This window comes from Suncus etruscus, chromosome 6, assembly GCF_024139225.1.
Source record: "Suncus etruscus isolate mSunEtr1 chromosome 6, mSunEtr1.pri.cur, whole genome shotgun sequence".
NCBI lineage: Eukaryota > Metazoa > Chordata > Mammalia > Eulipotyphla > Soricidae > Suncus > Suncus etruscus.
This window is the reverse complement of record NC_064853.1, coordinates 92589233-92661321: the sequence shown is the minus strand read 5'-3', so window position 1 is coordinate 92661321 and position 72089 is coordinate 92589233. Positions and strand designations below refer to the sequence as shown.

Genomic DNA, 72089 nt, shown 5'->3' with positions numbered 1-72089 from the left:
TATTAATTTACTAGGAATAGAGAAGTCTTTTTTCTTCTCTTTCCCTTTTTTCTTTCCTGGGAGGGGTCAGTTTGATTACACCTATAGTGATCAGGGGCTATTTCTGTCAGGATCAGGAGTGACCCTTGGCAGTGATCAAGAGACCATCTATACGCATTGGAAGAGATCCAGCCAGTGTTGAAAACAAGCACAGAAAATGCTTTACTCCCTCTATAATCTCAATTGCCAGGATTTTTTCATAATTTAATATAGTACATCTAGCTTATGACATAAAATATGGAAAAGAACTTTCATAACTTTAATTTTTCTTTATAAACTACATTATTATTAAAAATTTTATATTTTATAGTTCTTTTTAAAAATTTAGCAATTGTTTTTAGGATTTTACTACATAATCTTTGTAACAAATTTTGAACATTCATTCAAATGAATAAAAAAGTTGAATTTTATAATCAAGTCTGTCACTCAGTATTTTGTTTTATATTTAATTCTCTGACATTTTTTATTATATTTCATTTTATCATTATATATTTAAAATAGTAAGTACAATATGTTATTTTATAGTTATTAAAATAATAAAATATTTTCTTTTATATTTTTTTATTTTCCTATAATATAAGACGAAATTAGTCTTAAAATTTTTTTGGGGGTCACACCCAGCAGCACTCAGGGGTTACTCCTGGTTCTATGCTCAGAAATTGCTCCTGGCAGGCTCGGGGGACCATATGGGATGCCAGGATTCAAACCACCATCCTTCTACATGCAAGGGAAACACTTTACCTCCATGCTATCTCTCTGGCCCCTAAAATTCTTTATTTTTTAATTACTTTATTTAAACACTGTGGTTGTAAGGTTGTTCCTAATACAGTTGTTTTAGTTTTTTTTTCAAAGTTAGAAAGTTGTTTATGATTGAATTTCAATCAATGTTCAATACCCTTCCTTCACCAGTGCATGTTTCCCACCACCAATGTCCCCACTTTTCCCCCTACCTTCCCATTGCCTGCCTCTTGGGCACACATTTTTTTTTCTTTTTTGTTCAGAGTCTGTTCTATGTACCAGTAATTGGGGTTGATTATCCTTTTAGTGTGAGTATAAACTGATAAACCCAAAATAAAAGAAAATAAAACTAGAAATTAAAAAAAATGGTAACATATGTGGCTTCAGGACTAATGTAGAAGAGATGTTGGCAACTGAGTTATTACAGGTACGTTTGACCACTGCAAAGCTAGATTTCTGGAGCCATATCAAGATGCAGGCAATCCTGAGCCCCCTATCCAGCCACAGCTTTAGCAGTCCACCTACCCACATCCAGCTCCCATGGCTGCCAAAGAAACAGTCTAGCTTACAAATGGTCTTGGAGAGACTTATTGCAGCTGATTGTTCCAACTCCAAAGTTTCTGACATGTGGCCATAAGTGTCTGCACATGACACTTCTACACTTCACAGAGTTGACAGCCCAGAAGAAGCACAGAAAATTAGATAAAAAAAAGTTGTGTAAAAGCTCACTAAATTCAATGAGTGTAAACAACACAGAATGATCAACTAGCACTTAACAGCTCGCCAAATCCTCAACGATCTTAGTAACGCCATTAAGAGATATGTGTTGTAACAAGCAATGCAAAGTAAATTATTTTGAGCCTGCTAAGGGAGCCTGGGGGCTGGGGGTTGCTGGGAACTGGTGGAGGAAACATCACATTAATGGTAGGAACTGGTATTAGAACAGTGAATACCTGAAACAGCTGTATTGTTAATAGCTTTGTAAATCATGGTGCTTAAAGTTTTATTATACAAAAATATAAAGAAAAACATATGGAAGACTAATAATATGCTCCCCAGTAACTGGCTCAATAAGAAAATTAAAGCAGATATTAAAAAATATTTGAAGACAAATAAAAAAATAAACCTAAGTGACCAGAATTTCCGAGATTCAACAAAAGAAAAATTAGTTTCCTTTCTCCATTACCAAGAGAAAAATTAGTAATGGCTTAGGCTTTCATAAAGAAGCAAGAAAGCCACAAGTAAACAATTTTACAATACAGCTTATACACTCAAAAGCAAGCAAACAAACAAAAGAACAAGAAAAATCAATAGGAGAAGAAAATAGAAAATCACAATTGAAATAGAAGAAATAGAACCCCACAAAGCAAGATAAAAAAAAAATCAGTGAATTTAGATCTTGTTTTTCAGAAAGATAAATAATACCAATACACCTAGTTTCAAATGTGCTCAATTGTCTTTCGTACATGTCTTTCAGACATCTGTCTTTCATACAGATTCTATCCAGACACTGCAAACCTTGTACTATCCCCTTCCCAAAATGACCCAGAATACTCATGCAGTTAGTAATGAAAGAGGAAAAATTCCTTCGGGCTTGGGAGGGTCTCTCTCCCTTCCTGGAGCAGGAATTTTAGCCTCTGCATGTGCCAGCGGCCTATTGGCCCGGCCTAGGGTAGGGGGGCCCGGACCTGGGTCACACGACCCCCCTCTCCCCCATTCCTCCGGATCTCCAGGTGGGTTCCTGGAAGGAGCTGATGGGGCTCCCTGGGTTTTCCCCACTCCAAGGCCGGGTCCGGAGACTGGCCTAGGGTGGGGCTTAGGGGGTGGAGTTTGATCTGGTGGGTGGCAGATAGCTGCTCAGCTATACTCAGGCTGTCACTGGCAATTTCATACCAGTCTACATTTGCAAAACCGAACATATGCTCCTCCCAACCATCAGTACCCCAGATTTACCCTTCTTAACTTCAGTAACACACAGCTCTAATCTCTGACCTAAGACATACAGTAGATCTAACAAATCCTAGAACTATTTAGAAGGACACAAATTGAACACATATTGAACACATATATCTTTTGAATATTTTATGGTATTTTCTTTAACTGATATAACTCTCTATATATTCTTCTACCATGATGCTTCTATCCACTTTTTATCTTGTCTTTTCTTTGTAAGCTGTTCAGTAAGGATTGTTGTTGGAACTGTCCCTCAGTTTGATGCCTATGATTGAACTATGTCATGGAAATTGCTGGTCTTGTTTCTATTGCCTCCAGATGCACCAATAATGCTTCATGGCATTGATCCTTGTTTGCATAGACACATTAAAATGGGAAAACACCATACATACAGATAAGTTCTTATCTAATAAATTTCAGTACAATGTACCTTACACCCTGAACATTGATATAATGACCTGGCACAGGCCTCAGAAGAACGGGCATCCTCCATTCACGCCAGAACCAGGCAAGCTATCTACGAAACATCCAAGGTCTTAAATAGCAACAGCTGGAAGCAGTCCTCTACCAGGAAAGACACTACCAAGGGTCTGACATCGACCTCCTAAAAAGAGACTTTTGTTTACACTGAGAAGACTTGACAACAACAATGACCTGCTCTACAGGACATGGTTCTCTCTATTGCCCCTTAAGTGTGAGGTGAAACGAGAGGATGCTCTGCACCATCCTGACTGCAATATGGGATATGCAGACTCCAGGATCTTTAATACAGAAGCATGATACCAACAACAGAGACTATGTGAGGAATGGAGGTGTATTGCCACTACAGACGATGACTTGAATTGGACAAACTAGTTTGCCTGGAGCCTAGAGTCAGTCCTGTGCCAGGAAACTTCAGGGGTAGGGTGTCCTTGTATTTAGACCATAATTTGTCTTTCCATGTCCCTTATGTTTTGGTGGGCCTATGCAAACAAATGCCACTTTAATACTGTTTTTTACTATGTTCCCTTGACTCCAATCCTTAAGAAAAACAACCCACTAAACCTTTTGAGGTTAACTTAAACTAGTAAGCATGTGCATGGAACTAGAGAAATGTACTTTGCCCTCAATATTTAAGGAGTTACATAAGTCTAATGTATTTAGATTATATTGTGTGCTGCTAAGAAATAGTATGTACTACAACTGGGGATTTGAGGGACAAAGTAATTGTATTGTACATGGGTTCAGTTTTGTTTTTCTTAATGTTCTTTGGCTGAAAGTTTAAGGCTGGGATATCATCGATGGGACTACCGAGAATTCTGTTTATGGGTGATTGGGCTTCCACTGTAACTTTACCCTGTCCTCTTTCTTTGCATCTTTGTTGTCATAATTAAAATAAAAAAAAAAGAAAGAGGAAAAATTACAACAAATACTAGTAGAAACACAAAGTATGAGTTAACTATGCCAACAGATTCTGTAACCTAGATAAACCTAGATAACCTAGATAAAGTGGATAATTTTTTAAATACAACATTCTAAGACAAAAAGATAAAAAGGAAACCTAAAACAGAAATCAGAGTGATATTACAACAAGTAGGGTGCATATGCCTGACCTGGGTTTGATTCTCAACATCCTATATTGTCTTCTGATAGACTCAGGAGTGATCCCTGAGCATAGAGCCCTGAGCACCACCAGATATGGCCACAAAAAATGAATAATAAGAAAAAAATGAGGACCTGAAACCTTCAATAACATTATAGAAATTAAAAGAATAATAGTATTATTAAATATATTATTAAAGTTCCATAACGTGTCAGAGAAATGGCTCAATGGGCTGAGTCCAAGGTTTGTTTTTGAGAGACCTGGGTTCAATCTTTGATGCCTCATGGTTCCCTGAGAAATGGAAAAAGAATAACCCCCAATCACTGTTGAATGTGATTCCCCCAAACAATTCCCTTTTTTCCAATAAAACCTCCAACCATCCAACAAATTTCATAAAACAAGTTTTTGATAAAATGACTTTAACAGTAAATTTTACCCTTCTTTTAAAGAAGAAATTATACCTATTAATACCCTGCAGGCTCTTCCAAAATATTATAAAAGAAATATTTCCAAATACATTTTTTGAGGTTGTCATTCTGAGAACCAAAGCCAGGCAAGGACAGCACCAAAGAAGAAAACTACAGACCAATATCCCAGATAAACACAAATTTAAGCATTCTCAACTAAATATTAACGAATTGAATTTAGCAATGTATCAAAAAGCTTGCACCAAGCAAGTCAAGTTTATTCAGGTATGCAAAGTAGTTCAACATAGACAAACCATCTAGGTCATAAACTATATCAATTAAAGGAAAAGACAAAACCATGACAATATTATAGTGGTGGAGAAAGTACTTGACAATATCTGCACCCATTGATTACAGAAATTCTCAATAAAATGAAGAGAGGAGAAACATTATCACTGCATGAGAAAGGTCAAACAATATAAATCCACAGTAACATTAGACTGGTGAAAAACTGGAAGCTTTTATTTAAAATAATGAATAAGATAATGTTGTCCACTATCAAGACTTCTTATAAATTTAACAAGTAGACAACAAGAAGGAAAAAGAAACTCAGTTTAGAAGAGCACAATAATTAATTGCAGATGCTATGAAGTTAGATGCAAAAAAATAAAAACCTAATGATTATATTAAAATTATTAGAAACATTTTAAATGAGTACAGAAAAATGACTGGTTACACAAACATTACACAAAAATCTCTCATGCATTTATATGCAAATAATGAAAGAGAAAGAAAATTTAAGGAAGGGATCTCATTTCTGATTTAAGACCTGCTGCCAATCAAAGACTCAAGAAGAATGGATTTAACAAAGGTGGAAAAAGCTATTTTGAAAATTGTTTTGATGCTTCCTTGAAAACCAGATGGTTCAGGAATCTTATTTTGAGTTATCTAAAAAATAGTAAAAGAATACAAAATTTATATACTTTCCAATGTTGATAGTTTTACAATAGCTGAAGTATGGAGACAGCAAATGTGTCTATGTTGAGATGATTGGATAAAGAAGATAGTCTTTTGTTAAGTCCTTTGACTTCAGATTTTTCTTCCCAAGAAAGTAGGTGTTACAACTGCCAACATCCCTAGAGCCTTTGTTAATACTGTAACAACGTAAGTGTAGCTTTGAAAGGTATGCTTGAAGTATGCAATTCCTTGAAGTATGCAAGGTTCTTTTCAATAGTTTAGTGTATACCCTTTGCTTTTTATTCAGACTAACCAAATAAAAATATATACCTCTAGAAATTATAGATTGTACACCTTCCAGATTCATATCTCCCTTTTATGTAGATGTAGGCATCAAAAAGTTGATGATTAATATTACACCACAGAAAATGTGGAATGGTGAGAATTTCCTGACTTTTTTTTTATTACTAAGATCTCCTTTACAGTCAGAGTGATTTTTGTTTAAATGTTTTTACTGTAGTGTCAAACATCATGATTCTGCTATACTGGTAGAAGGAGATTGTTGTGAAGGAAATGTGCTGAATTTCTTTTCTTTTTTTTTTAAAATATGTTTCCAAGGAGCCAATAACCTAGCTTACACCAAACCCTTCCTGGACATACTGGTGCCAATAACTCTAGTTGCAAGTCAGAAAGACTTATATGTATTTGTATGTTCACCTACAGTAGGGAGCACATACATGTAAATTGCAAGTGTTGTGATTTGATAAAACAAAGCATATAGTTTTTGGAGGTGAATTTGAATGAAATAGAAATAAAATAAATAGGTAATCTAAAGTGAAATAGATGAAAGAATGCTTTAGAGTTCATAAGAAGTTTTCCTTGTGAAAAGATCAAACAGTAGTTGAAAGTATATTTAAAACCTACATTGTGGTAGACCGTCTATCAGAAAATTCTTCGTTAGACATCTCATTAAAAGCACACATTAGCTAAGACACAGGTTAGCATCATATATGAAAATGTCTAAATCATCACCATCTCAATTAGTACGAAAAGAAAAATTAGAAGTCATAAAAATATTAACTATACATGCACCTCTGTCACTGACCTTAAGCCTTTTTCTTTATTTTTTATTGATCATTTTTTATTTAAACAACTTTATTACATACATGATTGTGTTTGGGTTTCAGTCATGTAAAGAACACCACCCATCACCAGTGCAACATTCCCATTACCAATGTCCCAAATCTCCCTTCTCCCCACCCAACCCCCGCCTGTACTCTAGACAGGCTTTCTATTTCCCTCGTACATTCTCATTATTAGGATAGTTCAAAACATAGTTATTTCTGTAACTAAACTCATCCCTGTTTGTGGTGAGCTTCATGAGGTGAGCTGTAACTTCCAGCTCTTTTCTCTTTTGTGTCTGAAAGTTATTATTGCAAGAATGTCTTTCATTTTTCTTAAAACCCATACATGAGTGAGACCATTCTGCATCTTTCTCTTTCTCTCTGACTTATTTCACTCAGCATAATTCCATAGATTCCATGTACATCCATGTATAGGAAAATGTCATGACTTCATCTCTCCTGACAGCTGCATAATATTCCATTGTGTATATGTACCACAGTTTCTTTAGCCATTCATCTGTTGAAGGGTATCTTGGCTGTTTCCAGAGTCTTGCTATGGTAAATAGTGCTGCAATGAATATAGGTGTAAGGAAGGGGTTTTTGTATTGTATTTTTGTGTTCCTAGGGTATATTCCTAGGAGTGGTATAGCTGGGTCATATGGGAGCTCGATTTTCAGTTTTTGGAGGAATCTCCATATTGCTTTCCATAAAGGCTGGACTAGAGAGCATTCCCACCAGCAGTGGATAAGAGTTCCTTTCTCTCCTCATCCCCACCAACACTACTTGTTCTCATTCTTTGTGATGTGTGCCAATCTCTGGGGTGTGAGGTGGTACCTCATAGTTGTTTTGATTTGCATCTCCCTGATGATTAGTGATGTGGAGCATTTTTTCATGTGTCTTTTGGCCATTTGTATTTCTTCTTTGTCAAAGTGTCTGTCCATTTCTTCTCCCCATTTTTTGATGGGATTAGATGTTTTTTTCTTGTAAATTTCTGTCAGTGCCTTGTATATTTTGGAGATTAGCCCCTTGTCTGATGGGTATTGGGTGAATAGTTTCTCCCACTCAGTGGGTGGCTCTTGTATCCTGGGCGCTATTTCTTTTGAGGTGCAGAAACTTCTCAGTTTAATATATTCCCATCTATAAACCTTTTTCTTTACTATCACAGACAGTTCCATCCTCTGGGTGACTGAACCCCTAATATTGAACTAGGCGTGCCAGGAAGTTTTTCTTTGAAGATGTTATGTTCATTGCAATGGCACCTTTATAAGATCTATCCCAGTCATCCACTGGTCATCCTGAACATCTTTTAAAAAATAGACTTCTTAAACAAAATGAGCATAACACAACCACAACAAACAGACATATTAAAGAGGACTCATTTTGTGAATTTAGTAAATAGGTTTTAATTTTTTAGAAGTCATCTAATAATCATTTTTTCTTGGCTTCATAGAGACAAGGAAGGCAATCAATCAACTTACCCTAATGTTAATAACTAAGAATTTTTCTTTTATATGCAAAATATAGATTTAAAAGGACAAAATGTGGCTACATATCTTGGAGAAAGTATATCAGATTTTAGACACGTTCAGAAGATTCAGGTTACGAATCTTCTCTGTGGGCCCGACTCCCTAACCATGCGCATATGCAGCCTCTGTATGTGACACTGACTTGCACTTCTCTGACCACATCTTCATATCTGCATTAATCTAAATATTAATCTATTCAATAAAAGCTTCTTGATAAAAGTGACAATATTCAATTTATACTGTTCTGGGAGCTCCAGACGATATGTGGTATATTATATTATCCAATTTTGCTCATTATTTTCCTCTTGTCCTTCCTATCCCTTCACTTTTGATTTTGCTCTTCTGTAAGAGATGAAACGGGGTTGTAAATTAATGCCACCAATTCCAGTTCTTCCCTGTCACTTCTTTATTTGTCTAGCAATTTTATACATGGTGATAAGAAACCTCAGACTTCCAAAATGCATTTTAAAGCAGCAGTAATTTATTCATATTGTAGACTCTGGAATCTTTTATTTTAAAATGTAAAACTCACCTTCTGAAACATACACTGTGTGACAGTCAATGTCACTCCTGTAGGTTGTGTTCTAAGAAAATCTACACCTGTTTCAATGGGACCTTCCTTCCTGACTGACTGGAGGATTGCTACCCATCCCAGTGATGAAGTGACATGACAAGAGCTTCCTAGGAATCCTTGCTGCTGTATGTGTATATAATAGAGTATTCTAGGAAAATTATAAAGGGTGATGAAATTTCAAAAAAAAAACATGCAAGAAAAAAAGAATATTGTGGGCAATGTTCCAGAACTATACCTGGCTCTGTGCTCAGGAGTGACTCCTGGTGGTGCTCTTGGTAACCATATGCAGCATCCGTGACCAACTGGATATGGCCACATGCAAGGCAAGCACCTTAACCCATGTATTAGCTCTCTGGCTACAAACGTACATTTTTTCCATTTAATCATAGTAATAATCTTAAAGTATTTATTATCATCTTATTTCATAACTCAAGAATTAGAGGCACAAGTACATTGAGTAACATGTGAAGCTGGGGTTCAAACCCAGGTCTAGATGACAGCAGTGAAGAAAAGAAAAGTAATGACACATTTTATTGTCACTAATATATGTGTATATGGGTCATATAATTAGTCCAGCTTCTGGTGGATCCTGATTTTTCTAATCAAGACCACAGGATAGGAACAATAATTTGAGTGAATCAGTTCCATTATGAGAAAGGGTCATTGTGACAGCTAGTAATCCAAAATATGTATGTATTTCCAGGGCATAAACACATGCTGTTTACCATTCACAGACTTTCACCCCTCTATTTAAATTTTTTATATCTACCTATTTAAATATTGGTAGTTTTGGGTTTTACTCCTATCTCTGTGCTCATGGATCACTCCTGGTGGTTCTTGGGGAACCATATATGGTGCCAGGGACTGAACCCAGGTTGTGCAGGTGCAAAGCAAACATGCTACTCGCTATAATGTCTCTATGCTCAATCCCACCACACCCACAATTTAACCTGTGTTAGTAAAAATAAAGAAAGACAGACCATTTATCATCTTAGGAGCTTTTATATAATCTGGTAGTTATCTCTCAAACATCATGAATAGTGAATAGACGTTTTTTTTTTTTTTTGTCTTGGTGAGGGAGATTAGGATCTGTGAAACTGTGGTTCATCTTTTGGAGATAATTTTCAGGAAAGAAACTGGGAGAAACAAGGAAAGAAGAGAAACAAGGCACAGTAATATTCTTGAGTGTTCACACATTTTACTTAATATTCACAAAGAACATGTTAAGCAGGGGAAAGTACATCAAAGATTTCAATTTAGAAAGGAGAGAGAAAGAAATAGGAAGTTATAGGACATGTAAAGACATGTAGTGAGATTCTGGGGAATTTGCTGCTGCTTTGTAATATTTTAATTGGTGCTGCCATTGTGATTTGGTGAATGTATATCATTAGGTATAAGGTGATCCAGGGGGTGCTAGAAAAGTAATTGTTAAAGATTACATATTCTTAATTGACTATTTTAATTAAACTTAATACTTTTATTGTTGCTTTTTTTGTTTCTGGGCCACATCCATTGATGCTCAGGGGTTGCTCCTGACTCTGAGCTCAGAAATCAGTCCTGGCATGATTGGGGGACCCTATGGGATGCCAGGATCCAACCCAGATTGGCCACATGCAAGGCTACAGCCCTCTAAACTTGATACTTGAGATTGTGCCAGGTACTTAATGTCAAGCACCTTCACATATTGGACTTGAATTAAAGAAGAGTACGTACTTTGTGCAATTGCCATAGATGACTCCATGGAGGGCATAAAAAAGACAATATCCGTGATTCCTCTCTGTATTGTTGCTGTTCCTCAAAGCATAATGCATGTAGTAGGAGATATTACATAGTATGCTATAGAATGCAGTATAGCTTTACTTTACTATTTGGAAACAAATATTTTCCTTGTTCATTCATAGCCTTAATCAGTTTTAAAACTATTGAGAAAACTAAGCAGACCTGGAAGTTAATCACTACTCTGAATAGAATGTAAGTTAGCTTCTCACATGCAAGGCAGATGAAAAAATTTATAGAAAGAGGGCAATAAACTTAATAAGATGTTCTATAATGTGCAGAATAAATATTAGTACAGTACATGAACCTAAATGACAGCAACAAATTATAAAGCTGAGCATGCAATTAAAATCACTAATGGAACGGTGTACAGAGAGAATGTGTTCATTCTTAGATCAGTCAAAAAGCTATTCGGTGTCAGAGCCACCACTTGAACTAATGACACCCTCTTACACTTATTTTTAAACATATTCTGCCTGATGTGTAATAGTTGTACTCTATTCCTTCTTTTAACATGTGCTGTAAATACTAATACAAATGCACCTTCTAGGCAAATTAGTCCTCAGGACCTAGAGAACATCTATGATGAATTTTTATGATGCTAAATGTGTGGAAAGACAATAGGAATAGGTTATTGATTAGTGGACGTCTATTTCGATGGAAAACTTAGGAACCAAGTATAGAATTAATTAAATTCATAAGAGTCCTTTGATGGTTCTGGATGGATGATGATGGATAGATGGTGAGGCCTTTCTTGGCCAGCCTGGTGCCTCTTGCCTTCCCGCCATCGGGTCTGTGGGTTCAGGATAACAGCAAGGAAATGATCCATAGCAGTCGGATTTCAGGAGACATAAAACTTTATTAAAGGCCCTACTCACCATGTGTGGCTTCTAAGCTAACCTTTTAAGCAGGTTCTCTGCAGCTGCCCTGCCTATCAAACCTGTCTCTTATCCCTCCATCATGTTTCCTCTTTCAAGGCTTCTTGCTGAATTCCCTCCTGAATCTCCCTCTGAATACCCTTTCTGCCCCTGAGGCAACCCCTTTTTTACCTTCCATGGATCTCTCCCAAAGTGTGTTGGTCTTACCATCAGGCAAGATTAACATTTTGCCCTGGGAGGAGGTAACACCAAGAACTGTCTGAAATGAACCAGTTCCTTGGTTCCTTGTTCCTGCTGTCTTGATAATGGTAATACTGCGGGATTTGTTTGTTTTGTTCAAGGTTGTACTTTCTTGACTTCATGGTTTTTGAGCATGTGGTTCCATCCCTGAACTTTATTTACTTCACAACTAAGTGTATGATTTTACTTCTCTTTTAAGATGAGGAGGAAACGACTCATAACATCATTAACTCCGAGGCTCTGGGAGGGCTGTTCTTATCTAGCAAGAAAGAGAAGAGTACAGAGGGTTTCTATAAGTCAGATGCCAGAAAGCCAGATTATTTCTGCCCAATAAAGAGTAGTCTCTGTCTTTTGCTCCTCATTGGCTGTCTGGGATTTTATCAATGGACAGTATAGTCACTTCATGCCCAAGTCATTTTCTTTTCCTCTCTTCTTAAGTGTCAAATTGGTATTGTGATATGGAGGCTTTTAACTTGCTCCCTTTATCCTTTATAAAGTAAATACACAGATAGGACTTTTATTTCTGTTTTGTAACTGCTTCTAAGAGTACTCAAATTAAATTAGTTTTAGGCAAAATACCATGCTGACCAACTGTTATGGCAAAATTGGACCCAATTAGCTTCTCTCATGAATTCACTGACATATTAACATATTAACAAAATTTAGAAATGTATCTTTTTAGCACTTGATATATAACAGAGATATCTATATTTTATATATATAAAGTATATATCTATATTTTAGAATTAACTATGAAAAAATAAACAAGAAAGATGAAATTCCAGGTTTGAATAGATTCTATATTAAAGGAAATTAACAAAATAATTAGTTTTGTTTATTTATTATCTGATTTGCATAGCTCATGGCTATTTCCCCCCAATTCTTAAGAACTTGATGTCTCAAATCCATCCTCCCTCCCTCCCTCCCTCCCTCCCTCCCTCCCTCCCTCCCTCCCTCCCTCCCTCCCTCCCTCCCTCCCTCCCTCCCTTCCTTCCTTCCTTCCTTCCTTCCTTCCTTCCTTCCTTCCTTCCTTCCTTCCTTCCTTCCTTCCTTCCTTCCTTCCTTCCTTCCTTCCTTCCTTCCTTCCTTTCTATTAATGCTCCTAAATCAAGAGAATTTACAGGAGATTAGATCTTAATTTAGTAAGGATAGATCATATTTTACAACTTGGGCAGAATTAAATATTGTCATGATAATCAGTAACAAGAATTCTTTTTTCTAATTTAAACATTGTGTTTTGGTCACATTCAGTATTCAGGGATTATTCTTGGCTCTTTGCTTGGGTGATCACTTCTGATTGTGGTCTGGGGAACATCAGAGACAGGCATAGAACCATCTGGTGTTGAACAACCAGGATTGTTCATATGCAAGTAAGCATCCTATCTGTTGTATTATTACTCTGACACAATAACAGGGAATATTTTTAATTTAAAAAAATTACTTTATTTAAGCAGCATGGTTTACAGGCTGTTCACAATATAGTTGGCTTTTTCCTCACAGACACAAAGTTGTTCATGATTGAGTTTCTGTCAGACAGTTACAACATACATAACAAGTAAATTTTTAATTAGTGAAAATACCTTTCAAGATTTTAAAAAATAATTAATTACTGTTTTTTAAATATGGGGTTATAATGTTGTTCATGATTGAATTTCAGTCATACAATTTACATCACCCTTCACCAGTGCACATTTCCCACCATCAATATCTCAAATTTCCCTCCCATCTTCCCATGTCTACCTTTGGGGCAGATATCTTCCCCCCTTCTCTCTCTCTGTCTTTGTCTCTTTCTCTCTCTCTCTGTCTCTCTCTCCCTTTTCCCTCCCTCGTTCTCTTCCTATTTTTTCTTTTAGACACTGGTTTGTACTATTGTTAATAAAGAGGCACCATGCATGTCACTTTATCTCCTTTTGGCACCCAGTTCTTGTCTGTGATCAGTTTCAACTATCATATCATTGTTACAGTGGTTACTATGATGTATCAGTGTTATGATATGATATATCAGTGTTATAGTGTTATATATTCTCTACCCTAAACACACAGCTCCACTCTTTGTGGCAAGTGCCTTACATAAGAATTGGTTCTCCTAGCCCTCATCTCTATTGTCTCTGGATATTATTGCCACACTATCTTTTCCCCTTATTTTCTACAAATGAGTGAGATTATTCATGTCTATTCTTCTTCCTCTGACTCATTTTACTCAGCATAATAATCTCCATATCAGTCAATGTATAAGCAAATTTCATGACTTCATTTTCTTTTTCTTTTTTAGCAGTTTATTTATTTATTATTTTGGGGCCATCCCTGGCAATGCTTGGGTGTTATTCCTGACTCTGTGCTCAGAGATGGCTCCTGTCAAGCTCTGTGGACCATATGGGATGCCAGGAATTAAACCAGGTCCATCCCAGTTTGACCACACACAAGGCAAATTCCTTACTGCTGTGCTCTCTCTCTCTGGCCCCATGACTTCATTTTTTTTCTTTCTTTTTCTTTTTTTTGTTTTTGGGTCACACCCGGCAGTACTCAGGGGTTACTCCTGACTCTATTCTCAGAAGTCGCTCCTGGCAGGCTCGGGGGACCATATGTGATGCCGGGATTTGAACCACCGACCTTCTGCATGCAAGGCAAACGCCCTACCTCTATGTTATCTCTCCGACCCATGACTTTATTTTTTAACAGCTTCGTAGTATTCCATTGTATCACAGTTTCTGTATCCACTCATCTTAGCATGTAATTTTTAATTGAAAAAATGCTTAGTAGAATTTCAATCTAATTTAATGTGTATTTTGTTTACCTTTGAAATTTATTTAAAATTTTAGTGACTTATTTTATTTTTTTATTTTTTTTACCACTCCCCAGTGATTTATTTTAAAAGCTAAATATAAAGTAATTATTATTCCTCTAAATCAAGAACTGGAAAACTACAACAAGCTAGCTGGTGCCTTTTTGATGTTTTATTAAATATAGCTATTCTCATTTATTTGTTATTTTATTTTCTTTATTGTGTAGCAGTAAAGCAGTAGTGATAGAAATTATCTAGGCAGCAGTTATAAATATTTACTATTTATTCATTCAAAAGAATAAGCTTTATGAAGTTTGGTTTAAATGTTTTCACTTTGTAGAGCCAGAAAATATTTGACAATACCCTATGCTTTATCAAACTAAGTATATTAAAATATGTTTTAATTACATTTAGGATCACATTTTCTTGGCTTTTAATTAATTCCACAAGATTAATATACAGTATTGTCTTTTTAGAAATTTTATTTTATTTTTAAATTTAAACACCATTGTTACAAGGTTGTTCATACTATCTTTTTCACAGATTACAATATTGTTTTAAGTAAAATACATCAAAACATCACATTGACTGCTAAGTATCATAGTGATAACAAACCCCAGAAATTTTAACTTATATGAAAGTTATAAAAGTTTGATAAAGGTATGCTACCATAAAAGAGTATTTTTATTTTTATTATTTCCCATGATATCATTAATATTAATTTTAGAACCCTTCTCAAAATTACCATCCTGTTTGCTATAATTAAGCACATAATATTTCTAGGATTTTTTAATCTTTCTAGATTAAGTAATATTACTAGACTCAGAGGAAAAAAGTTTTGCTGAGGCTACGTGATCTAGACTGATTCTGATGAAGAGGTATTGATGGATGAAACAAATTGAATAAAAACTAAGTTTTTGATCATTAAGATAAAATCAGTTTTGTACTTGTTTCATATTTGGTAGTTATTAATAAAATTTTAACATCTTTGACCTTTTGAAACACCATGGTACTTCTCCTCTCCAAATGTGGTATTGTCTTATCATTATCATCATTATTATTATTATTATTTTGGTTTTGGTTTTTGGGCCACACCTGGTGATGCTTAGGGGTTCCTCCTGGCTCTGCGCTCAGAAATCAATCCTGGCTTGGGGGACTATATAGGATGCTGGGGATTGAACCGCGGTCCATCCTAGGTCAGCTGTGTTCAAGGCAAATGCCCTACCACCGAGCCACCACTTTGGCCCCGTCTTACCATTATATTGATTTAGTTTTTATTATCACTCTACTGAATTATGTATCAAATCTGCATTTTAGTATAATTGGTAAGATTAACTAAATATCTTCTTTATCGGACATCAAAGGACCAAATTTTCTCATTTAAATATCTCATTTGGGATTTTAGTCTAATTGTTCATTATGTCACACATTGTTATCCCACTTTAAATTTGTTGTGTATGACCATGATGACCTATAAACTAACAGATATTTTTCCTTTAATTGGTTTTTATCTATAGCTGCTGGTGTTCATCAGTTCTTGTCATTGGTAATTACTCTTTTCTGGATCTATTTGACTTGTTTTTGGTTTCTATTTCCGCTCTTCCTACTCTGAGATAGAAATAAAGAAATAGTTGTGCCAGAAAGATATCATGCACTTATAAAAATAAGAAAAGTATCCACTTATATTAATATTTAAATTTTTACTGAAATAAGATACTATATAAACACTATCATTAGTTTGCATTAGTTTAAAATGTAGTTTTTGATTTTCAGCTTTGTAATAAATTTTGCTTTACATAGAGTCAATTGTTCTAATTAACCCATAATAGTTCTTATATTTCTGTTTGCATTGAAATTATCACAACTCAGTGAGTAGTAACTCCTTTAGGTGACATTTTTTGTCATTTCTGAATATCATATCCTCCCCAAAAGACGCTTGTTCTAGAACTACAAAATGTACTATCATCATCCTCTTTTTTTTAATCATAGAAAAAGTAAAACCATGTAGCTTCAAAGGAGTCTTGCTTCTTTATTTTTTTTGTTTTTGTTTTTTTTGGGCCACACCTAGTGATGCTCAGGAATTACTCCTGGCTATGCACTCAGAAATTGCTCCTGGCTTAGGGGACCATATGGGATGCCAGGGATTGAACTGCGGTCCATCCTAGGTCAGTCATGTACCCGCAAGGCAAATGCACTACTGCTACGCCACCACGCCAGCCCCAGAGTCTTGATTCTTTTGTGAGTGTGATTTGAACTTATAACCTATGATATCTATGGGTCCATGAGATCTACTCTGCAGGAGATGAGGTTTCAGGCCATCAAATGTTTGAACTTCTTTGAGTTGAACTACATAACTCCTATCTCAATGCTAGTCCATCAAAGATATTTTAAAGAATATCTGACATCAGATTTTATTAAAAAAAAAACAAAAAAGCTGATAACATGAGATTTTATGCTCTTTTTGGCAATGTGAATGTAATCATAGAATGGCATGCATAAGCTAGTCCTTTTTTTTTCTCAGTCTCTGAAATGGGTCCTGTTAATTTGGATCTTCCCAACAACACTTTTCTTTCTGTATTAATAATGTTCCAGTTTTCCTCTGAGTACTTGTTGAAAGTGGGTTCTTTCAACAGTTGTCCTTAAAAAGATAATTTGTTAATATCTATTTTCTGATGTCCTGGAGTGTTTGTTATTTTCCCAAAGTTATTCAAGTTTTCATTATATTCCATTATTTATTATAATAATTAATCATCATCATATCATCATCATCACTTTATTTACTCAGAATTTATTTCTGTCACCTACAACCAAATAACCATAATTGATAGACCCATCTCTGTGAGTGGGTATGTGGCCTCTAGCTTTCCTTTAACCATGATAAGTGAGTTTAAAATTTATTTGCATGATTAATCAATTAAATTTTAGCTGTCTCAAGGAGCAAGGGAGAAAACATGTGCTTCTTGTATTATAATAAGCGGTCAGTTTTGAGTACACACATTTTGTTTTCCTATTTGCTTTATATATTTCTATGTGTATGCAAAAACAGATTATTCATGATTCATCTTTTTCAGAGAAAATGTCTTCTTTGAGGAACACAAGTTTACTCCCTTGACCTAAGGTTATATGAGGTTGCATATCCTGTATATACAACACAATTACTCAGCTTCTGTTTTCGTAATGGAAAAGGCCAGAGGTACTTTCAAGAGTAGTTTTCTTTGATCTCTTGGTATGGAGATTTGTTCACAGACAATAGCTTCAGGCTAGCAAGTGTTTGAACTTGTTTGAGTTGAACTATATAACTCCTATCAGCAAGGTTGCTGCATTTTCTTCTGTGAAGTACTTTTCTCATTTCCTGTGTAGAGTAAATTGTAATAACTGATCTCAGATTCTTGATGGGCTAAAAGGGTAAGTAAACAATAAAGTACACCAGAGGCTTCATGAGATCACAGTTTAGGATGACTGCCCTCTGCATTATTTAGCATTTTATTGGGTGCTCAACATTTGACTTTCACATGACCTAATTTAATGTTTGAACATATATAATAAATAATTTCAAGTTGTAAATACATTAGCAGCTACAGTTTAAGGAGTATAATGTTTAGGCTCTATACTAACTAGATGATTTATTTTAAAATTGCCTAATACACCAAAGTCATAAATAGTTCATAAAACTAAAAAATAACAACAAAAGCAACTACTTACTATAGGAGAAGAGCTGAACAAATAAGTATGAACACACACACAGATGGGCCAACAGGTACATGGAAAAATGCTCATTATCACTTATCATAGGAAAAATGAAAACAGAGAAACAATGAGATAACTTGTATATACATGTAGGGGTCTCAAATTCAATTTACCTGCGGGCCACAGGAGGCAAAGTCGGGGTGATCCTTGAGTGCAAAGTCAGTAGTAAGCCTTGAACATTGGGGTGTGTGTGACCCAAACAACTAAAACAAAACAAAACAAAACAGATTCCTCTAGGGCAGGGCCACAAAATGTTGTACGGAGGGCCATTTGCGGCCTGCGGGCCGCAAGTTTGAGACCCCTGATATTGGTCCAGAAACAAAGAACATGACATGGGTTATAGAGAAAAGTAAGCTAACTTATTTTTGGTTGGAATGTAAATGGTTTCAGCCTTTATGGAAAATATTAAGAAGGTTTTGCCAAAGATTAAAAATTGAACTACTATAATCCAGTAATTCTATTCTTAGGTGGAATTGAACCATCTAAGAACAGAACAACACTAATTTGAAAAGATAAAGACACATTGCAATACTATTAATAATAGGTGTGATCTGAAAACAATGTAAATGAGAGATGAGTGGATAAAATAGACACAGTGGAATACTACTTAACCCCCCAGCCAAGAGCGATTTCTGAGCACATAGCCAGGATTAACTCCTGAGCATCAAAGGCTGTGGTCCAAAAACCAAAAGAAAAAGAAAGAAAGGAAAAAAATGAATTCTTGCCTCTTGGTACAATATGGATGAATGTCGGGGGGTTATGCTAAGCAAAATAAGACAGAAAGTAAAAAAACAAGTGTGCTCTCTTAATGGAACTCTTATTCACTGCTCTCTAGTCCAACCTTTATGGAAAGCAAAATGGAGATTCCTCCAAAAACTGGAAATTGTGCTCCCATATGATCCAGCTATACCACTCCTAGGGATACACCTGAGGAACACAACAATACAATACAAAAATCCCTTCCTCTCACCTATATTCATTGCAGCACTATTTAAAATCGCCAGACTCTGGAAATAACCAAGATGCTCTTCAACAGATGAATGGCTAAAGAAACTGTGGTACATATACACAATAGAATATTATGCAGCCGTCAGGAGAGATGAAGTAATGAAATTTTTCTATACAATGGATGTACATGGAATCTATTATGCTGAGTGAAATAAGCTAGAGAGAGAGAGAGAGAGAGAGAGAGAGAGAGAGAGAGAGAAAGAGAGAGAGAGATAGACACAGACTAGTCTCACTCATTTATGGGTTTTAAAAAAAATAAAAGACATTTTTGCAGTAATTTTCAGGGACAAAAGAGAGGGGGCAGGAAATTCACCAGAAAGAGTGATGAGTGCAGTTAGAGAAATAACTACATTGAGAACTATCATAATGTGTGTGAATGAATGAGGGAAGTATAAAGCCTGTCTGAAGTACAAGCGGTGTGGGATGGGGAGGAGGGAGATTTGGGACATTGGTGAGGTGATGAAAATGTTGCACTGGTAAAGGGGGTGTTCTTTACATGTCTGAAGCCCAACTACAATCATATTTGTAATCAAGGTGTTTAAATAAAGATATTAATGAAAAAAAAAAGAAAAGTCCTCTGATCCTGGGTCAAGAGATAGCAACAATGGGTTGCTTGCCTTGCACATAGCTGATCCAGGTTTAATAAAAAAAAAAGTATGCTCTCTCTCTCTTTTTTTTTTACAACATTCTGAATATCTGAATAGATATTGTTATCACTAGTTATAGGTAAGAAAAGTAATGTTTAAATATCTTGATTTTTATCAAGGTTTCTCTATTGTACTTTTGACAATTTATTACAACCAAGGATATCTTTATCTTTCATTTTAGTATGATATTTCAAATAAGAAACTTGATAGATTATAGGATAAAAGCAGAATTCTGTCTACTTAGCTCTTGTTTCTGTTTTTTTTTTTAATTTCTCCCTTATTCTTTTATCACATGTAACATCCAACACCTTTTCAAGTCAGAAAAAAGTGACCTTTGATTTTTCCCTTTTTTTCATTTCTATTTGTCAATAAATTATCAACTTATTCAAAAATATCTTTTGGCTATTTTTATTTCTTCCTATTTCTACTGTCATGTTCAATTTATCATTGTGTGTGTGTGTGTGTGTGTGTGTGTGTGAGAGAGAGAGACAGAGAGAGAGAGAAAGAGAGAGAGAAATGGGGTTACTACAGCAATATTCTTACTGAACCTAAAATAGAAAGATCTCAAATGATCTATGCTTATATATGTTAGAAGCTAGGACTTTTGGGAATGGTTTATGTTTTAAAGAGGGTCTAGAGAAGATGAAGGTTTAGTGGTTAAGGGTAGTACTAGAACAACAGACACAAAGAAAAGAGTAAAGAATACCATGTTTCATTTCAGTGACAGATTCAAATCTTTATGGAACTCTTAGACTCATATATGAGAAATTAAAAAATAAGCAGGAAATAGAACTGGCTTTGGTCCTTGTTCATTTTTATTTGTGTGCACTGCTATTAGGAGAAAATAGTTCTCTTAGTAACTTTGTATTTTATATTGCTTACTCAGTACTAAGTGAGGAAGAAAAGAGTGAGATAAAATAGAAGATATGTTTTCACAATACTTACCATGGACATGTCTGTTGAATTGTATAAAGCTTGTATTCTTGTTTATAAGACATCAAATTTTCTTAGGTTGAAGGTAAATAAAAAATGCCTGGACTGATTTTGATTTAGATTCCATGAAACTAAAGTACTATTTTTATGATTTTAGTAACTCTCTTTGAATATATGTATTTTCATGCAGTAGAGATTTAAAAGTGGCTTGAATGAAATTCAATCATGCTCAACTTTGAAATTGTGCCTCATGATGACTCGACTGACAAATTTATTTAAAGAATAAAACCAAAAAATAGAAGACACATATATCACAGGAAAAAAAAAAGTGGCCAACATTGTTCTTAAGCAGCTTGGATTTTGCTCATTTTGGACTGTTCAAAAGCAAGATAAATTAGAGTCCTAGATAGCTAATACAGGTAAGTTCTTAAAAAAAAATAGAAATTGAGAAGAATATAAAAATGAAAGAAGACAATTAAAAAAAAAAGAAGACAATTTTATATGAAAAAGATCTTAAAAAGGGCCCAGAAAGATAGCACAGTGGCGTTTGCCTTGCAAGCAGCCAATCCAGGACCAAAGGTGGTTGGTTTGAGTCCCGGTGTCCCATATGGTCCCCCGTGCCTGCCAGGAGCTATTTCTGAGCAGACAGCCAGGAGTAACCCTGGCTGTGACCCAAAAACCAAAAAAAAAAAAGAAAAAAAAGAAAAAGATCTTAAAAAAATAAAGTAATTTTACCATAAATGAAACAAGTTAAGTGGAACCCACAAGTCCAAGGGACTGATGCTTTGTGCTATGTCACTATGGACTCTATTTACTTAGAGTATCAGTTCATTGTGTAGTATAAAGAGTCTTGGGGGACAAGTACAAGCAGTGGAATTCCTATCAAATAGCACACTTAGCCTGGGAGAGAAATGTTGTGAGTCTCTCAGAGCCCGAACGAAACAGTATTTCATTGAAAACATTCTCTCTCTAAACTCCCTGGAATCCTGATTTCTAAATTGGTTTCAATTAAATATATTTTTCCCTTCTAAGAAAACAACATACACCTATAATCTCTTCTAACTGTTGGCAAATCTCTGATGCTATAGCACTCTGCACCTTCCCAGTGGCTGCAATTACACACATCAAATTTCAGGATGGACAACAGGGTAAGATTTGGGAGGTAAAAGGCTACCATTTATGGTTCTCATTTTGCTCTCATGTGTCACAGCCTTTTATTGTTGGGAGTTATTTAGAGAAACAGTCAGCCGCTAACAAAACTATCTGTTAGTTAACAACAGCAAAATATGAGGCCGTTTCAAAATGGCATGGGGCATTTCAAGTTAAGAACAGAGAGGTGCCAACTATTTTTTCCTTTCAGTCTTGTTTAAAAACAAAAAGAATGCATTTGTTATCAAAGCCAGTTTGGCTAATGTGCTTTCACCTCATACATATCTAGAAATCAAACCTCCCTAGAAAGTTATTTAAGGGTATGTTCTCCCTTTGGAAACCATCTTGCTCCAGTCATGCTAATAGGAATTTCATATGTGTGGCAAGAAGACAATATAGGCTTTATGCTATTCAACCACCATGTCCTACTCACAACACAGTAAATGTTGGGAAAGCAAAAATGGTCTCACTGGAAAGATTTAGTAAAATTCTTCACCTTTGTGCTTTTCTGCACTACTCCATTACTTTTTTTCCATTTGGGGGAGAAGGGGTAATAGATGAAGAATCTCCCACTTTTCTTTTTCCTTAGATAGTTTTCAAATCAGCTAAATATAACTCCATTTATTGTCATGCTAAAATGTTCTATTTAGCTGTGTTTAACTGGATATCATGATTCCATGGACTGACCTTTCACTCCTGGGAAGTCGTTTTAAATTCAATCCCCGCAAAGGAAAATCCTTCCAATTCGTTGGCTGTGAAAGGTCACAAGTGAAATGTGTTCTGATGGTATCTGCCTTATGGTTTAATTCTCAGTAAACTTGAGCACTAACTGGGCCTCAATTGTGCTTTGTCTGGGGAATCTGAGTTCTAAGAAGCCTGAGAGAGCCGAGTGGGAGATCATGGAGCTGAGCTTTTGGCATTAGCCAAGGAGACACAATGGTACCCACTGAAAGGTGAGGTATATGGTACTAAGTTAGGTCATTGCTTCCTTCTTTCTGAGCTGACGGGGGATTCAGACTAAAATATATAGTTTCTCTCCCTGTTTCATTTGATCTCTTTAAGAGGAACATTTCCCACTTTCTGGGAGGCAAAGAGGGCTTAGGGTAAGATAGGGAAGGAACTAGAAGTGTGTGAACCAGTCAAGAGGAAATTGGAGTATCCTGAAAATGTACCGTTTCAAGGTCCAGAGCATAAATTCAGTGAACTGAGTTTGAATATTTTTTCTACAACATTTTCATTTTCATTATGTAGCAGCGTTTCATTTTTTCTTCTGAGTTCCTCACCATCACCATTTTTTCTAACATTAGATGGAATTAAAACGATTTTATTGAATATTAGCAGAGAAGCTCACCCATGAAAAATATCACACCTTAGTGAACAAGGTAGTTATTCAAACTTTTGAAGAGTTCAGTGGAAATTATATTGTGATAAACTTTATGAATTTTTGTTTTGACTCCATTTCAGGACTTTACTATTTCCAAGTCTTTCAACCAAAGAGTGTTACGTCTGTTTTATGAGCATGACCCTCCCACTATCACATTTTTTTTAATTATATTTGTCCTATACGCCACTCTAGCAAATATTCAATGTTTTCCAAATACAGCTTATGATGTTCTTCACCAATACTGATGCTTATGTTGCTTCCTCTTCCTTAAAACATTTATTTTCATTATGTTCTGGTCAGGCAAAAAAAATCCTCGAATTCATTTATTCCTATAAAGCTATCAAAAGCCTCCCCTCTCCCTATCTGTGGAGAATGTAAGCATGCTTCTTTCCACTTTGTTAAGGAAGTCTATCTATTATAACTTTTCCATTGTAGTACATTTGTGTGTCTCCCACTTAACCCATCTCCTGGAGGGCAGAAGTGAGATCCTTTTTTATCTTTAAACTCTAATGCTAGCTTAGAGATTGATGCAAGAAAAGGAGATTTTTAGTTTTTCTATCAGAAATATGAACAGTTAGGCCTTGGATATCAAGGTTAAAAAAGATGTTTCTTATAGCAAATATATGTTGAGACATTATAGTAGCCACAGAAATAGGCAGGGAAAAGTTCATTCTCTAAAATCAGTGAGGACAATTTCTGCTAAATGAGAAAGTTTGGCACTCCCTTCTCTTCTTTTGTGTTGTCAGTTTTTTACAAAAATGCCTGGTTACAGAGAAAAATCTTAGAACATTCACAATGGTACAAACCCCAGAAAAAGAAGTGAAGGTGGTTCAGAGGTAAAGTGGGATGAAGGCAATGGCACTGGTCATCCTCCAGCTTCTCATTTTCTTCTCTCTTGCTGATCTTTCATTCAGCAGACTGCAAGTCAGGTGACTTTCCTGAGATTTTTTGAGAGGAAAAAATGGTATGCAATAGGTAGGTCCTAGGAGGAAGCTAGGATTTGTGATCTGAGTGCCACTGATAAAGCAGAAGGGCTTCTTCTACCTTTCTATGAAAGCTGGGATTAGTGACTCAGGGGTGGCTAGTGTCCGAGTCAGTGTCAAATCACAGAACTTTGGACTGAGCCTATTTCAGGTATTGGTCTAATTCTACCTTATAGTATAGTCAATTGGAGGAATAGAATCAAGCTAGAATAGAATCTGGTTTAAGCAAAGAAGAAGAGCTCCAGTGTGGTGTTGGATCAGAGACACTGTCTAAAGGCTACCAAACTAGGAATAATGGTAAGCTATGATGAATTCTCAGTACCCCGTACCTCAGCTCCACAATTAATACATTAGTAAGATATATCTTACTTATATATCATCAGCAATGGTACAAAGGCATAAACAATTGAATCTTTGTCTTCCTGTCTTAGACATGTTTGTCTAGACACAATTGATGACTTTTTATAAGCTTTTCCCTTCATGCTACTTACTTTTTTTTTTTTTTTTTTGGTTTTGGGGCCACACCCGGCGGTGCTCAGGGGTTACTCCTGGCTGTCTGCTCAGAAATAGCTCCTGGCAGGCACGGGAGACCATATGGGACACTGGGATTCGAACCAATAACCTTTTGGTCCTAGATCGGCTGCTTGCAAGGCAAACGCCACTGTGCTATCTCTACGGGCCCATGCTACTTACTTTTAATGGTAAGGCTCAAATGCCACATTTGCCCAGTAGAGTCTAGGTTTCTGTGTACAGTTCTGTAGCTAAGGAGATGAAGAAATTTCTGATTTCTATTTTGATAAATTAAAAATCTCAAGGTAGCAGGTTTTCAAACATTATTCTAAAATAAAGTAAACAAAAACCTGAACTACTAGACAGGGTGATAGAAGTTTACTATATTTTTGAGACATTAATATTCTAGTTTGAACTCTAAATAATATGCTGTTATTATACATATATGTCTGCTAACATAGTCTACTACTTAGTCTCAGGCATACTTATTCTATAAATTAATTTTCATAGTATATAAAACATTTTTCTGGGATTTGAGACTTTTTACTTTTATGCATCCCTGATATCTTTCCTAATGAAGGATTTTGATTTTAATTTATTACTATCCTCATCCATTCAATATAAGGGTCTCTTCTTTCAAATCCATTCTCCTTTTTATTAACAATCTTTAAGGATGGGCCATGTCTTCTGCTGGACAGCTGTGCCATGGGTCAGCCCTGAGATGGGGTTTTCATTTGTCAATAACATTCTGCTCATCCCAGAATCCTCAAGTCCTTGATTCTGTAGGTTGCCCTTTCAGGCCAATGACTACAGTCCAGTGAGTACATACTCATCCTATGATGTAGTCTATGAGAGGATCTCTGCTATAATGTAGCTTGATTTTCCTTCATACTGTGCTTTGACAGTCTAAGATTTTTTTTTGATTTTTGGGTCACACCATCCTTCTGCATGCAAGACAAACACCCTACCTCCATGCTATCTCTCCAGCCCCGACAATCTAAGTTTTATAAAGTGAATGAAAGTTGTATAAAAATCACAAGTAGATTCTAGTATAGAAATTATGTATTTATTTTAAAAAAGATTTTTGAAAAATTTCTTTCCTGAATGAGGACTGTATTAAATATCATGAATATGTAAAATAACTCCAATAGTTGCAACTATACAATTATAGCCAATATATATACTTAGTAGATGACAAGTGCTGAGCTAATGATTTAATTTGCATAGCATCTTGTGAGGTGGACAAACTATTATTATTATTTCAATTGACAAGGGAAGGAACTGATTCTCAGAAAGGTTAAGTAAATGAAAACAAGTTGGGGATATGATGTTTTTACAGAAGGTACAAACTCCATCTGGAATGTCTTAAATATCACAGGGCAACACATTCACAGTACTCAAATTCCTCTCAAAGAGTCCTTGAGTGTTAAGTGGATACAGCTGGAGGATCAGAACTTACCTGGTGACCTTTATGCAACTTGCATTTTAGAACTAAGGGACTCTGCTTTATTCATTCATCCATTCATTCAACAAACACGAATGGCATGCCAGCTGAGTGCCAGGAACTGTACTAAGCCTTGAGGGCAGTATAGGGGGAGCTAGAAAAGAGGGACAAACATGAAAATAGATCATTTCGAGTCATAATAAGAGCTATAAGAGAGGTGTGAAAATATTTCAAAGGAATATTTTTAACACTTTGCCATTAAACACATCCTCGTGGTTGCTCTCTGTTAGAATTAGAGAGATTTGTTTATTCCTGGTTGCTAAGGGTGTTTTACTGTTTTTGAATAATGAATTAATGTTTCATTGATTTTGAATGCTTTTTCTGTACCTAGCCAAATTTTTTTATTGTAAGAATTTATTCAAGAGACAAAATTGATTAACATATTGAGGTAAACTGATATAACATAATATAGTAACATAACATCCTAGCCAAATTTTTACATCTATACTTTTTATGTTACTTATTAATGAAGATACTTAAGCATCAACTATATGTAATGTTTTCTAACATAAAAGTTACTAACATTACTTTTTTAGGCAAAACACTTTAATATATTTTCACAGTCCTACTTATTCAGATTTTCCTTTAATTAAAAATAATCTTTCCTCACTCTTGCTAAATTGTATATTTGTAGAATTTATCTATTTCACATAAATTTAAAATGTATTAGCATTTATACTATTATTTTTTTTTCTGGGCCATACTTGGTGACGCTCAGGGGTTATTCCTGGCTATGTGCTCAGAAATTGCTCCTGGCTAGGGGGACCATATAGGATGCCGGGGATTGAACCAGGTCCATCCTGGATCTGAGTGTGCAAGGAAAACGCCCTACTGCTATGCTATAGCTTCTACCCCTACACTATTAAGTTTTTAAATTTATATATCTATTCATATCTTCTTTATTTATACTCTTGCTTATTCATTGTTTATTGCTATTTCTCATTTATTTTTATTTTTTTGGGGGGGGTGGGTTACACTTGGTCATGCTCAGGGGTTACTCCTAGTTCTGCACTCAGAAATCGCTCCTAGCAAGGCTCAGGAGACCATATGGGATGCCAGGGATTGAACCCACGTCTGTCGTCCGTCCTGGGTCAGCCATATGCAAGGCAAATTCTCTACTGCAGTGCTATCACACTGGCTTCAGGTTTTTTTTGGGGGGGGCACATCCGGTGACGCTCAGGGGTTACTCCTGGCTATGAGCTCAGAAATCGCGCCTGGCTTGGGGGACCATATGGGATGCAGGGGGGTGGAACCTAGGTCCTTACCAGGCTAGCACAGGCAAGGCAGGCACCTTTCCTCTAGTGCCACCATGCCGGCCCCAGGTTTTTTTTTAAATTAAACTTTTAAATTTACTTTACTATATTTTTTTAATTTACTCTATTAAAAGTATACGTATCATTTAGGTTGACATAGTTCATCATACTATGTTTGTTTCTAGATAAAAAAAAAGAGATAAATTGTTAAAAAGAAAAAAAAGAACAGAAAGAAAAAAAACAAAAAAGAAAAAAGATGATGGGAGAAAAAAAGAAGAAGTACAGTGGCAGCATATTTGTAAAAATTATTCTATCTCCAATGAGATCATTAATTCATCAGAAAGTTTGTTAAACTCTTGTCACTAGCTGACCATTCTTCTACTTGGTTTATTTCTGACACTTCAGCTACACATTGGCTTCTGTACTAGTGTGTCCCTATGGAGACGACAGTATTAAACTAATGAAGTTGTTGCATGGTCCAGGAAATCAAATCACTTTCGCTGACACTGTGTTTTGTATGGGAGTTATGACTGCCAGTTCTCCCGGAAGTACGGGCTTGGCCCACCCTCTCCTTCCAAGATGCCAACTTTCAGCTCAGTGGCTCATGAACCCATAATATTTTATGGCTTGGTTTACATTCTTTTGAGGACAGAGTGAGTCTGTGGAGCTGGTCCGGTACAAATATGGTGACTTCCTACTTTTGTTGTTAGGGAATACTTTTGCATTATCTCTATTAATATCATAAGAAGCTTCAATTTTATTTTTTATCAGTAACTTCTTTTGACTTGATATAAGTCTAAAGCCTGATCAAATTTGTAAAATAATTCTGTGTGTTTGACAGAGATGCGTATTTCTTTAATTTGTCCTTTTGTTCAGACTATTTCTGTTGTTCAAAACTATATTTTTGCTGTTCTTTGCTTAATCTATCAATTTTTGGGAGAAGTGTATTATAATATGTGAAGATATACATATTATATTTATTAATACATATACAAATAAACATGTAATACATACAAATACGTTTGTATGTGTATTCATATCTTTCAAAGCTAACACAGACCTGGGGCCTGAGCGGTGGCGCAAGTGGTAAGGCATTTGCCATGTACTTGCCTAGGATGGACCGAGGTTCAATCCCAAGCCAGGAGAGATTTCTGAGCGCATAGTCAGGAGTAACCACTGAGTGTTACTGAGTGTGGCCCAAAAACCAAAAACCAAAAACAAAAAAAAAGCTAACACAAACCTATTTAAATTTAAATTTAAAATTGTTGTATGCTCTTTGTGAATCGAGACTTTTATTATTAATATTCTTATTTTTTATTAAATAAAAATATTATTAAATATTTTAATAATATTTATCTTCATAAAATCACTGTCTATATATGACAATATATATTGGCTTTTATATTTTTGTATTTGTGCCAAAAGAAGTTGTTCTAAATTGTTAATAGAAATTAGTGCTAGATAATGTCAATGCTTTTGGCTCTGTGCTCAGACACTAATTCATGCAAACTTGGAACCATTTGGGATGCCAGGGATGGAACCCAGGTCAACAGTGGGCAAGGCAAATGCCCTACCCACTGTGATATCGGTCTGGCCCTATAATCTTCTAAATGTTTAAAGCAAGCATATACTACTTTCTTTTTTAAAAAAAAATTAAATTTTAAATTTTAAATTTTAAATTCCTTTTGTCTTATTTATTTTATATTTTAATATTATCTTTATTTAAACTCCATGATCCAAACTATCATGACAATGGTAGTGAAAGAAATAGAATGCCTGTCTCAAATACAGGGAGTGGTTGAAGGAGGAGGAGGATGGGGAACTTTGGTGGCGGAAAGGTTGCTCTGGTAAAGGGAGTGTTCTTTTTATAGCATATGCTATATATGTATAAACATAAATCTACATATTAAAATTATAATAAATTTTAATTTAAAAATTACTAACAGGCCAGAGCAATAGGACAGCAAGGGTGTTTGCCTTGCATGCAGCCAACCCAGGACGAACCCAGGTTTGATTTTCGGCATCCCATATAGGCCCTCGAGCCTACGAGGAGTGATTTCTGAGTGTAGAGCCAGGTGTAATCCCTGAGCACCACTGTATGTGGCCCCAAAACAAACAAAAACAGATCACTAAGTTAAGAGAGATCCTTTCTTTAATTGGGTTTATGCTTTGAGGTCAAATTTGCAAACAGGCACACATTTATAAATATACATTTACAACATAATTTGTAAGTCAGACAAACATATTTTTAAAATGTTTTATTTTATTGTAATTTATGTAATAGTTACTAAAGTATTAAAATGTATTATTTTAATGTAAAAAGATACTGTACTTTTACCATCCCCACCATGCCCTCGCCATCCATCCACCTCTTCCTTTCCACATTCCTCTGTCCTCCTTGCTTGGTAATCTCAGTTTTGTAATCAAAGGTCAAGGGTTCTTATAAATAGTGTATAAACAGTTTTTATGCCAAAAATCTTTTATTTTTAACCTCTTTACATTATTTGAGGGACCTCACCCAAAAATGCTTCAGCTGGTCTGGGATGTACTTTTGGTCATAACCAAGACAGTGTTTGAGACTTCTAGGACTACATGTGGCAGTGCCAGGGAACCATGTGATCTCAGTGTGTGGGATCTCATACTTGGAAAGCATGGATTCTAACTCTATGAGTTATCTCCTGGCCCTATCACTGAAACTTCTAAGATGAAGGATAGGTCAATAAAGTCAGAGTCACAGTATATATCAGTTAAATTCACAGATACAGCTTTACACACACAAAAAAAGTGTGATATATCTTTCACACAAGATTGTATGTCATTCACTTTGTATTTTCCTCAGATATCTGTGGAGTGAGTTAATACAAAGACAATTAAGAAAGACATTTTTACAAGTTCATCTTTAGTAGAGAGGAACAAAGTACACATTATTAGTGTTTTCTAAATAAGTATATAAATAAGAGAAGAGTAATACCTTTCTGAGGATTGATATTACTCAAAGAAAACACATTTAACATCTTTAGGCTTTAGGGGAATCTCAGCCTTATTGCATTCATTGAGCACATAAGAAAAAATTTCAAATTAGACAATATTTCTTGGATGGCATTCTTTTTTGTTTCTTTTTTGGTTGGTTGTGGAGAACCAAGTTTGGACCACTGTTGTCTCTGGTGGGACAGATCAATGCCTAAGATGCCCTCTATAGAACCAAGATATTGGAAGGAGGAAAGAGAGAACAGGAGGATGAGAAAACAAGAAACAAAGATCAAGGGGAAGGGGTAAAGTCAGGTGATGAGAACAAGGCAAATAGCAGAGAACAGAAGAGATAATAATGGTAAAACCAATAATGTTTGTATGTTGTGAATATTTTACAGTGGTTTTGTGTCCCGCTCATTACACATATTACTTTTAATCTTCATTATTCACCCTGCAAGATCAATAATAAATTTTTAATAAAAGCATATATATTTTCAGTTGTAACTGAGTTGGCTAAAGCTCATAGTTATAACCAAGCAAGCAACTTTCCAACTTCCATAATAAGAGGTAAAAGTAAGATTTGCTTTTAGGAAGGTCTGGCTCAAAACCACAGTATGTTTGTCTGATAAGGAATGTTAAATATCTATTGCCAGGGAACTGTGTGCTTCCTTCAGGTTATTGAGATTATAGATTGTCAATCTCTCACTCTAGGTGGGTGATCTAGATATCAACACTTAAGAATGTATCTATTTATCTGCTGACTCACACTCACAAACAGAACAATAGAAAAGAAAAATTTGCTAATTTTTGTGTACACTTTGGCCAAAGGTTTCTAGAATAAATACTTAACTGAAAAGAGGCATAATAGATGACAAATGGGGCGACATTCTCAAATGCTATAATTCCAGAAAGTAAAGCAAAACCTCTGGCTCTAGTCTCACTCCCCACATGTAGTGAGTAAACAAAGCCACATAGAACAAAAAAGCAACAGGGAAATAACAAAATTGAGTATGTAAATACTTTATGAATGTCCATTCCCCAAAGGGTTGAGGTCAGTCATATGGTTTTAGTCACCAAGCTCTAAACAAAGGACTTGGGCTATTTTATACCCTGATCATTATTGTTGGTTAAATTAAAGCACGATCAAAAAAGTGTAGTAGGATATTAATTTCAGTTGCTGTAGCTAATTGAAAACATAGCAGGAGTTGTGACTATAAAAAATGTTGTGAGAATAGTCAGATGCACGTCCAAGTCTAGCTTACCCTTTTCAAGTTGGGCAGTAGCATATTTTTGAGAAATATCCCATTATCCCTAGAGTTTATACTTAAGTGCAGCAGGAGAAATACTTGGACTGAGAAAAAGAACAAATAACCAACTCTCAGTTATCAGCAGACTTCCAAAATGCAAATTTAATTTAGAATACCAATTGTTAGTTTACATAAAAGGCATTAAAGTATATATAATTCCTGTCAAGCTAAGGACTGTAAGGTTACTACCATCTTGCTGTGTCCAGTTTGAAGCCTATGTTCTAGCACCTACTGCTATATATCAATGGTTTGGGTAAATGAGAATATAATCATTGAAGACCTTTGTTTGCTATAATAAATAAGAACAATTTTTTAGTGAAAGTGAAGATCACCAAGGATTTCTATTATTTGGTTGGGGAAACTAGACAGCTTTTCTGAGTTGGCTCACATGTTTATAAATCTGAGAAATAAGAAATATAAACAAGAATATTTATATTACTATATTTCTCATATCTAGAACAGTATGGCATATGTTAAGTGCCCAACAAATACCTGCTAAGTAAATAAATGTGTAGCAGAGAGTTGGAAAAATAGAATAAGGTAAGAAAGGGAGGTAGGGGGCTTGGAGAAATAGCACAGCGGCGTTTGCCTTGCAAGCAGTCAATCAAGGACCAAAGGTGGTTGGTTCGAATCCCGGTGTCCCATATGGTCCCCCGTGCCTGCCAGGAGCTATTTCTGAGTAGGCAGCCAGGAGTAACCCCAGAGTAACACCGGGTGTGGCCCAAAAACCAAAAAAAAAATGGGGAGGGGGAGGTAGGATAGAGAACATAGTTATTACCAGTTCTCAACAGTAAGGAATATTCTTATTTGATATAAGAACATGAATCTCTTCTTCAAATAAGAAAAATCTACTTTATGCGAATGAATCAGATTTGTCTTTATCAGTTATGTGAAACTAGGATATGTTTTTAAAGGCATCAACTCCCACAATTTCTTGTAAATTGCTCTAGGATCACTTAAGATGCAGAGAAGACATCTTAGGGCAATGCCAGTCACTCCCATATTGTATAAGAATTGAATATCCTTAAGAGAATTTGTGTTAGGTTTCTGAGGTTTGTACTCTCAATCCCCATTATCTACTAATGCTCATTGATTTTTCTGAGAAGCTATTCTACTCATTTTCCTTCAAGCAAGAAGACACTTTCTGAATTTTCAAAAGCCAATGAATCAAAGATGGATTTGTGAGGCCATGTTTTAAGTAGGATGAAGAGAAATAGTCATATGAAAAATACTCATAAGATATATCCTTAATCTATACTTGACAGCATAATGGAGAGAAACACTTGCAAAAATAAACTGGTTGCACTTTAGCAGATTAATTTGTATGGGGTAGAAAAAATGTTAGAGATATTCAATTGTTACTCTATATGGCATCTGACTTTTCTTCATAAAGCAACTGTGTGTGGTATTCTGTGCATGTGGGTGGCATTTTTTTTTCCTTTTTTTAGATGCATATGTATATGTTGTTTGTTGTCTTTCTTTGTTGTACACTTACCCATCAATTTAAAGGGGGAAATAGACTGTTGAAACAACATTTATTTTCATTTAGACAAAGTACCGCATTTCTGAGTCCATTTTGAATTTAGTTCAAGTGATGGAAAGTTGGTGAAATTTTGCATAGAACCACAAACTTAAAAAAATTGTTACAAAGTTTTGTCTTCCCTATTGTCTCTTGAACTTATGTAGGAGCCAAAGTCATATGATTTTGAGCACATCTCTTTTGAATTTAATTCTCAGTTCTGTAAAGATACAGTGACAGTTTTCACATAGTAGGGAATTGTTCAGTGGGCTTTTTACATTTAATGTTACCTAAAAAATTATTTCAATGGTACTCTTTTACATCATTGGGTGAAGCTATCAGGTGTTAGTATACACATGGGTCTCTAGCAATTAAGAGGAGGGGAAAAGTCATAAGAGGGCAAGCAACAAAGCCAGGGGGAATGTGGTTTATGAATGCAAAACTTACAGTAGAACTTTAGACAGGAAAAAAGTTGACAGTGCAAGTTAAAGCTGGCCCCAGGCAGCAATAGCTTACTGAAGTGGCATTTATTTGGCTGATAACCCAAGGTCTTGCTGAACTTGCTAGTACAACAGTGGTAATCTTTATGGAAGAATGAATTACAATAGCAGTTTGCAGTAACATTATTCAATCTTTCCTTTATTTAGAAAGACCTTGAAAGCTCCCCCAAAGCTCCACAACTCAACTTTCTGCTGTGAATTCAAATAAAAAATTAGCATCTTCCTCTAGAACTCCAAAGATATTTCCAAGAGGTTTGCAGTATATTGGACCTGTCTTAAAGATATAAAATGAGATTTGATTTCACAGTGGCACTGAATTTCAGTTGAATACAGAGAATACTTAAAATTTTGACAAGTAGAATGACTGACTTAAGGTCACACAGTCAGTTGACCTGTTTCTTGTGCTGGTAATTGTCATATAGGCACTAACTAAATAGACTTGGATCAAGAAAATTCAAAATGAAAGACAATGATGGAAATGATCCAAAACAGTTTTTCTTGTTTCTGAGAAGCTTAAGACATAAGGAGAATGTTAAATTATTTCTGAAGACTAATCCTCCCCACCTAATCTTTCCTAATTTTGTATGATATCAAAGGCTATTGAAACAATTTTGTATTTAATAATTTGAAGTTTGACCCAAATTTTAACAATCAAATTTAGGACAGTATAAAAGGCCTCTGCTTTGCTCCCTGCCTGGTTTCTGGCTTTCCTGCATGAGGAAGCCAAGAAAGGCACCAGGGAACATAATCTCTTCAAGGCTCATCACAAGGTAGGCTGTCTCCACCCACCAGGAGTGCAGCAGTGTGACCCCACCCTGGATTTAGGTGTATCTACCTGAGGCCCGCCCATTTCTGGGAGGGGTCTTGGGAAGCAGATATTACATGTATCTTTACCTGCAAGACCCTGCCCATTCCTGGGAGTGGTCTTGGGAAGGTTAGATAAGGCCTTTGGGCCAAGGGATTAGGTCATTTTAGTCTTTTACCAGGATGGAGGTTGAAGGTGACATGGATGAAAGAAGTAAGATGCAGGGTTAGCTTAAGAATGGCTAATGCTTAAATAGGTTTATGATATAGGCCACACAGATGTTGGCCAGGGAAATAAAGATGTTATCTCTCTGGAAGCCTGCCTGTGAGTGAGTTCAATACCTGCCGTGACCACCTGAAGATAATCACCTGCCAATTAATGGGGGATGGAGCCACGTGGCCGGGGCATAAGAACAAAGGCCTCCATCCACCATCCAAGCCCATGTTAAGGGCTGCTTTTCGACACGGCAGCTCCGCTTTGCAGCTGTGCACATATTCTAGCCTAGAAACCTCACCACAATATGTAGTAAAAACCACACTAAAAGCGTGTCATAAAGAAACAATGCAGGACAAGATCATGCATAGAGAATAAAGATGGAAGCTCTGATGACTCAAAAAGTACGAACAGCTAGTTAGCCTCTCAGATAAGAAGTTTAGAGAAGAAATATGGAGGATATTAATAGAACTCAAAAGAAAACATAGAACTAGCTGACCAGACCACAAAGATAGAAATCAGAAACCTCCCAATTGAAATAAAAGGTCTGAAAAACGCAATAGATAAAATAAAGACCTCAATGGAAAGTCTCTCCAACAGAGTAATAGGTGCTGAGGACAGAATCAGTGAGCTGGAAGATGAGATGCAGAATAACTCCATACAACAGAAGAGATTGGTAAAGAGCCTTAAAACAGATGATCAGACAATTAAAAAAATACTCAAAGAATGTGAACAGATGAAAATTGAAGTCTTTGATAAATTTAATAGAAATAACATAATCATTGGAATCCCAGAAACCCAGGAAGTGAATCCCCAGGAAGAATCAACAGTCAAGGACCTCAATGAAGACAAATTACCAGAGCTAAAGACTGTATGCAACCAAATCCTGCATGCCTGAAGTGTACCAGCTAAAAGAGATCAGAAGAAAAGCACCCAAAGACACATCCTAGTCACAATGATGAATCCCACAGATAGGAATAGAATAATTAAAGCAGCAAGATAAAAAGGGAAATTACATTCAAAGGAGCATCCTTAAGATTTACAATATACCTTCACAAGAAACCCTCATGGCCAGAAGGAAGTGGTGGGATATAGTGACAAAACTCAAAGATTGGATGCTTCACCTAGAATACTGCACCCAGTGAGACTCACTTTCAGGTTTGAAGGAAGAATACAGAGATTCACAGATAAACAGCAGCTCAGAAACTTTACAGACTAAAAGCCAGCCTTAAAAGATAAACTGAAAGGTCTACTTTAAGACAAGACAGATAAAAAGACCCACCAAATTGCTACACAAAGATGGCACTAAATACCATGACAATTATCTCTTTCAACATCAATGGACTAAATGCACCAATTCAGAAAAGTTATAATGGGCAAAAAAGAACATTTCCTAATAAGAAAGGGGTATATACAACAAAAAGAAATCACACTCTTAAACATATATGCACCCAAGAGGGACCAGCAAAGTATTTAATAAATTGTTGACAAATCTAAAAGAAGATATCAATAGCAACATAATAATTGTGGGAGACATCAACACTGCCCTGTCACCCCTTGATAGGTCAACCAGACTGAAACCCAGGAAAAATATACTAGCTTAGAAAAGAGAAATAGAAAAAGTGGACTAGTAGATATATAGGGCTCTCCATACCCAGAAAACTGGATACATATTTTTCTCCAATGAACATGGTTAATTCTCTAGGATAGACTACATGCTGGTCCATCAAACATACTTCCATAAAATCAAGAGGATAGAAATTGTGCAGGCACTGAAAGTAGAAGTGAACTACAGAGGGATACAGAAGAAAAACTTTCACACCTGAAATTAAGCAGCTCACTACTGACCAGTGGGTCAGAGATTAAATGAAAGAGGAAATAAAAAGATTCCTAGAAACAAATGCCAATGAAGACACAAAATATCAGAATTAGTGGAACCCAGCAAAAGTGGTACTAAGAGGAAAATTTATAGCTTTGCAAGCACACATCAGGAAGGAAAAAGGGGCCTACATAAATAGCTTATTGCCACAGCTTACAAAATTAGAATCAATAAAATTAACCCAAAATAAGTAGGCAGAAAAAATAACAAATCAGTGAAGCTGAAACTCAAAAATCAATCCAAAAGATCAACAAAAGCAAAAGTTGGCTCTTTGTAAAAATAAAGAAGATTTATAAACCACTATCTAAACTCACAAAGAAAGGGAAAGAGAAAATTTAATAAACCAGATGAGAAATGAAAAGGGGAGATCACTACAGATAAAACAGAAATCCAAAGGGTAATCAGAATTACTTTTAGAAACTCTTTAGCACAAAACATGAGAACCTGGAAGAAATGGATTAATTCTTTGACTCTTATAATCTTCCATGTTAAATCAGGATGATCTAGCATATCTTAATAGTCCCATCACTATTGAGAAAATTAAAATTGTAATCTTCCAAAAAACAAAAGGCCAGGTCCAGATCAATTCACTAACAAATTCTTTCAAACTTTTCAAGAGGAAGTATTACCAATCGTTTTCAGGCCCATAAGAAAATTGAAGAAACAGAAACCTTCCAAAATAGTTTTTAGGAAGCTAACGTCACCCTGATACTAAAACCAGACAGAGTTGCTGCCAAAAACAAAATAAAACAAAACTACAGACAATATAACTGATGAACATAGATTCAAAGATCCTCAACAAAATCCTAGCAAATAGGATTCAGTGCCTCATCAAGAAGGTCATAAACCATGACCAAGTAGGCTTCATTCCAGAAATGCAAGGATGGCTTAACATACACAAATCAATCAACATAATAAATCCTATCAACAAAAAGTAAAATAAAAACTACATGATCATGTCAATAGATTCAGAGAAAGCATTTGATATTGTCCAACACCCATTCATGATAAAAACTCTAAACAACTTGGGAATGGAAGGAACTTTTCTCAGTATAGTCATGGCCATTTACCACAGACCAATTGCAAATATTTTTCTCAATGGATAAAAACTAAAAGCCTTTCCTCTAAAGTCTGGTACAAGACAAGGTTGCCCATCTCACCGCTCCTATTCAACATAGCACTAGAAGTTCTTGCCATAGCAATTAGGTAAGAAAATGAGCTTGACTTCTTTCTTTTCTACCTGAATGCCCTTGATATCTTTTTCTTTTTTTTTTCTTACCTTCAAAATGAACCACATAACTTGAACCATCTTCTTCTGCCTCACACATTAAGGGGGGGGGAATAATAGAGGGCATCAAGACCAAACAGTCATATGAACATTGAGTACAAATAAAAATGATCAGACTTGAACACCAAATCCAAACCTAACTACAACAGAATCAATACCCAATCTACAACAGGCTAGACACAGAAGGGACCACTTATACTAGCAGCCCCAGGGGCAAAGAAGGGGCGATATGGGATGCATGCTGGGAACAGGGATGGAGGGAGGACAACATGGTGGTGGGAATGCTCCTGATTCAATGTCACTATGTACCTGAAATACTACTGACCCAAAAACTAAAATAAATAAATAAATAAAAATAAATAAAATAAAAATTAAAATAAAAAAAAAAGATATCAAGGGCATCCAGATAGAAAAGAAAGAAGTCAAGCTCTCACACTTTGAAGATGACATGTTAATATATATAGAAAACCCTAAGGACTCTACCAAAAAACTTCTAGAAACAATAGTTTCATAATGCAAAATGGTAGACTACAAAATTAATATGCAATATTCATAGCCTTAAAAAAAAGGAAAAAGTAAAGAAAAAAAACCCCTGAAAAACAGAGAAAAGCTGAAGTCATCATCAGCTGTTACCAGAAACAGAAGGGTAGGACAAATAAAGAGATTTGGTTTAAGTGATTTATGATTTCAGATACAAAGGAATATGTTCTAGAAATCAGAAGTACAACACGGTGAGTATTATTAATAATGCTATATCGTGTACCTACAATTTGTAAAGATGTCTTTGTTTCCACCACACACAAATATACACACAGGTAGCAAGCATGTGAGTTATGACTATTTTAATTGAATCTGGTACACTTTTCAGGTGCAATTGTAATAAAATCATCATGTTATACATTTTAAATATGCACAGATGTGCCTATTAACAACTTAACTGGAAAAAAATAACACTATCTGATACAACCCATATCTTGTTGCACATAAAATTCTTTATATTGTTCCACATCAAAACTCAGCACAAAGAAGGGATCCCTTCTCAAAGTCAACTAAAAAGAAGCAAGATCAAAGGTTGATGCAATAGATACTGATGCATGAGGTAAAGAAGAAACATGAGTATCTTTAGCTTCCTTAGCCTAGAGAGCTTGTCAAATCACCGTTTAAAACAGATTTTTAGTGGTCATTCCCATACCTCCTAATAATTAGCTCATTAACATGCTTGATAAAAGATCAGAAAGCTTGCACAGCTTCTCTAATTCTGGAAAATTGGTAAAAAATGAGCATAGCAAAATGGTCACTCAGAGAATCTGCGCATTTCTCATTTTTCCACTTAAACATCTTAAGATAAAATTTCGTTTCAAAGACAGAGTACTCAAAATATAGACATGTATTTGTATTTCTTCTGTGACATTAGCTTCCATAAAAATATAAGGAATTTGGATGTAATGCTTAAAGCATACACCCACTGGGTCCCATCATCAGTCCCATCCTTGACATTTAATATTGTTCCCAATACTGAACACAAACTAAAAAGAACAAAAACTGAACAAGAACTGAACACAAGTCTTCCTGTGCTGCTCAGAAGGGGTTTCTTTGAGCTGCCCAGAGTCCCCACCTCTTTCTCTCTCTCTTTCTTCTCAGCAAAGGAGGGCATCGAGGAGGAGAGCCCTCTTAGTCAGAGGTAAGGAGTGAACTTTCCTAGCTCTCCCTGACCTGAAGTACCATTAACTCCAAGGATATCAGTGTAGATACCTTTCCCCAGAGAATCCAGGGTCCAGGGAGGAGCAGCCGATGGAAAGTCAGGTAGGACATGAGAGGTTTTGGGGAGTCCCACTGACCCATCCTTGGGTCTATTCCTGAAGGACATTGGCCGCTGCTCCCATGTGGGCATGGGGTGAGGAGTGCAGGGTGCTTGTGTCTCCGGACTTGGTCTCGTTCCCTGAGTGCTTGGATGACGGGTCCCTCTTGGGACTCCCGGGTCCCATTTGAGACCCTGGGTGGTATGACAGGTTTTTGCCCAGAAGCAGGAGCCAGTGTGAGTGATTGTGTAGATTGGGCAGATTCGGGGGTTCAAGGAAGAGCAGCCTGAGATCACCCTGGACCTCTGACCACAGCTCTGCTGACAACCCTTACAAGCACCCCTCCTCCCTGCAGCATCCAGGTTCCTGTTCTTCGGAGGAGAAAGAGAGGTGCCTTTGCTAGTATCCATCATCGTCAGGTGACTCTTGTCCTCTTCCTCCTCCATCTCCTCCTCTTCCTCTTCCTCCTCCTCATCTTCCTCCTCTTCCTCCTCCTCCACTTCCTCCTCCTCCTCTTCCTGCACCTCCTCCTCCTCAATTCAGTACTGGGGTTGCTGGCCCTGGACAAGGCCTGGGAGCCATGGGGACGGGTGGCCCTGGGACAATTGGGGGGTATTGTGACATCATGGACTCGAGGCTGGGGTAGGGGCCCTGCCAGGCCCTGGAGTCCTTTTCTCTCCCTCCTGCTACATGCTTGTGCTTTGTGTCCTCTGCAGAAAGAACACTATAGAAGAGCAAAAACTGTGAACCACTCTTCTTGTTCTCAGTGCTCCTGTCACCACCTAAGAGGCGTCCCCACCACTGGACTGCCACCATTCTCTCTCGGACCCTGCTATCACATCTTCTGAGGCCACCCAGGGGAAGGTCCTCTCTTTAGGGAAGGACCTCTACTTCCCCTGCCTCTACCAGACCCACACCCTCTGCTCTTCTCCCCCTTCCTCTAGCCCCAGACTCCCCTTTCAACAGGATGACATCTGTGTTGAGAACCTGCAAGGAACCCTAGGCTTGCAGCAACTGTCAGGGCCCTGTTTGTTACTAGAGGGCCCCAGAGACCAGGCCCAGGGGTTCTCACAGCTGGCAGGCATTCTCCAGCATTGCCCAGGTCTGGCAGCAGACTATGCCCAGCACAGATCATGAACATTATTGACTCTGATCACTTGAAACGCCTCAGGATCAAAATCTTCTTAACGATTTACTGATGGTAGCACACTGCACTGGAGTTGACCTCCAGCTGGGTCAATCTAAACACCTTGAAGGAAGGGTGTAGGCTGCCAGGAAGAGGAGTGATGGCTCAGCAACACTAGAATCACTTACATGTCTTTCCTCCCTTCCCTTCTCTTGCACTCTTCCTCCAACCCCCAGACTCCCTTTACAATATGGGGATGTCTTATCTAGACCTTGAGGCATACCCTGGGCTTGCCCCTGAGATCAGGGCCTTGCTTGGTATCAGAGGGCCCCAGAGGCCAGGCTCAGTTGGTTGTGAAGCTGGCTGGCATTGCTAGGCAATGCCTGTTAAGAAACTGGTGTTAGACCCAGCTCATGGAACTCATTGAGTCTTTTACCCTCTTACCATTTTAAACATCTGTGGTCCACAGCCTGCTAATTGAGTTGCTGGGTGTAGTACATTTCACTGGACTTAGATCTCCAGCTGGATCCAACTGTAGAAGACTGTGAAGGAAGGGTACAGGCTGCCAGGGAGGGAGATGTGGGGTTCCCAACACCAGAGCCCCTTCCCCACCTTTCCTCCCGTTCCTTCCCTTTCACCCTTTTTCCAGCCCCAAACTCCTGGATGGGAGTCTTGGCTAAATTTAAACCAAAGGAGTTGGAGGTTCCCATGTTGATTCACCTCTAGGCGACAAAGAAACCAGGTCCAACCCAGTTCTCACTCAGCCAGAGAATGACATCCTCACCGGAACTGAATTAGAAAAGTGTTCCAACACATTTTTAGTTGTTGTGTATCTCCAAATATAAATTAACCCAATAAATTAAAAATTGTTCTTGTTGACTTTGCTGGTTTTCCTGACACTGGCTGTGGTGGTGGTGAGGGTCAGGGGAAATATGGGGAATAACAACAGCTCATAAATACCCCTCCTGAAGCTCCTTTGGAGGAGACACCTGGTGCTCCCTCACCTCCTTGAATAAGATTGAGGGGATTTTAGTTTTTGGGAAGGTGTAAAGCATCCCTTTGTCCCTGCCATTGTTGTAGAATATTTGCATGAAGACAGTCAAGAGCTCAGAGGCCCCCAGAAGCGGAAGGTGTGACCTGACTAACAGGAAGTCAGGAACCAGAGGTGGACATGGAGATCTCTGAATGTTTGTTGGCAGCACTGAGATGCTGTTTTATTGGTTCCTCTGGAAAGGACATGAGTAATGATGCCCTTCCCAAAACAAACCCTATCTCCATGATGAGACACTGAGTAGAGGTCAGAGGAAAGAAACACTGACGGGATGGCCACCTACCCTTGGGGTCTCAAAGATGAGATTGGGGAAAGCAATGCCTTCTGGGACTGTGCAAAGGGGATGTGAGGAATATTCGAGGGGGAAGGATGCCCTGCATGGAACTTCAATGTATGTCCTTCTCAGAGGCCTGTGCACACCCCTCCAATTGCTGGGAACAGCTCCTCCCCAAATGCCAATCAAAGTGTTCCACACAATGTCCTGCTGCTTTGGGGGAGTGTGTGGGTTGATGAAGATGAAAACAGTCTATAGGGATGTGGCCAGAAGTCTCCCCTTGATGGAGTTTGTTAGCAGGTTCTGCTGTGTAGACACACTGATGACAATACACAAGAGACTCCTCTCATAGATATTCACCTATCATGGGGTGATATTTAGAGGATATTAGAATATTTATGTCCTTGCCAGAGTCAGGGAACATTTCCATGGAATTCTTCCAGTCTTGAAGCAGAAGCTTCAGGGCTACAGGTGCTTGCGTTCCCACCAGGGAATCTTATGAAAACATGGTTTTTGATGTGAAAATATTAATATCTACTTTCCTTAGGGATCTATAGCAAGGCACTGCCTAGGGGTATCAACAATGGGGTGACATTTTCTATAGAGCACTTGAAGTCATTTTTCTAGACAGACTTTTTGAATGCTTGCTCCTAGGAAAATAGGCAGTAACTGGTTCAAAGGGCTCCAGCATATGCTTTGCATGGAAGAGCACAGTGTTCCAGTCTCCAGCATAACACTGTCCAAGAGATTGAAAATCAGATCCTTTACATTGTTGTCTCTTTTCTGTCCACAAGTCTCCTTAAAGGCCGGAAAGAACACAAAACCAATACAGTGTGCTACAACCTCTATCATACCCAATGTCTAGCTCCTTGACCAGAATGATGCCCCTGATTTCCACTCATCTACAAGTCCTTATTCTAAGAGAAGATTCTCTGAGTCTTCATCATGTGGTCTTAGAGTCTATTACCTCTACTTAATAATTGTCCTCTATCTGCAGTGTATTCTGTAGTGCTCCTGCCTTCTGAATAACAGTGCCATCAAGCACTTAAAAATCTCATTGACTAGCCTTCAGCATAAGTCCAACTCTATGTTGATCACAGCGCCACATTGAGCCTGAAGCTAGATGAAGGTTGTTAACACTAGCAACTGAGGCCCTAAACAAACATTTTTATGTGCTCAAAATGCACTAGGAAAGATAAAATATGATATTATAAATATGATATTATGTTATGATACATTACTGATGTACATACTGATACATTATGACATGATTTTAGCAAAATTCAGTGTTTATATTTTAGGGATGTTAGTTTTTCTCTTTGCTTTTATTATTTGTTTGTTTGTTTTGGGCCCACACCCTGTGATGTTCGGGGGTTACTCCTGGCTATGCAGTCAGAAATTTCTCCTGGCTTTGGGAACCATATGGGATGCTGGGGATCAAACCCAGGTCCATACTGCTGCGCTATTGCTCAGGTCCCTGCTTTTATTATTGTTTTTAGAGTTTAACTTTACAAAGTTTATTAGTCAAATAATGTTTTTAATAGAGCTAATAATAAAATCAGCAATCACTGCTAAAAATAATAGATTCAATAAAATATATTTATTTTTACATAATAAACAGAATAATGTTTCAAAAGTTGCTGAATTCTTCAATAATAAACAATATAAAATTTCAAAATAATTATCAAAGACTTTTAAAGAAATCATTATTTCCTTATAACATGGCTCCTCAAAGATACAAGAGAAATAATTGCTAAACAATAGGAGTACTAGATTCAGATGAAAAAAGAAATGTGAAGAAGACTGGAAAAAATGGGGAAGAAATAAAAATTGGGATCTTCCCAGTCATTTGATAGAGGCATCTACACAGATTTTGAGGTCTCAAAATTACCAAACAAAATAGACTAACAAAGCAATATTAGTTAGCAAAAAGAGTACTTTAAGCAGCCAGAGAGAAGAAAACCCTAGTATGTCCCTTTAATAATATTTGCAAATTATGTTACTTTTAATAAAAGAAAAAAATCAAAATTTAAAACCGGTCTTATGTTGGCAAGCTGGCAAGGATGGTGGTAGCATGGGTATCACTGGGAACACTGGTGGCGGGAGATGGACACTGGTGGTGGGATTGGTCTTAAAACAATATATGCCTACAAACCCAACTCTGAATAAATTTATAAATCACACCAAAAAATTAAAAAATTTCAAATTTACTTATACTGCACTATTAAGAATTGTCAATGCATAGATAAAATTTTTGTTGAGAACAAAGAATGATTTGGGAGAGATTGAAACTTTATGACTTTTAATTTAAAGCACATAAAATACTTTCTCTTCTTAAATGTAGTTTTTCCCAGATCCCCTCTGATTCCCAGGTGACATTCCTCTGGAAGGCAGGTGGGGTCTGGGTAAACATCTGGTATTGCACCTGGGGAAGTGGCTGACTCTTTCTTCAATTGTATGTAGTTGAAGTAGCTGGACCTCACTGGAAGTATAATGCTGAGTCAGTTATGCTAAGGGTTTTTTTTTTTTTTTTTGGGGGGGGGTCCTACTCTACTTTCTCTTCTTCCAGAGCTGTGCTCCGATCTCAAACCACCATTTGGAGATTTTTAGGCTGAGGAGAAGAAAAATGAGAAATAAAAGTGGGAAAAATAATCTAAGAATCTAGTATTAGTCTGGGAGTCCTTGAAAATCAATTTTTTTCTCTAAAATTATCATCTTTTCTTGTCAACACGAAACTTATATATTGTGTTCCTCTTTAGTTATTGTCCTCTTTTATTTTCATCTTTATTACTTGAGAGTAACATAACATCTATCTTTTTAGCTTAACATGACCTGACTTCCACCTCTACCTTGTCTCTAAAATTCATTTTTTGGGAGGCCACACCCAGTGACACTCAGGGGTTCCTCCTAGCTATGCACTCAGAAATAGGTCCTGACTTGGGGAACCATATGGAATGCCAGGAGATCGAACTGCGGTTCGTTCTAGACTAGCCCTGGCAAGACAGATGCCTTACTGCTTCGTGTCATCATTCTGGCCCCTGAAATTCATTGATAGCACAATTCCCATAGCCAAAAGCATATTAAAAGTCTTATTTTAGTCATCATTTATACTTTGACATTGCTAATCTGCCCCTTGTTCTTGATATTCCTACTTGGCTTCTATAAGTCCCTTCTTAGCTGTTATACTCCTATAGAGTATAGCATTCTTTTTTATGTTGTATTTATGTTGGTCTGTGGATTTACCTTGTGATCTTAATTTTTATAGTCAACTATTTTATTTTTTAAAAATAAAATTTGGGTCATACCTGGTGATGCTCAAGGCTTATTCCTGGCTCTGTGCTCAAGGATCACTCCTGAGTGGTGTTTGGCACCACCAACGGTGGTGCCAAGGATTGAACCATAGACTTCTATTTGCCAAGCAAATGCTCTACTGGCTTTACTATTTCCAGTCTAGCCCATGTCTTAAACATAATTTCAAATACTTTCTTATGATCTCTATATCTATATTTTTATTTATATGTAAATCATTCTATCTGCATGTAGTGCTATGACACAACTAACCAAACCCATTTCTGTCTTCAAAAATAAGTATTTTTTTATTGAGACATTTTGTTTATATAATTCCCATACCTGGGGGTTAGAGGGCATTTTCCTCCTAGTTACTTTCATCACACTTCACTCTGGTCTATGATGCCAGCTAAATGAAGTCAGTATAACGAAGTCAAACTGATAGGACTATAGAAGATTATTATAACACCTTTCTAGATTATTGAGTTGCGTACCAAACCTGGACTGATCACTCTTCATACTGGTTTAACCTGCCTGTATGTTCCATGTGATTTTCCCATATCTGTGATGATCAATGGTTACAAAAATAACAGTGTAACTAACTATGCTTCATCTAGTCAGAAACTTGAAAATGACATTGGAGCATGACCTACTAAGAACCTGAAATTTGCCTCTCTTTTTGGCATTGTTGTTGCTTTAAAAACAACATTCTTGTACACGATAATTATAGAAGGAAGAGATGCCAGAAACATCTACATTATATTTCTTATTTTATAATCTTGCATTTTATTATCTTATAATTTTTTTTGTTCTGCTTAGTAACCCCAGCATACACCTGGTGTCCAATATAAAATAAGAATTGCCAGGGGCCAGAGCAGTGGCACAGAGTGGTAAGGCATTTGCCTTGCCGGTGCTAGCCTAAGATAGACCGTGGTTCGATCCCCTGAGCCAGGAGTGATTTCTGATCAGATAGCCAGGAGTAACCCCTGAGTGTCACAGGGTGTGGCCCCCCATAAAACAAACAAAAAAAATTGTCGTGAACTTTCTCATCTGCTACTCATGTAGAGTGCCATCAATTTCTTTTAATTTTACTTCTTTTTTTTTTTTTTTAATTTTTGGGTCATACCTGGTGGTGCTCTTGGGTTACTTCCTGGCTCTGTGTTCAGAAATTACTTCTGGAAGGCTGGGGTGGGGATACTGGGAATCAAACCTGGATCAGCTTTGTGCAAGGCAAATACCATAACTGCTGTGCAATCACTCCAGTACTAATTTTACTTCTTAAATTAGCTTCTAGTCTGTCTTTTACTCCTAGACTTCTAGTTTTGCTATTATTATTACTGTAGAACAGAGACTCATCACTCAAAAATCCTAATTGATTAATACTAGTCATGAAAATTATCACAAGAAAAAAATAAAATTGTGTTGTGTTATGGGTTTCTGGGATTATCTATCAGAAAAGGTGAGGTTTTTATTCCAGTAGGAGGAAGATTTTCAGAAGGAGAGAAGATGTAAAACAAAATCCCCAAGGAGAGAATAAGATTTTTGGATCTGACAAGAAGAAACAAGATCAGAGTTGGTAAGTCACAGTGGATTTGATATTGAAGAATTTCTGAAAGATCAGAGTCAAAACTCATGACTCATAGAGTATGTTAGTCAAGGTAGATTATAATAGAGAGAAAATTAAGGAAGAAAACCAAGGTTATATACAGAGAAGCAGAAATCATAGTAGGGAGAGAGGTCTCAGAGGAATTTGGTAAGGATAAAGGAAAGTTGGCTGTGCTCTCAGACATAAGAATAGGGACACTAGCAGAAAGAGTCAAAATGTCATTAAGGCATCTTTGGCTAAAACCAAATTATGAACATGTTTTTTGTTGTTTTTGTTTTTTTTTTTTTTTGTTTTGTTTTGTTTTTTTTTGGCCACATCCTGCGATGCTCAGGGGTTCCTCCTGGCTATGTGCTTAGAAATTGCTCCTGGCTTGGGGGGCCATATGGGATGTTGAACGTAGTTTGTTATAGGTTAGCCAAGTGCAAGGCAAATGCCCTACTACTTGCGCCACTGCTCCGGCCCATACAAAAATGTTTGTAACCATGGTGCTTAAATAAAGAAATTATATAATGGGGCCGGAGAGATAGCATGGAGGGTAAGGCGTTTGCCTTTCATGCAGAAGGTCATCGGTTCGAATCCCGGCGTCCCATATGGTCCCCTGAGCCTGCCTGGAGCGATTTCTGAGCATGAAGCCAGGAGTAACCCCTGAGCACTGCCGGGTGTGGCCCAAAAACCAAAAAAAAAAAAAAAAAAAAAGAAATTATATAATAATGGATCAAAAAGGAGTTTTTGATAACAATTTCCTAAGTACATGAAGGGAAATATACTAATAGTAACTAGTGACCTGCTGGACTTTATCAAAATTCAGATAACTTATCAATAAAAAGGAGAAACTTAATTCAAGGAATCTAGAAGAAAAATGGTAAACTAGGCCAGGAGCTCCAGCACCCTCTGACATTGTCATAGTTCATATTCACCTTGTTTGTCATGTAGATGATTAAAATAGTATTATTTTTTAAAATACTGTTAAAGATTGAGATGGACTGAAATCAATGTCCATTGAAGACAGGCAGCCACATATAGATCTAAAAAGAAGGTAAACTATCAGGTGGAGGTTGGATTTTGTACATGGGCTACATTGTTTGGAAATTTTAAGCCAGCTCACATGCTAGACCTGTGAAGTCAGATGGGTATCCCAAGATCCAGATCTAGTTTGAATGAATCAGTGCAAAGAACACATGCTGACCGCCCTTCCTCAGTAGGTCACCCTCCTGTGAATGAGGTTAAGTTGAAGGAAGTCAATGGGGTGGGTCCTTGAGGATGAATGTTTAAGTCAGCCACTCTGGTTGCCTATAATAATTAGTTAACAAGGGATATGTAAAAGCATTTCTGAGGATCAGAGAGAGCTCAGCTGAGGTTAGAAAGCATTGCTTTATGGTGGCCCAGTTTCCATGGTTTCCTTTTTCATGCAGCTTTGGGAGAGGGAACAGAGAAAACTAGTTGTTGTCTACAATAAGTCCAGAGTAAGAAATAGTAACTTGATGTTAGAGGTGACTATATATTTTTCTCCATGCCACAGCATTATTTTGAATTTTGTAGATAAAAAGATTGTAGTATAAATTAAAAATGGTTACCTTTATATATGATACGCGTTGCCTATAACTCAATCACATGCAATTTCAACAGATCTGCATAAAGAGGAAGGAAGGTTTTAAATTAAGAAAGTTAACAATGACATATATTTAACTCTGATTTTAAAAGAAATATGAAAATATTGGACCATTTGTTATAGTGATTTGGGCTCCTGTCTAGCAAGTATGTGCTTTGGAGACCAAGAATGTACAAATAAATAGTAATGGTATAACACAAATTTCAAATTTTTTGAGTGACACATTAACAATGTGAAGTTTTCCACTGACTGATATTTTAATGCCACACCCCCAACAAACCTATAATTAAAGTTATTTTGGCATTTTCATCTCAAATCCCTGCTTTTGGGGGGTGGGCGGGTTACAATTCCACTTTTAAAATGTGCTTCCAGATACAATTTGACATAAAATACAAAGTCTTATCCTAGCAACAATTTCCTTTCTATCCTTCCAGCATGAGATATAGGAATAGGTGGCTTGTCAGTTTTCCAAGCTACAAAGGGATTTTTTAAAAGGAAATGGAATCTTCTTTGTTTGTTTATTTGTATTTGTTGACCAGAATCAATAAATGTGGGAAGAAAAGTCTGGCTCTAGTACAATCTATACAAATGTTAAAGATCTTTAGAATTTATCCCAGATAGTGCTGGAAAAAGATAGTAGTCCCACTTACTGCGCTTGTCTTCTTTTTAATAAGAACATTTGTTTATTCATACTTTTCTTTAAGAAAAATAACACTTGCCCTGTGATGATTCCCAGGAAATGAGTTTGGGTCAATCATTGCACATTCTTAACTGTGCATTAATTAGTCTGAGCAATAGCATCAATATAGAAAACAAAGACAGTGCTAGCTCTGGCAGCACATATTCTAAAATTGGAACAATACAAAGATTAACATGGCCCCTGCTCAAGGATGACACACTTATTTATGAAGCGTTCTATATTAAAAAAAAAGTCAAGGCATAAGAATAAGAATAATTTCCCTATTGCCTTTTGCTCCCTCCTTTCTCTTAATATTTGAAACTCAAAAATATTATATGAAAGTGTAATCGTTTTCCCCCCCTCACTCATGTATTTTTACTTGGATGTGAATAATATGCATTGTGTATATGCTATGTGTGGATGTAGACAGAGGTAATCACTTTTCTCTATTACTACTTCTGTCCTGGTTTCCATTCCAAGGGGTTAAAAATCTCTTGAAGAGAGACATCTTCAGCTATTTTTCTCCCCCTGAAAATGAATGCTGGCTTAGGAGGGGGAAGCAATATGCTTCTAAAGTACTGGTTTAAATTCCTCCCTCGAATTCAAAAAGTAAAAGGAAAGTGCTTGGGAAAAAACCCTTATGCTGAGGTGGGGGGCCAGATGAAGGCCATTCAATTTGTGCAGGAAGGTCACAGGGGCAACGGGAGGGGTCACAGGCCTGGGAACATTTGAAGAATGCCATCTTTTAAGTAGATTTTAGGTTCTCACTGGTTGGGAAACATCAATATGATCTTTCCTTCACGGACCATCCTAGGAACTGCCTCCTAAGACATTTTGTAGTTCATGGTGGGGTGAAACAAAACAAGTGCTATTGATTCCCATCAGAGTTGTTGCTGTCTCAAACAGAAAAATCCTTTTTGGAACTCTTGGCTGGATGATGTGCACAGAGCTTTGCTTTTCCTTAAGAGGGACATTTCTATTTTTGGCATGCATTTCCACATTTTAAAAATTTCACAAAAATTATTTTAATATAATCTTTATGTCAATCTTTATGCTTTAGGAGAACAGTGTTGCTACATCACACCCACCACCTAAATGCCAATATCCATCAGCATATTCTTAACTACCTCTTTATATTACCTACCTACTTATATTCTTACCTATCTCTTTACCTCTCTCCTTCTCAAATTTGTGCAACCTGATTTCCTCAGAAACAGCAAAGTTCAATCTTCAAATACTTCCAAAGGTTCTTGAGCCCTCTTCAAAATTTAAAATTCTCTAGTGTCAGTATAATATAGAAATGCAGGAAGAAAGGAGCAGTCACGTCAGGGACTACCATTGAGCTAAATGTAGTGTGACTTAATGCAGTTCTTGATAAACCTTTATGGCAAATTAGAGGTTTCCCGTTTCCCCAGTGGGCTGGCTATAAGATGCTGTTGGGAGTTTTTTTTCCTTCCCTTTTCTTTAACACAGGGCTCTTAAGAATTTGTAGCTATGTATTTTTAATACTGTCAATAAACAGCTTCCTCAAGACTCAGAGGGGCAATAATGGAAGCTGTTAACAAAGTGTGAAAAGCAACGGCTAGCAAAGGTTAATCACATGACTGCCCACTAATGACCTCTACAGCCCTGCATTTAAACCCAACAGCACTTGTAAAGACCAATCACGTGAATAATTTCCTGTCTGAGGTAGCCTTTATGGTTCAGAATAAAAGCAGAGCTGATTGTGAATAGAAAGACCCCGGCAGGGGATGTGGTTATTATTTTTAAGCTGATCTAAACACCTGGGTTTCCCACTGGACCCTATTAAACTTTCTTCATTATGTCTAAATATTTCAATCATTTCTACAGCCGTTGTGAATTACTGCATTACTAAGGTAGCCAAGAAGTAGGAGCAGGGCCAGCTAGTTTGACGGTGGTCAAGAGTTTCATCCTCAAGGTGATGACAGTCAGGTAGGGCAAATACCAGACTCTGGGAAGGGATCTGAGAGTTCATTCCTCCCTGCCCAGCTCCCTGCCACTGCCCCGCCTCAAGAAAGACCACACGTAAAGCCATTCAGCCCCCAAATTTTTTACTATTTAGAGGTTGCTAGATGAGGAGATTCCTTAGCTTACCCTGGTAACCAATTTCATTGTTTATCTGTCCTCAAGTTTTCCCATATAAAGGACCTAAGTCATTTCTGCCTGGGTTTAGACCCATTCCCTCTGCTTTGCTTTTGGATGGCTGTATTTAGTCAATCCTCCCACCCCACCATTTTATTATAGATTTGGTTAAACATTACTTCCCTCCCAATCAAATTGCTGCCTTTGAAGATTTTATTCTCCACTTCCAGCATATAGATCTGAACATATGTAACAGGAGTCATGACTGAAGCTCTAACCTAGTAACAATGGCAGTTTTAAGGTTCATGGCAAGGACAGGATTTAAAAGCAGTAACAGGGTCTTATGCTTCCAATTTAGTACCCAGAAAGTAGGTGGTCCTTAGAGTGGCTGGGGGACCTAATCAATGCTTCATCTTCTTTATTTTTTTTGCCACTGCTATTTGTTTATGTCAGCTTATATTCCATGACATCATTTGTATAAATCTCTTTCCTGAGTTGTATTATTGGACTTTCTGCCATATCAAGAAGCTGCATAACATTAGAGGAATAAGAATGGGATATAAACTTAGATCTAAGGTTTAATGTTGCCTCTGATACTTCATGACAGTTTTTTTATCAATTGTATCAATCAATTGAATCATGCTTTCTGGAGTTATTGTAAGGAATAAATAAATATCTATCCTTGAAAGTTAGAGCTTCCTGGTATTTGTAACTTTTTGCACCCTATCTTTTTTATCAGTACATCTAAATCTAGTATAGTCTTGATAAATATATGCAGAAAGCATTCAGAGGGGACATATCAGAAAATCTGGTTCCAAGTATCACACAACTTGGAAGATTGAAAGAGGATGATTTGCCATTTTTCCTGGACAATCATCAGAAAAGACTCTAAAGGAAAGTGGGTGTCAGAGTTACCTATAAACAAGAACTTTTCAAAAGTGCCATCTGGAAGTCTCTTTTCTTTTTCCTTCTACAATCTCAGCCATAATTCTATACTAACATATGTTTGGACACAAAATGTGTTCATTTAATGTTTTTAAGACCAAGTTTATAATCTTTTCTTCCAAAGAGGAACCCAATCCTCTTTGAGCTCCAGGTAGAACTAGTGGGGTAGGTATTCAGATGAACACAGAAGGATCATATGTTGATTCCAAACCTATCTTCTGAGGCTGAAAGTCAAGAGGAAAAATTGTAATAGCCATTTTTAAAGAAATAACAATCATATTGTTATTCTAAAAGCATTGCTTTTAGAAGAAGGGAAGGTCCTGGATAGCAGAACAATAGGTACCCACTTCATTAGAACTCTTTGCCTATGCCTTAGTTGCCATGAAGGTGTTAGAATATCTTCATGCACAATTCATGACAGCAAACCTTGAAAATTATTTTACTGTTTTATTTTTTAAATTAAAAGGTTATATATTCACATTCTGTTTTTTCTTATTTTTTTTATCTAGCTACTTAAGCTTTTGAGATTTAAAAAAAAAGAAATTGAAGTCAATTGCATTATAACATTGTGTTTCAGGCATATATCACTGAAAATCAGTATGGGTCTATAAAATGTGTCCAATTTTAACCACTACATGTCCTTAATGATTTTTACTCTGGTTGAGCAGTGAAATGATGATAATGCTAATGTGGATGATAAAAGTGACCAAATTCCTCACATCTGTAAAATGCTCTCAAAAAACTATCAGGATCCACACCCTTTTAAGAGCTTCATTACTGGAACCTCTGAGGCCTCAAGTGAAGCAATTATATTTTTCCAGTGAAAAATTGGGACACTGAAAAATTGGATGGTTTCCCCCACATATTTTTGTGTTTATCTGGGCTTTTCAAGTTTACTCTAGTGAACATGAAATTTTTTTTTTGTAAATCCTTTCCTACTAGTGCTCCTTCTCGACACCGGAAATCAGGGGCTACTCTTGGCAACACTCTGTTTACTGGTGTGTCATCAGGGCTACCCGGGTGGTGCTCAAGGGCCACCAAGGCTATACCTGGAAGTACTTGGGGAGTGTTAGATACAATGCTGGGAACTAAGTCAGGGCTACTTCTTTTCTCTAATTTTTTGAGCTATCTCCCGAGCACTTGAACAAACAGCTTTTTTTTTTTGGAAGGAAGGGTTTTAACATCTGGTGGTACTCAGGGCTTATTCCTGACCCTACACTCAGGGATCAGTCCTGGATAACTCAGAGTTCATATTGGGTGCTCGGAATCTAACCTGGGTCAACCATGTGCAAAGCAAACATACTACCTGCTGTATTATCATTTCATTGTGTGCATAATTTTCATAAATATAATACTGAAAATAAATATATATGTTTCTTTACATGATTTCTCCTTGCTTATTCTCACCTCCAAATATTTCTACACTCTCTTTTCATGTCATGGATTTTTGGGATTGAGAGATAGATGCAGAATAGTCTCCCTCATCTATGGGTTTTAAGAAAAATAAAAGACATTTTTCAATAATCCTCAGAGAAAAAGAGAGGAGGACTGGAAGGTCCAGCTCAAGTCATGAAGCTCACTACAAAGAGTGGTGAGTGCAGTTAGAGAAATAAATACACTGAGAACTATCATAACAATGAGAATAAATGAGAGAAGTAGGAAGCCTGTCTAGAGTACAGGTGCTGGTGGACTGGGGAGGAGGGAGATTTGAAACATAGGTGATGGGAATGTTGCACTAGTGAAGGGGGGTGTTCTTTACATGACTGAAACCCAATTACAATCATATTTGTAATCAAGGTGTTTAAATAAATATATTAATTTAAAAAAAGAAAAAAAGAAAATATCATTGATTTTTTTCTTTACCCTCCTTGGATTTCAGCTGGAAAGGAATTTCTATAGAAAGCTGTGTTTAGGGACAGACTTGTTGGTATTTGAAAATGATGTAATCTGGGGGTTCTTACTTAGGAACAAAAGTACAAAATGACGAAGACAAATTTACAAATTAGTTACTTAGAATAGAAGATATCATTCAATAATACTTAAAAATATAACAAAACTCTTTAATGTTTTGCCCACACTCTCAGCTGTCTCCTTTGACTGTTCCTTCATGTAACACTATCGCAATATTTTCCCTAGTGATAAGAAAAGACAACTTTTTTCTTTTGCCTAGTAGTCAAAGACTTTTTAAAATCAACAATTTAGAAAAGGTCATTTCTGCTTTACAACTTTTTAATAAGATACAATCTGTAGCAATTGAACAATATTTTTACACAGAATAAAAGTTCTATTTTTCCTACTGTATTTTAGGTCTGCTGACTTCTGGACCACCCATGTAATTCTTGCGAGGCTATGGAAGATACGGTCTGATCACAGGCTGCCTTAAAATCTGCATCCTCCTCATGTCATTCTACTTTGTGACTAGCCACAGAGGTTGGAGCAGTATTTCTGGGAACCTTTCTTATACTGGGGTAGTAGCAGTCATTTAACTACACTTTGTAACTTGTCCCACCAAGTCCAAAAAATAAAAACAAACAAACATGTTTCTATATCCATTTTTCTACTAACTGATACTCATGGGGAAATAGAACAAGTAGGAACCAGAACAGAGACACTGCAATACTGATTGCTGTTGTATTATCTTATATTTGCACATTTTACAAAATAGAGCCATATAAACTTTGACGAGGCTTTTAAGAGGGTGCTGAAAATGAGGGGCATTCAAGCTTTAATTTTATCAGTTTAGAGGTAAATTCACCTTCAAATTCATTCTACAAGAAATGTTCTTGCAATGTGTACTACTCTTAGAATGTTTCAAAATTAAGCTAAGCACTATATATTATATATATATGTATATATATTCAATATGTCAATCACATTAGTATATGATTCATTAAGGTAGGGCCTAAATCTGCACTCGCTAGTGCTAGCACATGCTTGGTAGCTGATAAGCTTTAGTTCAAGACAAGAGCTGCAAAAAAGAATAATAGCAGTTTCAGGGACAGTAAGATTGAATATTGACATTTATTTCCATCATTACATATCCCTTCCAACCCCCAATCTCCCAGAGCCTAGTTTCTAATGAGATCCTCTGTCCATGGACCATCTTCTCCAAATGGCACTGTTTACAGTTCCAGAGCATTCTGAAGCCCATGGTGAAAATCCATTTGTTCTCTCCCAATTCTGTCTTGAGGGTTAATCAAACTATCCTCTATGGGATCCAAAAGCTGATCTGATTAGTGATTGTGTTGAATGTGAAAACTTGTGATTATTTTTTATGATTTACAAGGCATGTTTAATTGGGCAATACTTATATGCTAATAAAAAAGCCAATGACAAGATGCTAGACACTTCTGTAAGGGTTTTCCAAAGAGGCCAAGTCCAATTCACCCTTCACCCCATCTCAGATAGATATACATGTACTTACAATGACAAGAATAGTTAGTTTGGAAGAATGGAGAGATTTATGAGAAGCTTATTGAGAAAATAGCTCCTTATAGTTCTATCTGGAAATCCATCACTTAGTGGAAGTCCCTGTTTTAATCTTTTGTTGTTTTTGGGCTTGTATTTCAGGTTTGAAGATATAATATTTGAGAGACAGATTCTGGAGAATGTTAACTTGAATTTAAATAGCTTGCTCCATCTAGGCTCTGTTAATTCTTATTGAAATGACAGGGCCAGTAGAGATGCTGAGCGATGAATGTTTGCTCGAATGGCATTGCAGAGGCACCAGCTTTGCTGAAGTCTATCCCACAAATAGAACATGCTAGAGTGCCAGAGTAGAGTTAGTCCCTGACCCTAGACCTATCCCAGACTGGAGCGCACAGGGCTCTGTCCCTGTCAGCACTGTATTCTGACTGGCAGAATATAATACTGTATATTTATATATCTAATTCCATTAGTATTTAGTAGCTACTATGTGGTAAGAGCTCTCTTAGGCATGGAGAGAGGGCTGTGAGATAAATCGAACAGAGTCCTGTGTCAAATTTCTAAGACCTAGTAGAGAACACAGGTAAGTAAATAGATTCCTATACTCTGCTTATTCAACACAGCAGTAAAACAGAGAGAAAATAGTGAAGCTACTCAGAGGTTGGAGTGAGGAAAGCTTCCAATGCAGAAGGGACTTAGGAATTTTAAGTAGAATGGGATTGTGGAGTGCACTTGATGAGTCTCATTCGCCTGTGCTACAGCCACAGGACAATCCATTTGACAGTAGTTCCTCACTAATGACAGGAGCCAGTGTTCACTGAGAAACCTTGATTCCAGACTCTGTCAGGGTGCCCCATTTATGGTCTCATTAAATCCTTCACAATTCTTTGAGGGCTAGTACTCTTCATTTTATAGATGAAGAACATGAGGCTTCAAGAGGGAACTTGCCCAGGATCATACAGCTGCTGTGAGGCAGAAGCAGGGTTCTAACTAAATCGGGTCGGACTCTGGGGCCCAAGCTCTGGACCAAATAACACACAGAACCAAGAGAGGCTTCAACTATTGCACTTGGCACTTTCCACTTTTCACAGTGCTTTCACCTATTTCAACTCATTTAAACCTCTTAAGCACCCTGGGGTTGACACTGGAAAGACATTATTCAGCCATTTGAAGGGAAGGAAAGAAAATGCCTCGCAATTAGAGGTAGACCACGGCCAGGACTCAGGTTATTTGACTTCTAGTGGAGATTTCTTTTTGCTACTGGATGAATGGAGATTCTAGGAAATGCATAGAAATGATTGCTTTGTTTTCACACACTCTCTCTGCCACTCCTTCTCCCCATCAAAGGCTTATTTGAAAATTCTGAAGAACATTTCTGTATACAGGTAGGTAGGACTGGGAGGGGAGAAAGGATCTTTCTTTTCTGTGCTTGGTGGGAATGCCAAGGGCCTACCTTATATCCATTCTCATAAATTATCCTACTGAAAGGAAGGATTTTAGAGCACTATATCATGAATTTAACATGTCACAGAGAAAGGTAAGTGGTGGCAAATGTCTGATTTAGTAGCAATCTGAGGTGATTTCTAGGTAGGTGGTCTATTTTTATGTACAGTAACAACAGACAGTGTAGTAAATCTGAAAAAAACCTAAAAATATTCCACAAATTATTACCCAGTGGATTTGGTTGGTCTAATGTGAAGACACATGCTATAAATTATCATACAACATAGGCCAAAGGCTAACACTATTCATTAGTCAAAGAGACTTAGTACCACTTCAAATGTTGGTCCCTCTCCTTTTAGGTTTTCATTAGGCAAAACTATCTTGCTTTGTTGGTCTTTCAGGGTTCAAGTTCTCTTATTTGGAACTCTACTGACAAATTACAGCTTCGACCTTTACCAGAAACATGCAATAATATTCTTCATGTGATTTGTACTGCTAACAAGTCTTTCAATATTTAAATCTTACCATTTTGAAAATGATGAAAGATTTCTTCTGTATCTGAAAAATATAAAATGTTTTTATTTGGTACGATTTGATTGGTTATTTTTCAGGTGAATACTAAGCACTCTTATTAATAATAATAATAAAAATGGTAATAGTTGAGAGATTAAAATATAATGTGATGGCTTCATCACACTTCCTTCCTTGTCACCCCAAGGAGTAAACTTTCTCTTTCTGACCCCTTTTTTCCATGTAGGCATTTTTGTTACTGTCACTCCAATTATGCTGAATGCTTTGTTGCTACTGAATTCATCATATTGCATATGATTAACTGCTGCCAATCTTCCCTATGGAACTAAAAGGCTGGGAATCACCCACCTGACAGTTCTATGTCTGGCATAGCTATGTTTGTCACAAAGCAATATATGTGGTATTAATGAAAAATAAATAAGTGAATATTAATGGGGCTGGCAAGGTGGCGCTAGAGATAAGGTGTCTGCCTTGCAAGTGTTAGCCAAGGAAGGACTGCGGTTTGATCCCCCAGCATCCCATATGGTCCCCCCAAGCCAGGAGCAATTTCTGAGCGCTTAGCCAGGAGTAACCCCTGAGCATCAAACGGTGTGGCCCCCCCCCAAAAAAAAACAACAAAAAAGAGAATATTAAAATTGTGATTGTTTTTAATTGTTATTTTTAATTTTTTTCATTGACTGAATTAATTAATAGTATTAATGGTATTTTAGGAGTTTAGTGTTATATAGTTTTGTGTGTCTGTGTGTAAGATTCTCACAACATCAATATTTCAGTGTCATTTCACTATCCAGAAGATCTCTCTCCACATTCTGCTCACCACCAACCCTTTTTCTGGTAACCAGCTCTAACTGGTAACCACCATAATTTTCAATGAGCCTAAGAATTAGATTATTTTGCTAATTTGTGTACTTTGGTAATTTATCTCCCAGCTACAAACGAGACCATACTACAACTATTTTCACTTCTTACTTATTTTACTTAGCTCAGCACAACTAGCTGCATCCATTTTGTCACAAAGAGATGATTTTATCTTTTCAGTGTCAGAGTAGTATTTCTTTTTGTATATATACAACAGCTTCTTTATTTTGTCCTCTTAATAGGCATTTAGATTGTTAATTTTAATTATTTTTGGAGAAATAGGGTGGAGCCACATCCAGTGGTATTTGGAGGACTTCTCCAAGTCTTATGTACAGGAGTGACTGCTAGAAGTGCTCAAAGAACCATGTGGTGCTAAAGATTGAATGGGGGTCTACCATATGCATGCAATGCATATCTGATCTATCACTCTGGAATAAATCAAATTTCTAAGTGAAATACTTTTATAGGTATTAGACAATACTTTGGATAATGCTTTTAAAAATTAATAATGGAGGGGCCGGAGTAGTAGTACAGTAGGGCATTTGCCTTGCATGCAGTCAATCCCAGGATGAATGAGGATTCAACCTCCAACATCCTATATGGTCCCCTGAGTCAGGAATGATTTCTGAATGCATAGTCAGTGGTAACCTCTGAGCACCTCTGGATGTGGCCTCCAAAAACAAACAAACCAAAAAACAACAACAAAAAATTAACACTTGAATGAGGTAATTTTGTACAGCAAAACCATAAGTATCAACATTATTGTAAACATGTGACCCAAACTATAATGATAACAGTAAAAAAAAAAGTTTGCCAAGGAGCAGAGTGAATATTGGGGAGAATGAAATATTCCATTTAGAATCTCAAAATAAACATAGTTAATTGCTCTGAAACATTTTATTGTAAATTGTATTCAATTTGTTTTATCCAACTAGTACAAGATTCTGATTCCAGATTATATTAAGAATAGTAAATTAGTATATTTGAGTTAAACATAGCTTTAAAATAAAAATATGAAATGCCTTAAGGCTAATTAAATAATGTCAGCTAAGTGCTACTCTAATTTATATACTATCAATTTTAAGTGGGGGGGATGATTATAAAATTATCTTCAAAATTCTTTTATGGAAAATGAAAGGTAGAGGGGCAGACTCTATCTGACTATGTGAATGGCAAGATGATACCACAGTTTCTCTTTTGCTTCCCTAGAACCCTTTAGAGCACATGTTCCTATGAATAATAGTGTTTCACCATGGAAAATGGGTCTGTTCTTAGGGGAGGAGTTTTGAGTTGGCTATGCAAGTGAGCTTCCGTTTGTTTTCCATGATGGTTCTTATCCACTTTCCCCACCTCAGTAATATACTTTGAGAAATGCTATGGCTTTAGAGATGGTTGAATAGTTAGGTACTTTTGAACTGACAACTTATATATACTCTTGTACACATTTCTGAGACTATTCAGTCTAATTGCAGAAATTCGATTGCAGTGATGAGCTGGGGGAGATCCAGGTTTGATAGTAAGAGAAGAATATGAGGGGCCGGAGAGATAGCATGGAGGTAAGGCATTTGCCTTTCATGCAGGTCATTGGTTCAAATCCCAGCATCCCATATGGTCCCCTGTGCCTGCCAGGAGTGATTTCTGAGCATGGAGCCAGGAGTAACTCCTGAGCACTGCCGGATGTGACCTCAAAACAAAACAAAACAAAACAAAACAAAAACAAAACAAAAAAAGAGAAGAATATGAATTCTCTTGGTTTAGCTCCTGGTAAAAAATTAATTACCTAGTTCAATCCATAAAAGTGGAGGATTTTAGAATTTTAGAACTAAATGAAATCTTGAAGTATTTAAAGATCCAGTTCTACCACTTTACAGATGAGAACATTGAGAAAAAGAAAAGCAAATTTTTATTTTTTAAATTTTTTTCTGGTTTTTGGGCCATACAGCATAGGGCTTACTCCTGGTTCTACTCTCAGGATCACTCCTGATAGGGATTGGGGTACTTTTGGGGTACTGAGGATTTGATTTGGGTTGGGCTGCATGCAAGGCAAATTCCCTGTCTGTTATACTATTACTTCAGTTTTTCAAGTTATGTTAAGGCCACACTGAATCACAGTTCAGTTTAGATTCCTGTCTCTAGGAATTTTCCCCCTCTGCATTTCCATTAGAAAAAAAACACACCCCAAATATAGCTTCAATCTGGATTGAGCTCCATCCATTTACTAAGAGGAAACCGAATAGAAGTTGGTGTGTAGTCTTCATTCAGTACCCCAAGTATATGCAATTCCAACTTCCAGAATGAACAAAGTTGCCCAACTTTTTATATTTTACCTAAGATCTACATGATTTTTATAAAGACCATATATTTTCTCTGGAACTGGTGTATTGTGTAATAACCCTGAATTAAGTTCCTTTCAAACTCCATTTTGGGAATCTAGGAGGTTGGGCAGATCTGTCTTTATTCATGGCTTATGCCTGACTCTGTGCTCAGGGATCATGCCTGGTTGTATTCAGAACTATGTGATGCCAGGGGTCATATCAGTCAGTATCTGCCTCATGCAAGGCAAATACCTTAACTCCTTTACTATTTCTCCAATCTTTTAACTCTATTTTTGACCCAAACTTGTCTGCCTTCCAAAGAACATAACCATCATCGTGGTTCAAATATCTGATTGTTCTGATTCTTTTAAACTCTAAATGTGGTGAGATATGTTAGCTTCAGGCTCCTATTTTCGGATACTGCTGCCTTTTCACTTCTTAATTTATATTTTCATATCCTTTGGAAGGTGAATTGGGCCATACCCAGCTGTGTTCAGGGCTTACTTCTGGTTCTGCATTCAGGAATCACTCCTGGTCATGCTCAAGGAATCATCTGGGGTGCCAGGAATTGAGCCCAGTACATTTGCAAGCAAGGCAAGCACTTTGCTTGTTGTAGTACCTCTTTGATTCCTGTATTTCATATATCTTAGTGAAATCTTGCTTTCTTGTCTTATTAATTTAAAAAATGAGGTGTCCTGTTTTATAATCTTAATATTAAATATAAATTTGTGCTGATAAAATGCTTTTATTTCTAATACATTTTATTATCCTTTGTCCAGTAACAGTGGTCTTGGTGGGGACCATCAATTATATCAGGTATGATATAGTTCAGAGACTTTCACAAACTTGTGCCCTTCTTCTAAATTTTTGCTGAGATTGATAAGTAGAATCAATTTTCAATAAAATTGAAAATTGTTCCTGAGTTCAAAAGAGAGAGCCTTAGGAACACTTTCCCACTTTTCAATATAAATCATTTTCTTTCAATTTTCTTTCTTTCTTTTTTTTTTTATAAGCAAGCAGAGATCAGGCCAAGCTTATTTGGAAGTCAGTCTGAAAATAGTGAATCCGGATCTCTGGAACAATACAAAAAGGCCCTTCTGGGGCACTCAAGCACGTCATTCACAGCTGTTTGTTAGTCTACAGTGCGGCCCAGACATATAGGACATCATATGCTTTAAGACCAAGTAATAATTGTGTAATAAAATTACTTCATATCATTCAAAGAAGTCCTTAGAGATTAAAAACTATTCTTGGGAATGGACATAGTGGTTTGTACAATGACCCGATTTCAGACCTAGGTTTTTGTTGTTGTCATTGTTGTTGATTTGTTTTGTCCTTTTTTTCTGTTGTATGTTGTTGTCATTGTTGCCAGGGCGGGGTAGAGTTTTCCTGTCACACTGGGAAAGGTCTGTGTTTCTGACGATGGCTGTGTGAACTTCGGAGGAAAAGCCTCACGCAGAAGCTTCTCACTTCTTTGGTAACTGAGGCAACTTCCTAGCCTCTTCTTTGGCAAGAAAGGAAAAACAACACTTGAAGCCAATGTCAGGGCAGAGCCCAGAGAGCTGCAAGAGCCTTGCTTACAACTCACTTTAGAATAAAGTGTAGGGCAAACACCTCATTTTCTTTTTTTTTTTTCCAAACCAAACTTCTTGTATTCGGAGTTACTCATTAAAAATCCTCACGCTCTCCCTTCTTTTCCTGTTCAAATCTGCAAGGTTATTTAATTGAAGTCCTATTTTGTGGGTGCAGATGCATGACGCGTTTGAATCATCAAACAGATTTAGTGCGTTTTGATTGTTGTGTGTGCTTCATTGCTATTCCCAGAATGTCGACTTGAGCTTGTGCTTCTGGGGAAGACTTAGACGCCTGAAACAGTAAAAGAGTCCTTTCTTCTCCCCTCTCCTCCCCTCCCCACTCACCCCCCCCCCCCATTTTCGTTGAAACTTTGCCAATATCAGATTCTGTCTGTTGCTGCATTAAAATGAAGTCACTCCCTCCCACTTGTCGCCCTCCTCCCACCCCCAACCCCCACCTTTCTCTTGCTCCCTGGCTCCACGATTTGCCTGCTAAGTGTGGGGAGGGTTAGGGGGGGAGTCGCTTGCTCTTGCTGCTAGGGATGAACTTTCCAGTTCTATTTTATTATTATTTTTTTAAACCCTGTCTTTCTCTCCTGTCCAGTGCTTCGCCGCCTCCCTCCCCACCCCGCCTCCCTCTCCACTTCTGTCCCCCTTCTCCCCGCTTCTTAGAGGTGGGTTTCTTAGAGGCGGCTGTGAAAGGGAAAGAGAAGGGGCCTGTTTTCCTCTCGAGGTGAAACAGCCTTGGAACCGGCAGGTGCACGGCCCCCAAGCAGCTGCTTGCGACTTGCAAGCTGAAGCGTCTTACTTCGCCCTCCAAGCCAAGAGCATTTCATATAATCCTCTCATGCAATTCACACTGTAATTGCAGAAATCCCAACTGCTGGGGCTCCTCGTGTTATTATTATTATTATGAGGACGACTGTTATTGTTGTTGTTTTGCACTGATAACAAGATCTGCAGGCACACAGGAACGGGTCCTGCTAATTAGATTTTTGTGTGACCCGAGCCCCAAGTTTTGTGGGTATTATTTTTTGTCTTGCGCTTATCCCTGATCCCCTGCACCCCACCTCCAGCTCTTACCCCCTTGAAGGCCACTCAGGGTGCAGCACATGTGGAACTTTTATGCGGTTCTATAGGGTCTTTTATTAGCCTGTGGGCCTCACCCTCTTCTTAAGAAAGAGGGCCCGGTGGTTGGGTGCTGGCAATGGGAATTAATTTCTTGAACATCAGCTTGTTTTCTCAAGGCTCAGCTTATTCCTTTGGTAATTATGGGACTACAGGAGCCGTATAGTCTATGGAACAATTATTTCATGGTTTTGAGGAAAATAAGAGGCAGAAATGAAAGTGTAGTGAGATTTTTTTAAATGCCTTTAAGATACTGCACAGAGAACTAATGAAAATACATTAATTTCTGATTTAAAGCAAACCTGATAGTTGATGCTTTGAAAATATCTAAATTATTACTGATACCTAACTTGTGATTTTCATCTATAACTTTGCCTTTCCATAATTCTCAATGTATGATCCTCAAGTAAATGATTATGCCACTTTATTTAGTGTTTAATTAAGTAATTTATAATTCATATTTAAGAATATTAAATATTTAAATTTATAATCATATTTAGGAATATAAATTTATAATTCATATTTAAGAATATAATTCATATTTAGATTGTACCTTTAGATTGCTTGTGTACCTTTAGATTGTTGGAAACTGTTTACTATAAGCTATACTATCATGAGACTATACTATGTATGTGACTATACTATGAGACTATCAGCTAGTACACAGTGAAGAAATATGATATTTGGTAGAGGGGATGTAACTATTAAGGAAGCAAGTGTAAACAATTATTCTTCATTTTTTCAGTGTTCAAAGTATGCAAAACAGAGGAAAGTGAGAGAAGAAGCCTCAGTTTCCTTCCTTACCAGCTGCTGTGAGCTATCTCCATTCTACATTATAAACATTCCTGAAAATTCTTGATCCTTCCTGAAGAATTGGAAATAATAGTTTCCTGAGATCATAGATTCTACTCAAAACTTGACATTCATAGACTAAGAGACTATGGGCAAATAATCAAATATAGAACCTAAAAGGCTCTAAACTAACCAGACCATTTTGTAAAATTCTCATATCCTCTTGTCACTTAATAAGTAACACAAAGACCCAATTTTCCTATTAAAAAAAAAGGCAAAACAAAATGTATCACAAATCATACTTAGTTCTATATTAAGTTTCTCCCAAGCTAGGTAGTTTCTTTCTTTTTTACTCTTCAATAAACGTTTCCTTCTGAGCATCTGGGGAACATTGAACCAACACAGAAACCCTGCAGCAACACTCCTGCTTTACAAGATTAGCACTGATACTTTTTGTCGCTGTTTTCAGAGAGAAGTGGATAGACACGAGCCTCCTTATTCACTTTGGTAACCACAAGGGGCCCACGTAGTCCCCATACATAATCCATATCCACAGGGCTTTATGCCCTCCACTTCCAAGAACATCAGATCATTGTCCTGCTGTGGTTCAAAGTCCATGGTGAAAGTTTGGTTCTATAAAAATAATCAAAAAAACCCTTTTGAAGTGAAATGTTTATTACAATTAAAAGATTAAAGAAAATGATACCAACATTTTTTGGGGGGAAAGGGGAAATGAAAGTCCAGTGGTGGAACTGCTAAATGTTGAGCATAAGGAACATGGAAAAAAATTAGAGAAAAACATGAAGAAAATCAAGTTTCAAGATCCTGTAATAGAAGACTAAAATGGGTGATGAGTAAGACTGAGTCCACCTACAGGGTCTGAGAGATAGTGCAAAAGAGTCAAGTTGCTTGTCTGCATATCATAGACCCCTGACATAGCATCTGGTCCCCTAAGCACAGAACCAGAAACAGTACTTGAGCACCAGCCCAATCTATTTCCCTACCCCTTAAAAAAACAAACAAACAAACCACCTGGAGTAGGTGAATAAAAGGCTCAAACTAAAGAGAGATTGTTGTTCCAGCAAAAAGTATTTGTTTTTGATCTGACACAGCATATGAAGAGATTATGATAGGATAAAATCTTGGGTAAAATCAGAGTAAAAGCATATAAAGATAAAAGCTCTTTTCAACATGATGTACAACTCATAGAACTTAAGGGACCATGTGGTAGGATTGAACTCATGATGTGCTGGAAGTCAAATTCAGCATCTTACTTATGTGATCTACTTTACCATTCTCCCAACATTAAAAAAGTCTTCAATAGTTAACAATAATTTTCACAAATATACTTGCTACTGAACTTTTTCTTTCTTTTTTCTTCTCTTCCATTTTATTTTTAGTTTTTATTTCTATTTTTTAATAACTTTGTTTTTCCTCATTTTGAAACAAATGTATTATGCTTAGTTATGTCAACTATGTGATGCATTTTCTTTAAATAAAAAATGTTAATAAGTATTCAAGGGGACAGAGTGGTGGTGCAAGTGGTAGGGCATTTCCCTTGCATGTACTAACCTAGGATGGACTGTGGTTCAATCCCCCAGTGTCCCATATGATCCTCCAAGCCAGGAGCGATTTTTAAGTGCAAAACCAGGAGTAACCCCTGAGTGTCACCAGGTGTGGCCCAAAAAGCAAAAAAAAAAAAAAAAAAAAAAAAAAGTATTCAATAATTAACATGGATTTTTTAATTTTAGTGCAATAAATAGTTTTATTTAGGAAATATGAGAGAAGAGAGAAATACTGATAGAAAAGCATAAGCAGGAGAGATACTGTAGGGATAGTATAGGATAGAATTAAGATACTTGAATTGTATGCAGCTGGATCCTATTCAATTTCCAGCAAGATCTGATCCCACAAGAATTCCTGGGTGCTACCTTGGAGGATCTTGAACACTATTGTGGTGACTCTGGGTATGGCCTGGCACTCAAGGGCATGAGCAAAACCACATCCTGGGGCCTTGTCCCCCTGGGTGATTTTAGGATGGAGTGCACAGAATTAGTATGAGTCCTTAAGATACTATGAATAGAATTGCCCAGCTTAGTCTCATATACCCAGCCACTCACACACACACACAGAGGTACAGAGGCTGGACAACATGTTTTTTTTTTTATTGTAAACACATGTGTGAGGTTTTAGATTCATGTTTTGAACTCTTTTATAAATATGTTATGACTTCATTAGGTAAATTTTCTTAGCTACTTAATTGTACTGTGCTCTTTACCTTCCTTGCCACACCACCCCATCTATCATATATTTTAGCTTTCAGATTGAAAGGATGCTTTGGATATCTGTAAATAAGCAAGTAAAGTTTTCTTCAGCCTCTGCAAGAACTGTTCTGCATACTTTTATTTATGGATCAGGATGATTTGGCAAGGAAGTGAGTCCACAATGATTTTTTATTATGCTTCAGTAGGTACCTGTTTCTCCTATGGTTGATAAATTAGTGGTGATTTCAAAGGTTGTTAAAATTTATTATATTTTTCTTTCTTTTTTTTTTTTTTTTTGGTTTTTGGGCCACACCCGTTTGACGCTCAGGGGTTACTCCTGGCTAAGTGCTCAGAAATCGCCCCTGGCTTGGGGGGACCATATGGGACGCTGGGGGATCGAACCACAGTTCGTTCCTTGGCTAGTGCTTGCAAGGCAGACACCTTATCTCTAGCGCCACCTCACCGGCCCCAAAATTTATTATATTTTTAAAGTCAGTATATTTGTTATATGTTGGGCACAGCCTACCATTATATAAAGTACTCAAATATAAAATAGGTTTATTTTAAAAATGTATTTAACACATTTTTTTTCTGAGAACTTAGTACATAAAAGGTTATGTATGGGCTTGAGAATTGGCATCCAACACTTGCTGTTGAAGGAATAATATATGAAGTAGGACAAACAAACATATATCCTATGACTATAATATTTATTAAAATATTAACTATAGTAAGTGTAATTAATCACTTGAATGCTTATAGGTCAAAGGAACCCCACTATCTCCTGCTCATAAAACTTGGTGACAGCTGGGAATTAGCTGTAGAGGGAGAGAGAAAGAATATTGCAGAAAGATCTTTTTTTATATGTTCTTTCATTTTCTTTTATTTTCTTTTATCTTATTTACTCTTTTCTTTTTAAAAAAGCATCCTTTATCACTGCGCCTGGGTCAGTTTTTAAACTGTAACCCATGAATTTACCCCCAGTGTATGCTGATATAAGCACATGAATATATGTCTTTGCCATACCAATGTCTGTCCAAAGTCCTCTGTGGATATGTCTATTTCATGGTATTGATTCCATGTAAGTGCTCATTAACATTTTACTTAGCTTTCTAGACTCGAATATATGATTTTTTTTCTAGAAAAGCCCTATACACAATCTTATCCATGAAGCCTCTCTTCAATATAGTCTACCCTCACCAAGCATGACTGGCCTCGAAAATGGAAAATCTTTATATCAGACTTTCCGGTTTTATCTTATTTTATTTTATTTTTTAAGCATTCTGTCCTTTTTTATATGGGACAGCTTTTTGACTGAAACCCATGGGTCAATCCTTAGTTTCTAATGATATATGCACATGAGTTTATAGGTCTGTCATACCTATGTCTTTTTTTTTCTTTATTTTAACATCTTGATTACAAATATGTTTGTGATTAGGTGTCAGCCATGTAAAGAACACCCCCCTTCACCAGTGCAACATTCCTACCACCAATGTCCCAAATCTCCCTTCATCTCACCCCACCCCCACTTGTACTCCAGACAGGCTTTCCAGTTCCCTCATTCATTTACATGCTTATGGTAGCTCTCTGTGTAATTATTTCTATAACTGCACTCACCACTCTTTGTGGTGAGCTTCATGAAGTGAGCTGTGAGTTCCAACCCTCCTCTCATTGTCTCTGAGGATTGTTGCATAAATGACTTTTATTTTTCTTAAAACCCATATATGAGTGAGACTATTCTGCGTCTCTCTCTCTCTCTCTCTCTCTCTGACTTATTTCACTCAGCATGATAGATACTCAGGGGTTACTCTTGACTTTGTGTTCAGAAGTTATTCCTAACAGGCCCTGGGAGAGACCATTACTCCAGTCTGGAATTTTGAGAACTTTTGGTAGTTTAACTGCTGGATATTCGGTGGTGGAAGGAGGGCAGAGAAAGAAAAATTAGATTGAACATAGAGAGGGAACTGGAAGGTCACAGGAAAGCTTGAATTTTATCAAAGAAACAAGGAGAGGGAATTAGAGGGGATAGAATGATCAAAATGAAACCTGGGAAGAGATTGCCAGAGGTTGAAGTGTTTGGAAAAGAACCCAGAACTGATGGCATAGAGGTGAGGATAAACCTGGCCAGGTTGAGCCTGATGGGGTGAGGGACTGAACTAGAATGGACAGCTAGAGAAAGGAGGATTACGAGGAGCAGATTCCAAAAGTTTAAGAGTCATCATGCCTGCAATAGACATTCTTGCAGCTGACCACCATGATAGCGGTATAAGGGGCTGATGAGGCAGAGGTGAGGGATAAAGGATAAGGACCCTTATGTTCTTGTTCTTATTATTTTTCTTTCTTTATCCCCCTTCCTTTTGATTTTTGTTGTTGTTTTGTTTTTAGGATGAACCAGGAGAGATCACAAACACTCCTAGATGTGGTGTTCACCAGGGCTAGTCTATCTAGTTTTGATGCTCATTTAAGTTCATCCACTGATGAAGTGCTGGTGCTTGCAAATGTTCTGACTGTAGTGCTCTCTAGGGGGTCACTATGGTGATCATATTACTGGCTGAAATGCTCACACATCTTTGAGTTGTGATGCTCACAGAGGTCTCACACAGCAGTGCCACCAAACTGTAGATGTGAAGAAAACTCAACCTTGGAATTTTTCGGTCTTGTAAGCAGGAGTTTATGAACCACTGAGTTATGTTCTTGGACCCCAGACTTTTTCTTCTTTATCAAAGAAAGCATTTGTGAAAAAGAAAGTTGGACAATGTTTGGCTAACTTCTGGGTTATTTTCCTGCTATAATATATGATGCACTTTATATATGTGCCTCATTTTGACAATAGATCTTTAGTATTAAGGGAGAACATCAAGTATTTGGTGATAGTATTAATAGAAGGTGACATTAGTCTTATACTTAGTGTCAAGGACTCGGGGGAAAATATGACCTCATTTAATAGTTCCAACTCAACTCTAAAAACTCTTATTATCTGTATCTAATAGACCAGAACCCTAATATTTAGCATAACTATGATTAAAATGTGGGAGATTTGCAACCCAGGGTTGGTTCCAGAGACTAAGCATAGAACCACAATGTCCTAGTTGGTTACTAAATCCATTGACTAACATATTACATAAAACAGGTGAACAAAATTTTGATGTGTTTGAATGAAAAATAATGTTATTATCATGTTTTAATGTAATATCTTTCTGTATCATTCTCTGAGAATCATACTCTAGGGAAAAGCTTTTTTTATAATTAAAGGGTATCATTACCTGTTTCCATAAAACATAATTTTATTGAATAAATAAAAGCAAAAGGAATTACATACTGGATTTGATATTAAGAACATCAGAGGATTAAATTTACCAAAACAGCAAGTAAGTTTTACATTTTATATTCCATATAAGGAATCCAGGTGCTCTTAAAATACTTAGAAAAATATTCAGGTAATGGTAACTAACCTTTTATTAATTATTCCTCTTCATTAAAATATGCTGAAGTCCAACAACAGATGAGTGGTTTTTGAAGATGTGGTACATATATGCAATGAAATACTACACAGCTGTAAGAAATGATGCAATCATGCAATTTGCAGCAACTATGAATGAAACTAGAAGATATTATGTTAAAGTATGCCAGAACAAGAAGGATAAATACAGAATGATATTTAGTTGACATTTAGAATAATTGTATGAAAAAAATGCAATGGTCTAAATGGGAGTTGTCTCAAACACCCTTGGTCGCAGAGGATAGTGAGAAAGAAAGAAACTTAGTGGAGGAGAAACACAAATATGAAAGGGTGGGGGCAAGGGGCCAAGCAGCCTCAGGTGCATTGGTGGTGGAAATAAAGGAACAAAATTAAAGCCAAAAGTCCAAGCCAAATACAAGAATGATGGAACCAAGAGACCCAAACTCTAACAATTCTAAACTTTCAATGGGCCTGTTATATTGGCAGGCTGGGGGTGAGGGCAAAGGGTGTTGGTTGGAATACACTCTGGGAACCTTGGTGGAGGAAGGTCGACTCTGGTGGTGAGATTGGCTCTGATTTATTGTATGTGTGAAACCCAATTATGAAGGACTCTGTAAATCACAATGGTTTCAATTAAAAAAAAAAGCTGAATATGCTACCAAGGTTATCATGGCATCCTAAAAGTGAAAAAAAGTTTAAAGATGAACAGCTAATGTACACCAACATTATCTATCTATCTATCATCTATCTATCTATCTATCTATCTATCTATCTATCTATCTATCTATCTATCTATCTATCTATCATCTATCTATCTATCTATCTATCTATCTATCTATCTATCTATCTATCTATCTATCTATCTATCTATCTATCTATCTATCTATCTTCATCTATCTATCTATCATCATCTCTATCTCTATCTCTCTATCTACCTATCTATTTATCTATCTATTTATCATCTATCTATCTATCTATCTATCTATCTATCTATCTATCTATCTATCTATCTATCTATCTATCTATCTATCTATCTATCTATCTCTATATCTCTTCAGTTTATAACTGAGGATGCTGAAGACCAAAGCAGCTAATTGAGTTCCTTGTCCAAAACCACACAATGAGTCTTGAATGATTTAATATCACATTTCCTTAGGAAGATTTATGAATTCACTGCTCTTTATTCTGAATGACAGTGCTGGGGTGGGGTCTTTAACATGAGGCATTTCCCTGGAGTATCACTGCTACTTTGAGATTTGAAAGAAAACAAGTGAAATAAATAGCCAATAATTTAAATCACTTTTTATTTTAAAAATTAACATGGCCATATTGGTGAGCAAGTGATTGGGATTTAATCATCCAGATAGGACATTTAAAAAAAATTGTCTTGTCTCTGAAAGGAAAGTAAGAAAAGAATCTGTAGATACCTTGTGTTTCCAACATATTCTCTTTTCATTTAGAGATTTTTTAGGGAAAGTTTTTTTTTGAGACACTCTAGGATCTTTTAAGTGTGTGATGGACAACAGTGGATTACTAATGAGTAATATTGCTCCTAATTATGCTGTTAAATGACACTGTGTGGTGTCAGAAACATGCTTTGCAGTTTTCATTTATATGTAATTTAAAATTGTCTAAATGTTAAC

General features: G+C 36.8%; 1 non-coding gene across 1 annotated transcript; it reads left to right on the top strand.

Moving 5' to 3' along the window:
- Window positions 1-49749: 49749 nt before the first annotated feature.
- LOC126012320 (U6 spliceosomal RNA) lies at window positions 49750-49853 on the top strand. Its single transcript, XR_007496836.1, has one exon. It is a non-coding gene; the product is annotated as a U6 spliceosomal RNA (small nuclear RNA).
- Window positions 49854-72089: the final 22236 nt, after the last annotated feature.